This window comes from Mus musculus, chromosome 3 (genome assembly GCF_000001635.26).
Source record: "Mus musculus strain C57BL/6J chromosome 3, GRCm38.p6 C57BL/6J".
Classification (NCBI taxonomy): domain Eukaryota; kingdom Metazoa; phylum Chordata; class Mammalia; order Rodentia; family Muridae; genus Mus; species Mus musculus.
In genome coordinates, this window is record NC_000069.6 from 18,599,755 (window position 1) to 18,671,843 (window position 72,089).

Sequence of the window (72,089 nt, forward strand, 5' to 3'; positions counted from 1 at the left end):
TGGGTAAAAGCCTGTGAGCCTAAGAGCCAATCCTGTACATGGCCCCTATTTCTGCACACTAGGGACTCGACCTCTATCTTCATCCATTAAAGAGTGGCTTGCATTTTAATAAAATGAAAAGGGGGAAATGTGGAGAGCCGTGAGCAATCGCCATCATGAGCCTCCACTGTGCCTAACTGGTAAACAAGTAATGTGCGCAGGTGCAAGAGTAAATTCGTGCCAAGTCACTGCCCATCCTGGGGCGTAGTAGTGGGGTGATGAGTGAGCAGCTAATCAGGCACTGACACGTCACATGGAGGGGTATATAAGCAGCACCATTTTCCTTGTTCAGGGTCTTCCTTCAGATGAAGCAATAAAGCTTTGCCGTAGAAGAATCCAGTTGTCCAAGTGAATTCTTGTTGGCGAGATACTAGCTCGGGATATACAGTATTAACATATTTTTGGCATTAAGACAGGTCCTTGTGTTTATTAGCTACTATGGGGTAAATACCAGTTCCTTCAATACTTGTATTTATAGTGTCCATAGCATCCTTAACAAGGATTTCAAAATCTATGATAGTGGCCATTTGAGTCTCTTTTATCTAAAGAGCCATTAGCCACAAGGACTAACAACTGTTTTACTGAGAGAAGTACTTTAAAGGGGATGGAGAAATGCTTAAATGCTTTAATGCACTTTTTGCTTTTACAAAGGACCTGAACTTAATACATAACACACAGTAGCTTATAACAATCTCCAACTCCACTTCCAGTGAATCTAGTGCCTCGTCTGACCTCTTTGGGTACCAGGCACACATGTAGGGCACGTATATATACTCAGAAAAACTATTCATACACATAAAGTAAAATAACTACATTTTAACTTCATAGGAAATAGCAAATAGCTAGGAATTCTAGGCTGCAGCTTCATGTGTACACTTATTTCTTAAACTGCCTAATTTAAGTAACAAATTATAAAATCAGGGAACAATATTCCCTTTCATACTTAAGTCTACATAAAATATAGCTATAATATATTCTTAAACCTGTGTTTTAATTTTTATTTTAATGTGAACTTAATCTATTAAGGCTGAATGATTTCTTGTTTTTTAATGTTTTTCATATATTTTTGTATTGTTTTTAATTTTTTTCAATTTTTATTAGATAGATTAGATTTCATTTACAATTCAAATGCTATTCCTAAAGTCCCCTATACCTCCCCCCTTGCCCTGCTCTACCCACCCACTCCCACTTCTTGGCCCTAGCGTTCCCCTGTACTGGGGCATATAAAGTTTGCAAGACCAAGGGGCCTCTCTTGACAATGATGTCCAACTAGGCCATCTTCTGCTACATATGCAGTTAGAGACACGAGCTCCCGGGGGTACTGGTTAGTTCATATTGTTGTTCCACCTATAGGGTTGCAGACCGCTTCAGCTCCTTGGATACTTTCTCTAGCTCCTCCACTGGGGGCCCTGTGTTCCATCCAATAGATGACTGTGAGCATCCAATTCTGTATTTGCCAGGCACTGGCATAGACTCATAAGAGACAGCTATATCATGGTCCTTTCAGCAAACTCTTGCTGGCATATGCAATAGTGTCTGTGTTTAGTGGCTGATTATGGGATGGATCCCTGGGTGGGGCAGTCTCTGGATGGTCCATCCTTTCCTCTTAGCTACAAAGTTTGTCTCTGTAATTCCTTCCATGGGTATTTTGTTCCCTATTCTAAGGAGGAATGAAGTATCCACATTTTTTTCCTCGATTTTCTTGTGTTTTGCAAATTGTATCTTGGGTATTCTAAGTTTATGGGCTATTATCCAATTATCAGTGAATGCATATCAACTGAGTTCTTTTGTGATTGGGTAACCTCCCTCAGGATGATAACCTCCAGATACATCCATTTGCCTAGGAATTTCATAAATTCATTCTTTTTAATAGCTGAGTAGTACTCCATTGTGTAAATGTACCACATTTTCTGTATCCATTCCTCTGTTGGGGGACATCTGGGTTCTTTCCAGCTCTGGCTATTATAAACAAGGCTGCTATGAACATAGTGGAGCATGTGTCCTTGTTATTAGTTGGAACATCTTCTGGGTACATGCCAGGAGAGGTATTGCTGGATCTTCCAGTAGTACTATGTCCAATTTTCTGAGCAACCACCAGACTCATTTCCAGAGTGGTTGTACAAGCTTGCAATCCCACCAGCAATGGAGGAATGTTCCTCTTTCTCTACATCCTTGCCAGCATCTGCTCTCCCCTGAATTTTTTATCTTAGCCATTCTGACTGGTGTGAGGTGGAATTTCAGAGCTGTTTTGATTTGCATTTCCCTGATGATTAAGGATGTTGAACATTTTTTCAAGTGCTTCTCAGCCCTTCAGTATTCCTCAGTTGAGAATTCTTTGTTTAGCTCTGTACCCCATTTTTAATGGGGTTATTTGAATTTCTGGAGTTTAGTTTCTTGAGCTCTTTGTATATATTGGATCACTATCAGATTTAGGATTGATAAAAATCCTTTCCCAATCTCTTGGGGGCCTTTTTGCCTTATTGACAGTATCTTTTGTCTTACAGAAGCTTTGCAATTTTATGAGGTCCTATTTGTTGATTCTTGATCTTACAGCACAAGCCATTGCTGTTCTGTTCAGGAATTTTCCCCTGTGCCCATATCTTTGAGCCTCCCCCCCCCCACTTTCTCCTCTATAAATGTCAGTGTCTCTGGTTTTATGTGGAGTTTTTTCATCAACTTAGACTTGGGCTTTGTACAAGGAGATAAGAATGAATCAATTCGAATTCTTCTACATGATAACCGCCAGTTGTGCCAGTCCATTTATTGAAAATGCTGTCTTTTTTCCCCTTGATGGTTTTAGCTCCCTTGTCAAAGATCAAGTGACCATAGGTGTGTGGGTTCATTTCTGGGTCTTAAATTCTGTTCCATTGATCTACCTGTCTGTCACTGTTCCAGTACCATGCAGTTTTTTATCACAATTGCTCTGTAGTACAGCTTGAGGTCAGATATGGTGATTCCACCAGAAGTTCTTTTTCTGTTGAGAATAGATTTTGCTATCCTATTTGTTATTCCAGATGAATTTGTACATTGTCCTTTCTCACTCCGTGAAGAATTGAGTTGGATTTTTTTCAGTGGGGATTGCATTGAATCTGTAGATTGCTTTTGGCAAGTTAGCCATTTTTACTATATTAATCCTGCCAATCCATGAGCGTAGGAGATCTTTCCATCTTCTTAGATCTTCTTAATTTCTTTCTTCAGAGACTTGAAGTTCTTATCATACAGATCTTTCATTTCCTTAGTTAGAGTCACACCAAGGTATTTTATATTATTTGTGACTATTGTGATGGCTGTTGTCTCCCAAATTCTTTCTCACCCTGTTTATCATTTGTGTAGAGAAAGGTCACTGATTTGTTTGAGTTAATTTTATATCCAGTTACTGCACTGAAGCTGTTTATCAGGTTTAGGAGTTGTTTGATGGAATTTTTAGGGTCACTTATATATACAATCATATCATCTGCAAATAGTGATATTTTGAATTCTTCCTTTCCCATTTGTATCCCCTTGACCTCCTTTTGTTGTCTAATTGCTCTGGCTAGGACTTAAAATACTATATTGAATATGTAGGGAGAAAGTGGGCAGGCATCCTTGTCTAGTCCCTGATTTTAATGGGATTGCTTCCAGCTTCTCTCCATTTGCTTTGATATTGGTGACTGGTTTGCTGTACATTGCTTTTATTATGTTTAGATATGGGCATTGAATTCCTGATCTTTCCATGACTTTTATCATGAAAGGGTGTTGGTTTTGTCAAATGCTTTCTCAGAATCTAACAAGATGATCATGTGTTTCCCCCCCCCCCCTTTGGGTTTGTTTATATAGTAGATTAAGTTGATGGATTTCCATATATTACATTATCCTTGCATCCCTGGGATGAAGCCTACTTGCTCATGATTATTCTTTAAATCTCATGTCTACCGTTAAACACTCATTGCCATTTGAAAGAGCAAAAATGATCTTCAATTCAGAATATCTATTAAACTCCTGAATTCAACAAAAATACATCAATGTATACTAACACATACAGCAGTGAGTACTAATATCTTGCTTCTGTAATGTAGTGGTTAGGAACCTGTAATCTGTAGAGTAAGCAGTCTCTATCACGGATTCCATTGATCAGTACTTTCACTGGTGTGAGTTAGCTTGTGGTGACTGTGTGTTTGATAGAGATGTGCTTTCTATGCACTGCTATTCTAAGACATAACAACAATAACAAAAATGTGTGATGTCTTAGGTTACATTTAAGATAAAGAAATTACCAAAACCTAATGGGAAAGGACAGAATTCGCAACAAATGGTAGTATAGAAAGGAACTAGATCTTTAAATCAAAATTAGAAAAAAATTTCTTTCATCACTATGGGACATTTTAATTTGAACTAATTCCTTCCACTGAGGACCATGAAAAAAAATGGGAAATATTGAAGAAAAGTTCTTGAGGATAACAGGATTTTTTGGTTTGGTTTGGTTTGGTTTATTTATTTATTTATTTATTTTGCACTCCACATTTTATCCCCTCCCCCAATCCACCCTCCAACTGTTCCACAACCCATACCTCCTCCCCACCCCCTGTCTCCATGTAGATATCCCCACCCCCACCCCCACCTGACTTCTAAACTCCCTGGGACCTCCAATCTCTTTGAGGGTTTGGTGCATCATCTCTGAATGAACACAGACCTGGAAGTCCTCTACTGTATGTGTGTTGGGGGCCTCATATCAGCTGCTGTATGCTGTCTGTTTGGTGGTACAGTGTTTGAGAAATCTTGGGGGTCCAGATCAATTGAGACTGCTGGTCCTTCTACAGGATGGCCCTTCTCCTCAGCTGCTTTCAGCCTTCCCCAATTCAACAACAGCGGTCAGCAGCTTCTGTCCATTGGTTGGGTACAAATATCTGCATCTATCTCTTTCAGCTGCTTGTTGGGTCTTCTGGAGTGTAGTCATGCTAGGTCCCTTTTTGTGAGTGCTCCATATGCTCAGTAATAGTGTCAGGCCTTGGGACCTCCCCTTGAGCTGGATCCCACTTTGGGCCTGTCACTGGACCTTCTTTTCCTCGGGCTCCTCTCCATTTCCATCCCTGTAATTCTTTCAGACAGGAACAATTATGGGTCATATTTGTCACTGTGGGATGGCAACCTCATCCCTCACTTGATGACTTGTCTTTCTGCTGGAGGTGGGCTCTACAAGTTCCCTCTCTCTCAACTGTAGGCCATTTCATTTAAGGTCCCTCCCTTTGAGTCCTGAGAGTCTCTCACCTCCCAGGTATCTCGTGTCTTCTGGAGGGTCTCTCCACGAAACCTCCTATCTCCAAGGTTTCCTGTTTCCATTCATTCATTATTATTCTTTGTAACATCCACTTATTAGTGAGTACATACCATGCACATCCTTTTGGTTCTGATTTACCTCACTCAGGATGATATTTTCTAGTTCCATCCATTTGCCTGCAAAACTCAGGATGTCCTTGTTCTTAATAGCTGAGTAGTATTCCATTGTATAAATGAACCACATTTTCTGTATACATTCTTTTGGACATCTGGTTGTTTCCAACTTCTGGCTATCACAAATAAAGCCACTATGAACAAAATGGAACACGTGCCCCTGTGGCATTGTAGGGCATTTTTGGGTATATTCCCAAGAATGGAATAGCTGGGTCTTCAGGTAGATCTATTTCCAATTTCCTGAGGAACCTCCAGATTGCTTTCCAGAGTGGTTGTACCAGTTTACAATCCCACCAGCAGTGGAGGAGTATTCCTCTTTCTCCACATACTCTCGAATATGTGTTGTCACCTGTGGATTTGATCTTAACCATTCTGATTGTTGTAAGGTGGAATCTCAGGGTCATTTTGATTAGCATTTCTGTGATCACTAAGGACTTTGAACATATCTTTAGGTGCTTCTCAGCCATTTGAGATTCCTCAATTGCGAAGTCTTGGTTTAGTTCTCTATACCTCACTTTCTGATTGGGTTGTTTTTGATGATTAGCTTCTTGAGTTCTTTATATATTTTGGATATTAGCCCTCTATCAGATGTGGGGTTAGTGAAGAATTTTTCCCAGGAATCTGTAGGTTGCCTAGTTGTCTTATTGACTATGTCCTTTGCCTTATAGGAGCTTCCCAGTTTCATGACGTCCCATTTATCAATTCTTGATCTTAGAGCATGAGCCATTGGAGTTCTGTTTAGGAAATTTCCCCATGTGCCAATGAGTTAAAGGCTTTTTCCCACTTTCTCTTCTCCTAGATTCAATGTATCTGATTTTATGTTGAGGTCCTTGATCCACTTGGACTTAAGCTTTGTACAAGGTGACAAATATGGGTCTATTTCCATTTTTCATCATATAGAAAGCCAGTTAGGCCAGCACCATTTATTGAAGATGCTTTCCTTTTCCATGGTATATTTTTTTGCTTCTTTGTTAAAAATCAAGTGTCCATAAGTGTGTAGTTTTATTTCTGGGTCTTCAGTTCTATTCCATTGATCAACATGTCTGTCTCTGTAGCAATACCATCACTATTGTTCTGTACTTAAGCTTGAGGGCAGGGATGGTGATTTCCCCAGCTGTTCTTTTATTGTTAGGAATTGTTTTTGCTATTCTGGGTTTTTGCTTTCCCAGATGAATTTGAGAATTGCTTTTTCCATGTCTTTGAAGAATTTTGTTGGGATTTTGATGGGGATTGCCTTTGGTAGGATGGCCAATTTTACTATCACAGCTTTTAAAGTACTGGCAAGCGACTAGGCTAAGATCCAGGTTAAGACTGAAATGGAAAACTGCACAATATAATACCCAAAGACATGTTTCCCTGGGGCCATTGCTGACACATAGATACAAATAAAAGTAAGTTGAATGATACTTTAGAGAACTCTGTAGGCCAGATGGACAGAAGCCTGGGGACTTGCCATCTAGTTTGTTGAAACCCAAAAGTCTAGGTAAGATGAACCATGCATATCATGGCCTCCTCTGAGCTTCCTACTCTCTGTGATCTCCATAATTGGATTACTGTGATCCTTCCTACTTGTTTCCTCTGCACCTGGAACCAACAAATGGAAATGCTCTCTGGAGAATTCCAGTGTCACTTAGCTATCAAATTACTACTTTTCAAATAAGAAGACCAAACTTAACAACATGAAAGCACTCCAGGACAAAAGATAAAGTAAGCGTTACATTCTTTAATATGCATTGAATATTTGATTAACTTGCAAGAATAAAAGGTGAAGTAAAGAACTGAACATATAAGACAACTTTGCATACAAAAATAAATTTTAAAGGGAAAAATGAAATCAAGAAATCAATAAAAGGAATATTACATATCACTAGAGGTATACAGCAAAAGACATTATGGAGAACAGAGACAAAGATACAAAAATGCAGAATACAGAGAAAGGGGCAAATAGAATACAGAGAGGAGCTCAAAACCAATGTGATTAAATTCCAGAAGAGGAGAAAGACCTAGTTGCCAAGATTTTAAAAACTATGAATGGTCTCAACCTAGGACCATTCAAAGATCCATCAAATGCAGAGCCACATAAGCAATGAACAGGACAGTTGAAAACATTTTATTAGGTTCCAAAGCAACTGAGAAGTATGTCAAAGGTCACAGACATGTAGATTTTAATAAACAAAGATAAGATAGACAACTGGCTTCTCAATAAAAGTCAAAAATATACTAAATTATATAACTTCAAGTTCTTTCTCAACAAAATAGCTTCTGTCAATGAAAATCTGTTACATAGGTAGCTGATAAATTGCTAATATCAAACATAAAGGAAATCCTTCATCATTTATAAAAATACATCAAAATAAATTTAAAATGATACTTTACAAAAATCCAAATAATCATAATAATGTAGTAGTCATAAAATTCAAGAAAAATAGATGAGCTAAACATATAGTATATAAACAAACTGAACATCCCTAATCTAAAATCTCTAAAGGCTCTAAAATCTTGACTTTTCTGAGCACCAACTTGCTACAGTGGGAAAACCCGACCTCATGGTACAGATTCACAAAAGTATCACAGAAGACTACTATAGTGGTTTGAGTATGTTTGGCACTATTTGGAGGTAAGACCTTGGTGAAGGAAGTGTTACTACTGCATAGGCAGCCTTTGAAGGCTTCATGTGCTCAATCTCTGCCCAGTGAAAAGAAGGAGTCTTCTCCTGGCTGCCTTCAGATCAAAATGTAGAACTCTTGACTCCTCCAGCACAAAGACCACCATGCTTTCTGCCAAGATGATAATAAACTAAACCTCTGAAACTGTAAGCCAGCCTCAATTAATTGTCTTCAATTATAAGAGTTACCTTGGTCATATCGTCTTTTCATGGCAATGAAACATTAAGACAATTACCTTCAGGATATAGGCATATGGTGTATAGGGTACAATTTTGTTGTTGCTGTTTTTGTTTAGAGTAGACATTACCAAGATATATCAGTATCAAAGATTCTAAACTAAAAAAAAAAAGAAAAAAACTAAAAAAAAAAAAGAAAAAAGAAAAAAAAGTCCACCATCATATAAAAACATTAATAAAAATATTCAAAATAACCATATGAAAGCAGAACTAACAAGCAAATGAACAAACGATAATAAACGACAGGTTCAGCTAGGGAGAGATATTTTTAATTACAAAGAAGGAGAAAGACCATAGACCCAAGTCACCATGGCCAAATTGATTAAAGCAAAATTTTTTACTTGTGCACTTGGGTTGCACAAGGCAGGTTCAAGAGGTCAGTGTTTGACATGATGAAGACAAGGTTATAGCTCAGGGATAGAGGGTTTTGAAATGGGGCAAAAATAGACAGGGTTAGAGAAGCAGAACATAAGCATGATACATTGAACATAACAACATTTGAAACAAAGACATGACCGCAAGGTAGTTGTAACATGACCCATCTAGCAGGTCCAGTTATTCGAGGGTCTCGAGGGGACCTTCTACTAAGAACCAAATGGGGGGTAGAGAGAGATGAGAACCTTGTGCAATGAACGACACACAGAAGCAGTCTGAGTAACATCAAGGTCTCACTGTATTAGCAAGGCTCAAGGTTTAAATGCACAAGCAAAAGGGGAAGTACTTCTCAGCAGGAGGAATGGGGCAGCAGAAATGCACCTCAGCAGGAGGGATGGGGCAGCAGAAATTTTTCTTTTGGCGACTACATGGGGAAGCAGGAACTTGGCGGTATCAGGGTACATCTTGAGGTCAGGACATCTGGCACTGACTTAGGACTGGAACATTCTGTGGTTGTTCTCAGAACGGTGCATCAGTGGCCCGCTTTTGACCCCCTTTTCTTCTCAGGGGGAGAGGCCCAATTCAGAGATCAGGACAATGGTGTTGTCTTAATAGCTCCCAATATCTCCCCTGTTTTAATATTTTTATAAAGGCATATTGTATAATAAATTTGTAGCCACGTTTTTAACGACTGCCTAAACGTCTGTTTGTTCACTGGGTGATTCTCTAAAACCATGAAGGACACAAGGACAAGTCATCTATGAGGCTTGAATTAACGGTTCCAGTCTTTTGGGTATAACTTGGGCTAACCAAGGGATTTAGGAACAAAGCAAGCTCCGTGGGTAGAGGTAGAGGTCTGATCCCCAGTGTGCAATGTTAAGGGCCATGTACAGGATTGACTCTCAGGTCCACAGATTTTTACCCAGAGTAACCCTGACCTGCTCCCGTGCCGTTTTTTTCCTGGGGGAAGGACCCTAGGGCACTCAACCTTCATGCAATCCGACATGCCTCTCAGAGACTGTCTAACAGCTTCCAGACTAATCTCTGTGCAGTGCTTTAGCCTTACAACTCTCACAGCCGATGGCTTCAAGTTCCAATTTTACGATGTGTCTAGCCTGGGATGACTGTTTAGTTTCCAATGTGGTGAGAATGTATATTACCATGTCGGAAGCACAGACTATGGCAATCTATAAATGATTCGTGGTATGAGGCTGAATTTAGGGGGAAGGGAATGATCTTGCTTAAGCATTTTATGGAAATTGAGTCTCTCTCCCCCAAGACAAGGGTGATGAAGCTGCATCCACGTCTGACTCTTCTCCAGTAACCTGCTTGTTATCACCAACATCCAGCCGATGGTAATGAACTGAAACAGATGCGCTTGAAAGAGATGAATCAATTTGAGATTTAACAAATCAGGTCAATTTTTGAAATGCCCAAGGACCAAAGGAAATCAATAATAGGGGTCCCAATAGGGGCCCCAAAAGGGAGGGCAACAAGGTCGAAAGCCAGGGGGAGACTGAAAACCAATTTTGATACCATGACTCTTGTTGTTCTCTCTCTTTTTCTTTTTTCTAAACTGGCAGTAACCTTGGCAATGCTATCTTTAACTAATCCAGTTTTATCAACAAATACGCAGCATTCTTCCTTAAGTGCAGCGCATAAGCCTCCTTGTTGTAGAAAGAGCAAATCTAATCCCCTTCTATTTTGAAGGGCAACTTCTGAAAGGGAGACCAAGGAATCAGAAAGATCATCTAGGCCCCTTTTTATATCCTCTATATCTTGGCTAATAGACTCATTGAGCAGATGGTAATTGTGTGCATTCTGTTGAGACGACACAAGGGCTGCGATTCCGGTCACGGTCCCAGAAGCACCCAGGCCAAGAAGGACCGCAAGGGTCACCGCTGAGATAGGCTCTCTTTTGTGGCGGGATGGCAAAGAGGCACCTTGATCCCAAAACTTCAGTAAGTCATCTGACTCATGAATACTAAAATTTGGAAAAAGCTGAACCAAGACACAATAATCTCTATTATTTATAAAATCTTGCATAATAATGTACCATGTAAGGCCCGTGGAAAATGTCAAAAAGGTATCATTTGGGGCAAGAAGATAAGAATACCTATTTTTATTTACTCTAAACATATTATTGCACATCTCTAGCAAGGGCTGCAGTGGAAGCATGCCTGGGCTCAACACACAACTTCCTATCCCAGAGAGTTCTGTCAAGGTAAGCTGAACTGACTCGAAAGGAAGCTGCCTAACATCTGAAAGCAGGGTAAAATTTCCAAATAAGGCTATGCCCTCATAAAAGGGTGGGGAAGCAGAAAAGCACATCCAAAATCTTTAAATTCTGATGCATTATCTCTTTGTGTTTTATCCAACAAGGCTAAAGCAGAAGCATTCAATATAGACCACAGTAAATCAGTGGAAGAGGGGTCCCCCCCGCAGGGAGAATGGGCTGAAACAGGGTCATAGCATGCCCTGGGGCAGGAACAGTGGGGCAGGTACCTGGAAGTCAGGGATTGCTTGGGGATATAGGGTGGTGTAACTGGTGATTAGGCCCTATGGATGCTTTATGATTGTTAGGGATTGTTTTAAGAAGCTGAACCTTAAAGGTCAGGCCATTATCATAGTTATCTTGATACAATCTTAGGCCCCAGGCGAGAGGTCGAGAACTTTTCCAAGCCTCTAAGTTCTTCCCCATAGATTCACAGGAAGACCTTTAACCACAAAGGGTCGAACAGTTCCAGTATTGTTTTCTTTGTCTGACCATGTTAGCAGTTTGGAGCTTTGTAAAGTGTCCTGTGTTTGACCTATGCCTTTTAAATGAGTGGCAGTGGGCTGTAAGGGCCAGGCTGCAGGCCAATGTGTTGAGGAAATTACTGTCGAATCTGCCCCGGTATCCAGGAGCCCTTGAAACTGTTTGCCCTCTAGAAACAACGTCAGAATGGGCCATGAATTGCTTATTTTCTGTGCCCAGTAGACTTCTGAGGATCCCGGGGAGGATGGTCCTTGCTTCTCTTTCATATAAGGGAAACGGCCGAATAGTGGGAGTAGTAGGGCTTGGGCTATGTGCTCTCCAGCCCTAGGGTAAGTAGTCCCTGCGTGGCGGTGACTAAGATTTTTATCTCCCCATGGTAGTCGGTGTCAACCACTGTAGGAGTCACCGTTAGGCCTTGTAAAAGTCTGGAAACTTGGTCGATGACGAGAAAAAAATGTCTTTTGCGGAGGGGGCCCAAATTCACCTGTTTCAATGACCACTGTTCCCTCCTCAAGAGTTATAATCCTGGTGGTGGATGAACACAGGTCCAATCTTGCGTTCCCTGCCGTGGCCCTACACAATCTCCCGTGGGGGCTAGGGGGTTGTCTGCAGTTGTCATCAGGGGAGATGGCCCTGCAGGGGGGCCCTCTGGCCATTTCCCTGAACCGCAGGGAGTGGGTGGCCATTGATATCAGTCTTAGATCGGCAATCTCGTGCCCAATGGTGGCCTCTCTTGCACTTAGGGCAAAGACTGGGGGTGTGTGGGGGGGGAATTTTTGTTGGGTAACAGACATGGTTGAGACTAGGGTGCTCTGCCCTTGAGTAGGCCATCCTCTAGCAAAATGTCCAGGTTGATTGCATCTATAGCAAGTTTTTTCTCCTTTATTTAGTTGTAAGGCAGCCCCAATAACCAGGTTGATAGACTTAGAAACTTGTTGGGAAAACATATCTACCTCATTACAAAGCTTGATCATACCATTTATATCTAAACTCTTGGTTTTACCTCTTAGGGTAGCCCTACATGCCGAATTGGCGTTTTCAAGAGCAAGTTGTCAGACTAACAGACCCACACTTTCCTCAGGTCCTAAAATTCTCTCAGCTGCTTCCTGCAATCTGGCAGCGAACTGTGCATAGGACTCTTGGGGCCCATGAATAATCTTGGTTAGGGGAAAACTTAGCGCCCCTGCAGCAGGGACAGCGCACCAAGCTCCTAGGGCCACCTGTGCTCTCTGGGCGAGGACACCAGGGGAGAGCCCTAATTGTTTTATGTCTGCAGTGAAATTGACTTTACCGCAGATTTTATCAGCAGTCCAGGAGGCTTTCTTACTAGTAGGATTCTTCCTATTATTTGCAGCCAAGTTTTCTTCTCTGTCCACAAACTCTGAGTTCAAAGTTAAATATTGTCCTCTAGTGAGGACAGACTGAACAACTTTATTCCATTCATTGGGTATCAAGTAGCCTTTTCCTGCTAAAACTTCTAATATAGATACTGTGAAAGGGGCATCGATAATCGATGGCCAAGACTGACGATTCGCTGGCGGCTTAGTTTCGCTTTTGTGAGACAGCGATAGGGAGTTTTCTAAAAAATCTTCAGTACGGGCTAACAGGCGGGCACCTTCTCCGCCCTCTTCTGACTGTTTAAGGAGATCTCTGATGATTCCCCAATAGCTAAAAAAGTACTCAGGGACATCTCCTTGTTTTATCAAAGCATTGATATCTTTGCCTACTTTTTTCCAAGTTAAAGGGTGTATTTCAGGACCATTCAATACCAGCCATGGACATCTCTCGTCCACAAAACAAAAAATTTTATTAAATCCTTTTTCTTAACTCTTATCCCTCTCTCCTAAAGAGACCCCTTCATCTCTTGAATAAAACCTGTCTCTTTGGACTGAACATTCCCCATGGTGAATGGGACAACAATTTTATGCCCAGGCTTACCTCTCGACGTCCGCAACACTCGAGCAAAGTGGCAGGGAACTGTCTCACTGTCTGAGTGGTACCTCTTGAATCCGTTGTCCGGACGGTGGTCGTACCTCGTGCCCCACGTCTGGCGCCACTTGACCCATCCAGCAGGTCCAGTTATTCGAGGGTCTCGAGGGTACCTTCTACTAAGAACCAAATGGGGGGTAGAGAGAGATGAGAACCTTATGCAATGAATGACACACGGAAGCAGTCTGAGTAACATCAAGGTCTCACTGTATTAGCAAGGCTCAAGATTTAAATGCAGAAGCAAAAGGGGAAGTACTTCTGAGCAGGAAAAATGGAGCAGCAGAAATGCACCTCAGCAGGAGGGATGGGGCAGTGGAAAAAGAGGAAGTACTTCTCAGCAGGAGGGATGGGGCAGGGGAAATTTTTCTTTTGGCGACTACAAGGGGAAGCAGGAACTTGGCGGTATCAGGGTACATCTTGAGGTCAGGACATCCGGGGCTGACTTAGGGCTGGAACAATCTGTGGTTGTTCTCAGAGCAGTGCATCGGTGGCCCGCTTTTGACCCTCTTTTCTTCTCGGGGAGAGAGGCCCAATTCAGAGATCAGGACAATTGTGTTGTCTTAATAGCTCCCAACAGTAACAAGGCAGTCATAGCAAATATAGTCATAGCAACAAGTAGTTATAATAACATTTTGAAACAAAGGTAGGATTGCAAGATGATCATCACAGTTTTTTGAAACAAAACATGATTGCTGTTTCCTGAAACAGGCAGCACAAAACCATTTGTAGTTAAGGTTTCAGAATGGACATAATCCAACCCTTGAGAAAGAGAGGTTTAGTCATGAACAGGAATGAGCCAAGTCTGCCTTTAATATAAGGTAGCTAAGATGCATGAAAGCTGGTTTATCACTTTAAGCAGTGTATTGTGGCAGAGAGTTTTGTAAATCACCCTATATTGTAAAAATTTCCAAAATTAAACAGACCCTAACATTTAGTAAACTGGAATTTTTCTCTGTTTTTCTTGAAATAGTGCTTTTAGTAATAGTCACCAAGTGCCTTAGAAATGAGGTGGACAAGATCTTTTACAAACAACTCTGTGGAGAGAATGACACTTAAATTTTTGAGACTTACCATACTGGCTCAAGACCTGAGTCACAGATCTGGAAAGTTTGCAAGCAGTCATCTGTTCAGCCATTGGGTTCTCTGATTCTCAGCCAGTGAGCAGGATAGACCATGGGAAAAACTAACTGCTGAAAATTGGCCTAGGCATCAGGTGGTGCATGGTGCATGAATGACTTTTTAACAAGAAGAAAGTCACAAGGAAAACAAAAGACTGGAAAGAGAAAATAAAGCAGTAAAAGAAATGTTTTGAACTCGTAAGATCACTCTGAGAGGTGTTGATGGCATCAACAGATCTGTACCTCAGAGAATAACAAAACAAAAATGGACGGCAATGGAGGAAACCAAGGCTATTCAAGACCTACCAACTACTTTCTCTGGGAAAGTGTCACCCATCATTAAGATAACCTCAGTAGTGTGACCTACAATGCAAGAGGAGACAGATTGATGGATCAGAATGATGGATTGGAATTAAGGAAAAAAGCAGTTACATCCACCCAAATTACACAAGATCCTGAAAGTTGATGGGGAAAAAGTTAAAGAAATTACCTTGAACTTAGAGGACTGTGAAATCTCCCTCTGAATGTGACAGACTTAGCAGCTCCTATTTTCAGAGCAACTGTGAAGTATTTCCATTTGGGTGGCAGGAGGGTGGCTCTGCACAGCCACCGAACAAGGTCTCATGTCTTTACCAGGAGGGTCTGCTGAAGTCTGGAACTTATAAAAGTTGCTGCAGATTCTTTGAAATTACTCGCCCATAAAAAGGTGAGTAGTCTCTGGAGCCAGAGGTTAGGCAAACTGATTAAACTTCTCTGAACCTTAGTTTCCCCAGATGTGAAATGGGAGTTAGAATGCTCACACACATGCTGCAGGAATGGCAGCTAGGACAGTGCAGAGGAAGTATTTAGCACAACACTTCCTACAAACTGCCACCGAGTAGACAAAAATATCAGTACTTCAAATGCTTCAAAAGGAAAAAGGAAAAGTGCAAAGTAACAATAACCATTGTTAAAACAGTAGGTTAATTTGGTTTTATTTACAAGATTGCAATGTAACGTTTCAGTAAAATGTAAAACAGATGTTAGTGTGTTTTACTTTCAAGGGAGCATTAAACTTAAGATACTGAAGTCACCTTCCAAAAAGTAGGTGTATTAATTCAGAACAGTGAGAATAATGATCACAGTGATAGAGGAGTGAGTTAGGAAAAGTGATTAAAGATAAAGAGGATGTCTGGGGTTGAAAAATAATGATTGGGGGGGGGCTAATAACTGACTGCAAAAATCTGACAGGAGAAATACTAAGTAGGCAGGAAGAATTATTTAATCAGATTTAGCACAGAATAACTAATAGAGTAATTTTTTAAAAAAAGAAAGAACAAAAAGAAAATTTCACCCCAAATGAGAGAGAAAATTTTCTGACAGTAAAAATTACTGTACACGAAAATCTTCCAAGTAAAGTGATGAAAGCCCATCCCTGGGGATATTTAAAATAAGGCTGGATAGAAACCAAGAAAATATATATGACAGAGAGCCACAGTGCTTAGATTCAGCGCTCACTTCCATCTCTATTTTATAGCAGTCTTGAAAAAATATGGGTCATTCAGCCATGGTGAGTGATTAAAAAGAGGCTAGAGCAACCAAAAATCTTTGAAGTCTTGAGGTGCCCTGATTCCATGCTGGACAAAATAAATCCAAGCCAATGACTATACCTGTAGCATCACATGTTTCGTGTTACTAGGAAATCACATTCTAGAAGCAGTGTCCTAGCTCCTGCACATGTGATGGTGGAAGGGTAGGATTAGGCTGTCAGGAACCTGCTTCTAAACAAAAGTCAACCAGAGAACACCATAGCTCAAAGGGAACTATCCTAGCCTCACCACTTGCTTTGAAGGATATAATAATCTTTACTTATATTAGCTATGCATGTACCAATCGTTGTATTAAATGATTGACCAATGTAATCTCCTCAGATTCTCATGATAGCCTTGGGAAGTAGCTACTGTGTGACTCCTCCTTGGACCTCGTGAACAATATATATTCAACACAGCTAGGAAACCAACAACAAGCCAAAGAAGCCATTCTAACTTCGAGAGCCAATGAATGTATTAGTGCTACTTATAGGAGTGTGGGTGACATTTAGATATGGCATCACTGAAAAGCCTCCTTCAGCATGAATAACAGTCATAAAAATGAACAAAACACTAACTTCCCTGCCTGACTTGCAAACACCAAAGTGCCATTTTCCCACAGCAATAAAATATTTCATCTGTAACTTCAGAATCCTGTGATCTTGAATTTGTAGGTTTCATGTGCTTCCTGAATTTTACAAGCATCCTACCTTCTTCTAGGAAGGAATATTTCCATTCAGATAAAATAGCTACATACTAGCCCAAACCATTTTCAAACTCTTAAATTAGTTCTGTTCTCTCTTCGCTGTGTTTCCTGAGTCTTGGAGGGGATGATACAAATATCTGATTATTTTCTTCATTTCTAAATGCCAAAACAAAAGTCACTTAACCTCAATCACTAGACCAGTTATGAATTTCTACAGTAACCTTTTGCAAAAGAGATGTTTTCTATAAGTGAGACTGTCAGCACTAGTATTCTGCATACATAAACATAAATATTTAAAAGGTGATTTGACAGGCACATCATATCCATTTAATAAAATAATAGCAACAGCTTGTGCCTGTGATGTGCCACCATAGGTCTTCAACCTGACTTTAGTGAATCGGGGGGGGGGGGAATTATATGCTATACATTTATTAAGTTTAGCTTATACCAAACATCTTAAACTGTTCTTTTACATTGAGAGCCTTATTTTTAACATAGCCAAGGACAAGGAATGCTAAATTCTGCTTCTGTTCTATTTGCATGCTTCTTGAAACATAGACTTCTTCAGAACATTAGAGCCACTGGACCAAAAGATCTAGTTTAATAAAGTTTCTCCTTGTTTTAAATTTTGGAATGCTAGCCAGATGTAATGGCATATACCTTTAATTCCAGCACTTAGAAGGCAGAGACAGGCAAATCTCTGTGAGATCAAGGACAGCCTGGTACACACACACACACACACACACACACACACACACACACACATATACAGAGAGAGAGAGAGAGAGAGAGAGAGAGAGAGAGAGAGAGAGAGAAGAGGGCCTTATTGATTATATAATATCTGAATGCATATAGATAAATCTTTGCTAGAGGTAGGCAATTTTGGGCTGGTGGACCTTGAGAGAAAGCCTGGTAAGGTCGAGCCAAAGGCTAGAAGCCCCAGAGACCTTGATGGGATGGTAGGAGCTTCCCCTGCTCCTAGCACCAGGCCCCTGTCCCATGCCATCAGTCATACAGAGGCAATGCCCCTAAGCCATCCACATGTAGATGAGGCATCCCTAACATCTCAGACCAAGACAATAGGAAAAGAGATGTGACCACAGTCAAATAGGCCCAAAACAGAGTTCTCCATGCTAATGAGGTACTTAGAGGGCTTAGCCAATAAGCTTCCCTTCCCAGACATTACTCTCTGCAAAAGGTATTTAATCTCAGGTCCAACCTGAGAAGTGGAGTATGGTTTTATGCATCCACTTTCCACCATGACAATAAACTGTTTAGAACCATGGGCTGTCTCTTTTCACCAAGGTTGGCCATGGGGAGCCATGAGGAAGGCCATCTCCTATAGAGCTTTAGTTTAGTCTCCCATAGAGGGTCTCTCTGTCCTCTACCAAGCTTGTCTCCATCAAGCAAGCTTCTCTTCTCCACCAAGCACAGTCATCTCTACTGAGACAAGCCAAAGCTCCCCTTGTCCTCCAGCCCCAGGCTAGATGCTGCCCCTAGCCCACCGGCCTCTGACTCTGTTCTCTACTCTTTTGCAATTCCCAGTGCACCTGGATGTCCAAGAATCTGAGAATGCCACACCCCTGGCCTCCTGGCAGGCCTGGGGACTCCTGAGCCAGCTCAGGCTTTTCCACATCTTGAGACTGAGCTTTCCCACTCCTGAAGCAGTGCCTTGGCACTTCCCTACAGCCCAGCACCCATCCCGGCATTCCCCAAGTTCTGCCTCCTCAAGTGGCCATGCCTAGTGGCAAAGTAGACATGGGCATACAGGTAATTTAACATCACAATAATACCAAACCTGCTCCTACTGAGTGGCCTTAAATCCAACCAGAAATTATTTGGTTACACATAGAATTTTCATGTCACTACAGTCTGTGCTGTTTGACATATTGGTAGTGTAGTACTGCCATCCACTCCAAGTAAATTCCAGGTGCTCTTAGCATTCAGCAACAAGGGAATGCAAAGAGGTAGTAAGGCTAAATATACAATGAAAATACACCATCACTTGTATCAGTTACATCCACAGAAGAAAAGTCTTGGTGTTACAGTGGCATAGATGAAGCTGCCACTCTCTTTTGTTCCTTATCATCTATCATCTCTTTTTATGATCAGGACAATTTTATTAGGGTTTAAGAGAAAAACACAGCAAGCTGTAAATAGTAGCATCTACCAGGAGGAAGGAGAAAGGAGAGAGAGAGAGAGAGAGAGAGAGAGAGAGAGAGAGAGAGAGAGAGAGAGAGAGAAAAGCTATATTGTCTGTGAAAAGCTACATGGTAAAAAAATGAGGGGGGGTTACTTTTAGAGATAAGGAAAAACTCAGACAATGCCCAGGTTTTGGCAGGCATCCAAAAGAAAGAAGGAAAGGGAAAGTGGCATAGTGTTGCATGATGGAAGCTCTGAAAGTTGGATGGAAGCTCTGTTGTATGATGGAAGCTGATGAAAGCCCTCAATCTGGACTCAGACACTGCCATACAGCAGCAGCTGTTGGCCTGGATGGGTCTAGCTGGTATTGTTCACATTACCCAAGGACAAAATGGAATGAGGTGGGCTCTTGCCTGTTACATCTACTGGGAGAGTTGGCTGTCAAGCATTGGGTTGCGACCATGACTGCTACCTTCCAATCAGTCACACGGAGTTACTGAAGGGGCACCAAGGAAAACAAACAATGACCATCCTTGTAAACTTTCATGTAAGATAGAAGTGTGAACAGCAATCTCTAGAGGTCCAAAAGTCTGCTCAGTTTTCTTCCTCTGAGCCCTTTGTCGTCCATTTGTTTTGCCCCTTTGTGGAACATTTTCAGAAGTTTCCAAACCTGGAGTTCATCTTATTACTTTTTCTCCAACAACTCTACCATCACACAAACTTTGTCACGTTTGCTTTCAAGCAGTCTGACAAGTCTCCTTTTCTGCTTCTTTTTCCATACCCTTGTGAACTTAGCCATTGATGAGCCTTATTTTCATACCAGTCTAAATCATTTGGATCTGCCCCAGCCTTCCACCTTGTAAATATCACACCCTACCATGGGAAGCATAAGAACCATAAAGCCCAATATGAGCCCTGAGGTTCTTGTTGAATTAATTTTTAAACTTGCATTGTGAGCAGTCCTATCTGACCCAGCTAACTGGGTCTCAACAACCACTCCCTGCACGCCCAGCTCTCCCACTGACCTCTTCCCCTTGTGTGCTATCTTCTCGTCCCAGATGTTCAACTAGCAATAACCAAGTGTTCCTAAGAGCTGCATGAGCCTGTCTATCCGGGACTGCTTTTCTCATAGCACTTCACATTGTGCTATGTATGGAGAGACGTGCGGTTCCATCATTTAGTTTCTCTGCTTTGACTGCTCTTAGGCTCATCCCATCTGCTCCCATGTCCTCCAAAATCTCAAGCCAGACAGTAAGGGGATTTCTTGTTTAAGGTTCTTACCAGATACAAGCAGTTCAGATAAAGAATATTTCCTTATTAGTGTGTCTTGAACCATTACTAAGGCCCGTCTGCATTCGGAATTGTTGACTTTCTCTTTCTCTCTTTTTTTTTTTTTTTGTATTAAAGGATGGACCTGAGGAATAGCTTCTTAAAGGCCTCTATCACTTCTTATTCAATCTCTCTCTCTCCTCGTGTCTGATTCTTCCCATGGGTTCCAAGATTTTCTATCTCAGGGAGAGCTTTTTATTGTGGATTTAAATTTTACTCTTCCGTTTATGTCTTACCAGCTGTAAGAAAGAGTAAGCCAACAGCTTCATGCCATCCTCTTTTTCTACCTTTCCCATCAAATCAGTGAGCAATGCAAAGGAAATAACCACATGTCTTTGCCCAGTGCAATTCCTCCCTCAGGTGTGCACATTGTTTCTAAGGATGTAGTTGAGCCTCAATTGTATTTATTATTATCTTCTGAAATAATGTCAGTTGCTGTGGGGCAATGGGCTACGCGCAGACAGCCTGGTTTCCAGCCTTGAACCCTGGGACCCTGCAGTGATAATTCACTTACATGGGACAGAAGGAGTTCTCTCAGGTCTCCTGGACCCTGGCTCCTGTCTTAATTACCGCCCCCACAACCCCCCGCCCCCCCCAGGAGAGGCGTGGCTATCAATCACTTAGGAACAGCACCAAGCCCTTCCAAATGCAAATAAGGTTTCCCCCAAACTCTCAGCCCAAGCCAATGAGAGGGGCTTGCTGTCAAACTCTAAGTCACTGCCAGAACTGTATATAGGAGAGCCATGCAGGGAATGAAAGGAATGTGAGAACTATTCCTTTGTCTGACCCTTTTGTTCCAAGAGCTGCGACACTTGGGAAGAGATCTTCTCTCCCAAAGAGCCGCCCCTTTCCTCACTGGATTGTGGGCTTTTCGAAGACCCAGGCTCGGAGTTAGTGGAGTTACTGAGCCACCTGGAAGGCATGGCAGAGGCTTTGTTTCCCTGCCTGCATTCACTTCCCTCGCTGGGGCCTTCCCACCAGGCCTGGATAGATGTCTCCGTGGAAAACCTCTGGTACCCAGGCCCACAAGTTGCTAAAGCCTGAATACAATCCTCTTTCATATATCCTATTTTTTAGGGCCTGCAATATAGTCTCTAGTCTATCAGCTGTCTGAGGTGAGGTCATCCCATGCTCACATAGAAGACCACATTTAGCAAAGAAGTACACTCTATAAAACATATAGGAAGATGACTATTGTAGTAGTCTCCCCATGGAAACTCTGCCCTCATATAGCTCAGCATCGTTATATGTATTGTCACTCATCATAGGGCCCATACAACTGGTCGTCTATGGCTGACCTTTGGTTGGGTTTGTGCTTATTCAATTCCCAGTTATATGACTTCCCTTGGGGAAAACATGTGCAGACATCTGTTTATTCCCAGACAAACCACCAGCAGCAAACGAAAGAAGTGATTCTACCCAAGTCTAGCTTAGTGAGCCAATCAGTTTATTGGGGTAACTTATAGAAGCAGTTATGAGGGATTATTTGTAGAAGCATGGGTAAATGCAGGACCAGAAATCTCACTGTATTCCTAGTGAGGACTCATGACAGCTGCATCCACCTCCTGAGCTCCCTGCACAACAAGAAGGCAACTCTTCCAGAGGGTCTCTCCTCCCCCAGTAATTATTCACTTCTCACAAAATTCCTTGTAATTTCCCATGCTTCCTGGGTCTCATGCACCTCTTGTCTCCTTCCAAAGAGAACAGTTAAAAGAAAAACAATTAATGTTCTATATTCTGTGAAGGAATTCTTCAGCCTGATTAAGTCCTGCTCCTTAGCAGTAAGAGCAGAAATGAGGATTCCAGTCCAGGGGTGTATATTTATCATGGCCATGCTCTCTCTACCACCATGTCATCATCTCAACTGACAAAAGGGAAGGTGACTCGTAAACACCCAGTCCTTCTAGAGCCCAGCCTACAACTTGGATCTCTGGCATTAGCTAAAATTAGTTTTCTGTTCTATTTTCTTTCCTTTTAAATGAAGAATACCAGAAAAGGGGGCTCTTTTTGATGTTTATAAACAGAATAAAAGCATGTACAGATACAAACTTATCCGTTGGAGCCTTCATTTTATTCAACGATAGACTGTATTATTTTTCTTCAATAGTCTACCTTTCAAAATTTTTCTGATTGCATAATGTTTTGAGGATACAGCGAGACTTGTGTACATGGCATTTGCACAGGTATTTTTCAGTCTAATATTCTGAAATAAGTTAAACAAGTAGAAATAACACTATATTTGCAAGATACCTCCCTCTTGTCCATTTGTATTTATGTCTCCATTATTATATACAAGAAAAAGAGAATCTTTTAAGAACATAACACTTGTGGCATATAAGCTTATCAATTTATAAATGCCATTATCTGCTTACATTTTAATTTTATTTTAATGGGTATTCTTTTGGACTTGGTTTGTCACAGTTTAGATCTGTCTTCCTGAAAAAGACTCACATTTGGGGCGTGGTCATAAGCAGATGGTACTATTTTGGGAAGACCTAGGAATAAGACTTTATTAGAGGAAATACGTTACTGGGAACAGGCCTGTGGCACTGAACTCTCCATCTCTCTTGGTCTTCTGTCTGCCATGTGGAAAGTAGGAGCCTCACAACCAGCAGAGAATCCAAGAAGTCAAATGTTATTGATTGAAAGGTATGTAGTTAGAGCAACAGAAATGTGGCACATATACACATATCCCCCAACCTATTAAAGTTAGCAGAAAATATTCTTAAAATTAGTGCAGTAACTTTAAGCAATAAAGTGGTAAGAAAAATAGTAATAGGAACTAATGAAATCTGTGACCTACAAATGACCAAACTACTCTCAATTCATAAGAAACATCTCACCACATACTTATTCTTTTCTATCTGTATTTAAATTTCTATGCAATCTCTTCATTCACAATGAATCTGCTCTTAAACTCTTGGACCTGGCAAAATAATCATAAGTAAAGCGCATGACTGACAAGCATGAGAACTTGGCTTTAGTTCTTCAGCACATTATAAAACAGGGTGAAAGTGTACATGGCTCTAATCTCAATGATGTGGAAGCAGAGACAGGGGCATATCCTGTGGGGCTTGCTTATCACCCTGTCTCGTTAAAGTAGCAAGCTCCAGGTTCACTAAGATGTTGGGTCTCAAAAAAGAAAACAAACAAACAAGGTAAAGGGTACTGAGGAAAACATTTAGTGTTGATCTCTGAATTGTGATATGTATGTGCCTGTATCCATGAACACATATGTGACAATGTACACACATGCACACACACACACACACACACACACACACAGAGAGAGAGAGAGAGAGAGAGAGAGAGAGAGACACACAGACACACACAGAGAACAAAATATTAATGAATAAAAAATGTCATTAATGCATCTACTCAAAAAGCCAGTGCCCTGTGATGGAGAGTTGCCCTCCATGGGTGCTGCCTTGTGAATCCCAGGACAATCTCTACATCCTCACATCCCATCCCTGCCAATCTCACCTACAGAAGATACAGAGATGGATGGATGGATATAGCAAGTACATACAGCACTTTAAGGACATCTCTGCTCATGAACATGAGTTTTAAACTGTCTCAAGGAAATTTCTCTAAGCAAGATTTTAGTTTGGGACTTAGAGTTAAAGGACACTAATGGTGTATGGCTGTGTATCTGGCACAGATCAAGAGAAATTCCATGCTAGAGATGACTGGAGCATAAATATCTGAGTTTGGGCCAAGCTCTAATTACTAAACCTCATTTTAGAAGTATGTTTCCATACTGTCATGGTCCAGTAGGCCATCTCTTAAAGAAAGACTCAGAACTGCCACCGTTAGGAAGCAAAAGATTTCTTTCTCCCTGAGTAACTGGAGCTGCTGCTGAGCGATGACTCATCCTACCACCCCTCCTGGTGGCAGCACTGATGAATGTGTCTTTAAACAGTCGCTATTCCAGGAAGCCAAAGACCACAGAAAAAATACACAGCATTTCCTGTGTAAAAACAGCAGGCAGCCACCAGCCTAACACCAGCCCTGTTGTCATGCAAGAACACCCCCCACTGCCCAAGGAGGTAGGTCAAGGGAGAAAGGTCAGGCAGAGAGCTCTGTGCCCCGAAGAGGGCTTTAAAACCTACATTTTCTCCCTGGGAATCTTCTCAATTCTGCAAAGCCTGCACATAGTGGGTACTCAGCACTCAGTAGGTATTACCTACTAAAGAACAAGAAAACACAAAGGGTCTTTTGTTCTTAACAAACCACACTTCCCTTTGATATGCAGTAAGTTAGCTCCACTCTTATACTCTGTGAAAACACAGTCCTTCCCCCCAAAGAGCAAGACTTTCCTGTCACTCAAAATAGGAGCTTTTCCCCGTGTTTTCTTGAATTTCACATACACAAATCAAGGATGAGTCCCCTTTAGATGCATTTCTATATCACTGCACCAGAATCCTGGCATTCAAATTGTACCTATAATAAGAGTAGAGAATTCCCATGGAAATCCAGGGCCGGGTGACTCAGTATTTCTCAGCTGTCAAACAGTTTACATTGTGGGGGATGAAGCAGGAGCAGGGTTTGGATCTTAAATGAAGCAAGCCCGCAACATTAACTAGAAGGTTACAACTTTTTAAAAAGAGAATGGACGAAAAGTTAGAAGGGGTAAGTTCCCTCAGCCAGCTTGTAATAGAAAACTCCAGGACCAGACACAGATCCTGGAAACTTTAGAGAAAGAAGATTGGAAAAGTCTAGTTTTGCTTTCAATCTCCGGTCCTGGCGATTGGGAGGAAGAACAACAGTGGAACTGTGCCAAGGGATCAGGAGGGAGGAAGAGGGGCGCCTGCTCTCATCAGGACCCGCCCTCCCTGACCTGAAATCAGTGTCCTTACTTCTCAAAAGATGGTAGTGGATTTGAGTCCCACTGCAGGTTAGCTGTTCCTCATTTCCCTCCATTTATAAGCGGTTGGGGCTTCTAATTTTTTTTCCTCTGGGGTTAGGAGAAACGGAAATTTGTTTAAACTTCCTGACCCCTGCAGATTCCCTGTGATTTGCTCAAAACAAAACAGTATCTCTGCATTTCTTCAACCTTGTGCTCAAACCCAAAGGAACCTCCACATAGTAAACAGATACAGAAAGAAAACACACTAGCTCTATCAAGAAAGAAACCTGCTCTGAACTCGCAGAGACAACTCCCTGCTGGAGTTTCCCCCTTTCCTTTCTTCCTTTCTTCCTTTCTTTGTAGCCACGTCTCCATTCTACAACACTTACTGGTTACTTAATACCGTTTACATAACCACTGCCCCGTACACATTTGCATTTTATATTTGCGTTCAAAAATATCCGCCTAAAGTTGGGCAAACTCCGGCTGCAGAAACCAGGTCCACTCTCCCTGCGTTTGGGTGTCCCGGGTACCTGCCAGCTGTGCGTCCTCGGAATTGAGGACATCGTGTTTTCAATTTTCTTCAATAAAGCAATGAATCTGGCAATTTGCTGGCCTGCTTCAGCTAAACAGAAAGGACAATTTGAGAAGGATCATAGTTCAGGCCCAGTCAGACGGAAACGATTGAAAACAGAGAGCTGGCCGCTGTGGTTCCCCAGTGCAGCGCGCTGTCGCAGTTTGACTGACAAACTGACTTTTTCGAGGTGCTCATGCCCATTTCAGTCAGAGTTTATTGAAGGTGATTTTGATCTTCTCCATGAGGCCACAGCAGTGGCCGTGCCATCTGTCACCTTGATTGCATCGTGGATTCTCTGGAGAGAGCGCCATGGCTCCTGATCACTTACAGATTGTGCGGCTTTCTCCTCCATACGGACCACATGCGCAGAGCCAGATGGTGAACATAGACGCTGATTATAAGTCTTTATCTCCGTGCAGGAAGGAGAGGAACTATTAGGTTTCCCTCAGGAGCTCTGCTCCTCTCTACCCTCATGCTGCTCCTCCGCAAATACAGTCTTCTTCAGCTGTCATCGGCCTACCTTGGAAAATTAAAAAAATAAACAATAATTCCATCACCGGGGCCGGGAACCCAAGCTGGTGCAGCAGAGCGGTCCCCTGGCCTTGCTCCCCTTCTCACAGGCCCCGCCCCACCCCCACCGCCTGTCTGCCTGTCAGCATTAGGTACAAAGAAGTTTGTTTGGGAATTAATATGTTAGTTTTTGAGAACTCGGGAGGGACCCACTATTTTAAATGAAGCCTCAGGACTTGCAGCTTTCTTGTGTGATTGCGATGTGGCTTCCATTGCATTGTGCTGTGTGTGCGCTTCCATTTAGGGAGGATTTTTATTTGTTTGTTATTTTTAATTCATCTTACACGTTTTTAAATTGTAAGCTGTTTTTCTGAAATAATCTCAGGAGAAGGGTTACTCACATTTGGGTCACAGCACAATCTCTGGGAGAGATTCAGAGGCAGGTGACAGTGAGCCCGAGTTGGAAACCTCTAGGTGTAGTACTGGAAAGAGGCACCGAGGCAAGAGGTGGAGATCTGGGATAGGCAGGGGCCCCCTGAAGCCCAGCATAGATTCCACCTCAAAGCATCACTGCCAGCAGACAGTCAGGAACCCGTCTCAAAGAACATGACGGAAGTGTAGGGTGTGCAAGCACCAACACCACTCAGAGTTTACATGAACAGCTAAGAAAGGGGTTCTCCGTCTTCTTGCTTTTTGAACATTATTTTTACAAGTTAAAGAATATACAGTTAAAAAACTATTTCTTTCCTTTACATACAACCCCTCCATGAAGATATAAGGATATAGGACATGTCTTGGTCCGCAGCTCACTCATAAGCAAAAAGCTCCTGCCCTTGCTCTCATAGGTCTCTATTTCTTTTCTCTCTCCCTTGCACACACACCCTGTCAGTGTGAGGGATATCCCCTCCCCTCCCCAAGTGAGCAGCTGTCCACAGAAACCAGGCAACAGATTCCAGTGACCCATGACCTTGAAGTCTTGCCGATTTGGGTCATTCATTAAGAATAACTGCCATCAACCCAACAGCCTACAATTACCAGTACCCAATAGCTTTGCTCAGACACTAAATATGAGTGATTCTGGGGACAGTCACCCAATCACTGCTGGCTTAGGTTGAATTGGCATGGAATTCTCTGTCTTTGAGACAAGTGGGCCACAATATCACACAAAGTGTCCCTAAGGGAAGATTTTTCCAGTGTATCAGGCTCTGTGGTGGGCAGGACACAAGAAAGAATTGAGAAAAGCATTTTTGAGAAATAACAGTAAACACACATATGCATATGCATTAGTGAGCAAACACACACATACACACACACAAGCACAGACACACACACCCACGTGTGCACAACAAACAAATGCCTTTCCTTCTTACCTACATTTCCTCAGAAAATAACCAATTCCAAATCACCTCCTACACTCAGGTCAAACGCTATTTCACATGTTTTGCTTAGCTATTAGAAATCTTGCCAGTGAGTATTGAAATAAAAGTCAATAGTATTCTCAGCAGAATCAGTTAAGAAAAGAAAATCGAAAATAAAAGCTCATTTAATTCATGAGTTCTATGATAAGGCAGTCACCTGCCTCCGTTTCTGTGACATGAAACAATTATTCTCAACAGAGTGAAAGTTAATACAGAAGTTGGTAAAGGAAGAAACCCAATGTGATCAGTCCTGCCATAAATGCCTTGTCCAACAAGACCCCGGTGCCTATCCTCAAACTCAACCCTTTCTTCTCCTTCCCCTCCTCCTCACTGGGGCACCAGACCATGTGCGATGATAACTCCGGATGAATAGAAAATGCTTGTCCCGTTCTTAGTTGATTGAAGCTTTCCATTCTTCTGTTCCAACCAAGGCCTGACAAGTCAGGTGGAAAATTCTAGAAACAGCTCCTAAGTTTTCAGCTGTGCAGTGTACTGAGCAGTGTGCTAGAGTCTTACAGCATTCCTAATATGCATTTCCTATAGTATGTCAATATAAATGTTATAGCATATTAAAAATTCTTAGGATGCTTGTTGGTTTGTGGTTGTATGAGACAATCTCATGTAACCTTGTTTGGGGACTAGGGTCCTGAAAACTATGTAGCTAACGCAGGCTCTGCCCTCCCGATCCCCTTGATGGGATCAATGCTGAGATTCCAGTCACATGCCACCATGTTTACACCTAGTTATGGTTATTACATGCAGTGCTATCTATGAAAGAACACACTAGCCCATTACCAAGTAGAATAAGGGGTACTTGTACACAATACTGTTACAACATGGTCATTAGATGACCAAAACAATGACTACACAACAAATAGGCTGGTAGCTTATACAGCATAGATATGCTAGACAGGGATAATTCATGTCCAGGAGTAGACAAAATGGGATGTATTCAATGTATTATATGTTAAATATTCTTGCAGTATAAATTAAGCTTTAGCATATGCATGTACTAGCTAGGTACAATGGTACATATAATTCTTCTATTCAGGTAGAGGAAGCAAAACAACCTTGAATTTCAGGCTGGGCCGAGCTAGATAAAAGTTTAAGTTGAGCCAGAACTTCAAAGCCAACAGCTAGAGACGTATTTCAGAAGTACAACACTTATCTGGTATATGTAAGGCTTAATGCCTAATATGGGAAAAAAACCTAATTATATATATGTGGAGAAAAACAGAATGTTGGAACTGATATTACCCACGAGCAGGCATCTTTTGTGTAAAGGTGACACTACTAAATCAGAGGAACCCTTTGTGTAAAGGAGATATTACTATATCATAAGGATATATTCACATGGTCTTAAAGATGATCTTTAAAGACATAAACTAGAAAGACACACTATGCCTTTCTGTGTCTCCTGATCCCAGAATACTCACCTATAGTAGATTTTATCTGACCATACAGATTTTTTTTAAGTATCAGCATTCTCCCTATGCATACCATTTTCTCCCTAGCTCAGTTACAAATCAGTTGGAAATTAGCTCTCCCTAGTTAAAGAGATGATCCTGGCCTTTGCAACACTAACCTGTCTGCTTTGCAAACTTAGAGAGGTGTGTGTTGAACACCAAGTTATCAAAATGCAGCTCACACCCTCAAAAGGAGGGAAGAACACTTTGTTTTTGATGAAAGACAAAAAGGTGACTTTATAGAGGGAAATAGATGACTAAGATCTTAGGAGAGGGAAGACAGACTGGATTTGATTACTAAGTATTAATGAAATCTATAAATATGGATCATGGCTTCCTAGACCCCACATGGCAATAAGATAATTCTGAAGTCTGGGACTCTGAGGACCTTCATCTCTGATGGTGTCCATTTCAGAAAAGCTGGGAGCCACTGTGCAGGGCAGCACCATGTGCTGCAATCTGTGTGTCAAGGTGCAGAGAAAGGTCAGAGGCATGGAAGTTGGCTGGAATTGAACTGCAGCCTTTCCCTTGGACTTGGACTTGAACAGGCCAGCTGCTTTGTCTGGGCCTCACATTGTCTGTCTGCCAATAAGCAAAACAACACTGGTCTCCTAAGAGAAAATTAACTTGTGTTAATTTCCTATGTTCTTGAAGCATGTTCAAAGATAATGCGGCAAATGCACATAGAACATGACCATCGCATGTATAAATCACAATGCGGAAGCCATGTAAAGGCACCATGGTGTTAAATACATGCAATATGATAGGCATGATGACACCACACAGAGACCCTGGGTCAACAGATGAGGCCTGCGCTTGTTACTTCTTTGTGTCTAAGTTTTCCTGCCTGCAAAATGGGGCCATCTTAAGGACCCTGCAACAAAGGCTGTCAGGATTAAATAATACAGGAAACATGTCTCAAAAACTACAAGCACTATAAAAGCTAGCCCAAGCATATGCAGAGGAGTCCATCATTTCATCCTTTACATTTGCTGGTTTTCATTCTCAGTCTTCACTAGAAAGAAACTGTTGCTTATTTGTTTGCACTGATAAAACCCAGACATAGATAAATCTTCTCTTTTATCCTCATTCTCTTGCTCTCTTGTTCCTACACGCACACACACACACACACACACACACACACACACACACACAAATTCTCACCCCACATGCCATTGCTCACACAAAATGATGATAGCTGGTTCTCTACATGCCAAAAATTACTAAAAATCACTTTAAAACAAAAAGGGAGTGGCATCATAGTAGATTTGCTTATTGATCCTCACTCTACCACTGACTTTGGGTAAACCACAATTCTTTTTACCAGTTTTCTCATTGGTAAAATACATGTTCAAATACCTTTGAATTTCATGGGTTTGCAAAGGGACTTGAAAACTGTAGAGCTCCATCCAGATTAAGTATTAACTGCATTAGTAATTACATATATGTAAATCAGTGTCTAGAGATATGGAGATGGCTCAAAGTGCAAAATTTCTGACCATGAAAATGTGAGGACCTGGGTTTAAATCTTCAGAGCATGTAAGCCAAATGTGGTAGCACATACATAAAAGCCGAGCCTTTCCATGGTCAAATGGGAAGCAGGACAGGAGAATCCCAGAAACTCATGGGCAAGCTAGCCTGGCACACACAAGGAGACCCCGACTCAAGATGGACACTGTAGACCAACCAATATCTACAGCTGCCCAGCACTCACATACATGAACATGTGCACCACACATATACATGCACACACAGACACACACAGAGAGATAGAGAAAGACAGATAGACAGACAGAGTCTGAGAGATCTAGTTTTTAAAAAAATCAATGCCAGACAAACATTAATGAGCATTATAAACAGACTAATAAAGATTGTATAATAAATGTGTAATGTCAGAAATAAGTCTGATTCCAGCTGGGAAGCAAGCCATAAAATTTTGTGCAATGCTGAACCATGCAGCCAATATGGAGATGGATGTAAATTCTGCTCCTGGAGACCTCAGGAATTCTTGGCTACAATGTTTCTGATTAATGGTGTGGACAAATAGGACTAGCACTTTAATTTTGTTCCTTCCTATCTTTGAGAATATTTCCAATATTACAATGTTTATCTCGCAAATAACATAAGACCCAAATAAAAGTAAATCCAACAAAATCTGCTTAACTTGGAATGCTTTAAAATAAGAGTTCATACAATGGGCCAGTTGGTCCCAATCCCCATTTAATACCTCTGCAGTACAAAGGGTCTTTGCTGCCTCCTGTTTCTGGAGAGAGAAAGGAGCTTATTAAATAAATGTACACTAGGAGTTAAGCTCCTAATAGGAATGAAAAAGTAATAATTGAAATATTAATCATCTATTTTCTGGATATTTCTTTTTCTACTATAATTTCAATTAGTAATGTTGAAATTTTAAAGTTCACATCATAGGAATGTGAAATGGAAATAGTTATGGCTCTTCAATGCTCTTTTAAAAATTATTTTTAAACAGCTTCCCAAGAACTGGCATCTCCAAAAGTAAATTTAAATAGTAGACAGTAAGTCTAAATAGTCTAAGCTTCCAGGTATAGAATACCTTTCAGTTCTTAAGGAAAACAGACTGTAGAAACTAAGTTATTTTGATTATAAAATTATAATTATTGTTTTAAATGGGGATAAATTTTGTAAAAAAAAAAAACATCTATTTCTGCCTGTGATCATGCATACATGCATTTGTGTGTCTGTGTGTTCACGGATGCCTCTGTATCCATCTGTATGTGCCCAAGCCAAAATCAACTAGCAAGGCAGGACCACACATCCCATCCTGTGAATGGCATTAGATATCTTGTTCAAAATCTATGATTAATCTGATTAAGCTGGTGAGCAAATAATCCCTTAATCCTCTCAAGGATACAGTTTTATGTCTGCTGAGTGTCAAATGTGAGACTGGTAAGCAGTAAATACTGAAATTTAAGTGAAAGGAAGGACAAAGGGAGCTATCCAAAGGCAAATTTGTGCCATTTCTTTCCAAGAGCCAGTGTTTGGGAGATAGACTTCTATGATAAGACAGGAAAGTGAAACATTAGGGAAAATCCATAGAGCATCCCTTGCAGGGGCTCTGTGGTAGGAAGCATCTCCTCACCCAGGACAAGCTACTCCATGTGCTTCCCTTTTCCAGCCACATTAATTATGAAGGATTGGATCTGGACTTTAGCTCCTCATTTAGTTTGAAACTAGCAATGTTTCAAACAGATATTACTTGTTTTGTAATTGGAAACAGTGTCAAATATTTAAAAATAGAGAAAATTTACACACACACACAAGCAAGAAATGAACATCCTTCCATTAAAATCCCAAGCAAGGTGACTCTTTAGAAAGCATGATTTCCTTATTATATCACACAAACATGAGTGATAGCAAGGGACCAGGCAGACTGGGAGGAAGAAATTTTAAGGAGTCCTTTAAGTCTTGCTTACTGGATCACTGGAACACCTAGCTGAAATACAGGCCTCTCATATAATTTAGTAATTTTTAATATATATAGCTCAGAATATTCTATAAATGTATATTCCAAAATATAGTCTGTAGCTGCTGTTTTAGAAAATCATCCCCTGGATATGATCAAAATATATTGTATAGGGCTGGGGGAGATGGCTCAGCAGTTAAGAGCACAGACTGTTCTTCCAGAGGACCTGAGTTCAATTTCCAGCAACCACATGGTGATTCACAACCATCTTTAATAGGATCCAATGCCCTCTTCTGGTGTGTCTGAAGACAGCTACAGTGTACTTATATAAATAAAAATAAATCCTTTTTAAAAAATTGCATAAAAGTACAAAATTTTCAAAGACTAAAAATGATTAATTTTTAAAGCATTCCTTTCTCCTAAAACATTTTATTAATACCAGTAAGAAAGCAAAAAACTACCAGAAACAATTTGTCACACAACTCTTTTTTATTTCTGTACATGCCATGAGTCAGAAGTACCTGAGCAGACCTTTCCAAGCATTAGAATTAAAGTCATTATTATTCTTTCATTATTTTTCATTATTATTATTATATTATTATATATTTCATTATTATTATTTTATGTACTTTCTGGTACATAAGAAAATGAGGCAAAGTCTTTAGACTCAATTCTCCAAGTCCCCCTCTGGCCTTACCTGGAGCTGTGTGCTTCAGTCAAGGCCATGGTTCAGGAAGCCATAAGACAGTGCTGCTCTTCACGCTGTTCCTATGCTGCAACCAAGGCAGGGCCTAGGAAGCCAGAAGATGACCCTGCTCTTTGCTGTGTTCCTAGGGGGCGCTGTTCTCTCCACCCCCCAACCCCCCAGAGAAGACTAAAGAAACCACATTTCAGCTGCAAGACCATGGTGACCAGGAAGAAATGGTCCTGCCTGATAGATAACTGCACTGCTAAAGCTTCCTTGGACATAGGAGAGTATCTGGAAGAGGAGCTGCTGGCCCAGAAACAACTAGCCACACCCTAGGCCTACTTGGTCCCAACCCTAGCCTATATGAGCAGAGCTCTCAGCAATACTAACTTGACAGCCTTCCTCTGATGTTCATACATTTGGCACAAGCTAGTATTGTAGGTCCTTCATTTTTAATCAGGTTGGCAAATGTCTCCCATCTCTGGCTGGTGTATTGGGCTCTTTCTTCCCATCTACCCAGTGCTAATAGCTCATCTAATTACTACCTGCTACATGATCTGTTATCCCTGTGGATGTTTAGATTCATACTACTTTAACCCTATCCACCCCTGACAGTGAACTTTCCCTCTGACTCCTTCACTGGGAATTAGCTGGCACAGGCTTTTGAAAGCAGGACCCGTGTATGAGCTCTCAGGACCACAAACCTTGCCATGCCTTGAGACTGAGAATACCAGAGCCTAAAAGCAAGTGTAGGTGGATTTCTGCAGCTTTAAGAACCTAAGCTGGAACACTGAATAGTTTGCAGCCACCTCCATGAATGAGCTATCAGTCAGAGTACAGAGTGGTAGAGAAAAATCTCATGACTGGTAGGAAACTAGGAAAGATTAGGGGTGATCTTAAAACCCAAAGAGCAGTATTTATCAACTGTGTAATAAAACTTATGAAGTTATTTAAATGAACTAATTACGAATAATTATTTAGACACTATTATATATAATAATAAAATAATAATGTACATTTTGTCATATGTAGTTCTGATACAGTCTCTCATTTATTGTCTTTAGACTCAGCTCTTTCACCTTTTCATAAACAGTGCTTCTCATGTTGCAGAAACTGACATCTACAGCCTTGTATGTGGCATACAAGACTTGTATATAACATCCAAGCCAATATCCCTACTCATTTGCTCATTCATTCAGGCAACAAATGCTTACAGTAAGCTTGTTGAGACAATGGACACAATGATTCCATTATTTAAAATGATGCATGTGTCCTCTTGGTATAGTCCATAAAACAACCTATATGATTGTGAATAAAATAATGTTGCCTCTCAGTCTCTCCAGGAGTCTCAAAATCTGCAGATGTTTAACCCTCCTCTACATTAGCATTTGTTAATAATATTTGTGTAGTACCTATACATACTATAATTTTTCTCTAGATTACTTCTGATACGTAACCCTAGGAATTGCAAGAGAAACAGTCATTATATTATTTCATTCAGAAAATAGTCACAAAAAAAAGCTCTAAACATGATCAATGTTGGCATAGTTTTTCCCCCACATATTTTCAATTTGTGATTTATTTGAATCTGTGGATGTGGTGGGCTGACTATACATGCTGAAGCTTGACCACAGAGCAATGTGAAGTAATTCAATCGTTGTCTCTTCTCAACGCACTGCTTAAAAGTCAAAGAAAATTACTAGTGTTCATTTGGGCAAGGACAATGTATTGTGGTTGCCTCTATACTCCCGTCCTTTTACTATGGCAGCAACCATCAGACTTACACTTGAAGTTCACCTCTTACACTCAAGAGATTGTTATCTATCTACTGTCTCTAAGACAGGCCCATAAATGCTAGCAAGCAGTAATGTAACCCAGAGTCCTTGGTGGTTTAAAAGGAAGTTCTTTACTAGGACAAAACTGGATGATTAACTGTTGGGAAATCACAAGACTCTGAAATCTATTCCCAGTGGTCTTGGAATCTAGAACATTAGAGCCAGCTGTTGTAAAGGTTCCAGTTCTCAGTCAGTTTTCAGTTTCTCCCACACTCTAAGCAAAGCAATATTGGGCCACCAGGCTCAGCAACACTCAGACTCTAAGATACTATGCCAAGAAAGGGTGCATGTTATTAGAACTTGCTCTACAAGCAGTGATTTTTACCTTGACCAAATCTTTGTATTCATAAATCTTGGAACTGGGATGATTCAGAACCATCACAAGGTTTTTGGTTCTAAAACACATCCTAGAACCATCACATTTAATCAGATTAAAGCACCAGACCCGACCTGAATCCCAGTTTTCACGTGCTCTGAGACAACTAGCTAGGCTCATACCCAACCTTGTCCTGCTGATCCCTATTTTGCTGAATCTTTTTCACAATGATTATGTTTGCTTTCAAGAAAACAAAATTTCTTAAGACTGCCATACACATCACTACTGAAATACTCATCACCAGGGACTCCTATCATACTTCAGCCACCACTGGAGTATCTACACTAACTTAGATCTTTGTTTCAGTTTACACTGTTCCAATGTAAATTGTGATTTAGTATTGGCTATGCTATGAGGCCCAAAATGGAAACAGTAATGAGAAATTAATAAATGGGAATCAAATGAGAAAGATGGATAGAAGTCCATCCAGAAGAAAAAAACAGACAAATGTGAGTGATAATTAGTGATGTTAGATTAGATAGATGATAAGATAGGTGATAGATAGATACACAGATAAACAAAGAATTCTCAAAAGAGGAACACTGAATGGCTGAGAAGGACCTAAAGAAATGTTCAACATCCTTAGTCATCAGAAAAATGCAAATCAAAACAACCTGAGATTCAACCTCACACTAGTCAGAATGGCTAAGATCAAAAACTCAGGTGACAGCCAATGCTGGCAAGGATGTGGAGAAAGGAATTGCTGCTGGGATTGCAAGCTTGTACAACCAACCATTCTGGAAATCAGTTTGGTGGTTCCTCAAAAAATTGGACATAATACTACCTGAGGACCCACTAATACCACTCCTGGGCATATACCTAGAAGATGCTCCAACATGTAATAAGGACACATAATCCACTATGTTCATAGCAGCCTTATTTATAATAGTCAGAAGCTGGAAAGAACCCAGATGTCCCTCAACAGAGGAATGGATACAGAAAATGTGGTACATTTACACAATGGAGTACTACTCAGCTATTAAAGACAATAACTTCATGAAATTCTTAGGCAAATGGATGGAACTAGAAAATATCATCCTGAGTGAGGTAACCCAACCACAAAAGAACTCACATGATATGTACTCACTGATAAGTGAATATTAGCCCAGAAGCTTGGAATACCCAAGATATAATTCACAGACCACATGAAACTCAAGAAGAAGGAAGACCAAAATGTGGATACTTTGATCCTTCTTAGAAGGGGGAAGAAAATACCCATGGAAAGAGTTACAGAGACAAAGTGTGGAGCAGAGACTGGAGGAAAAGCCATCCAGAGACTGCCCCACCTGGGGATCCATCCCATATACAATCACCATAGGCAGTCACTATTGTGGATGCCAACAAGTGCTTACTGACAGAAGCCTGTTATAGCTGTCTCCTGAGAGGCTTCACCAGTGCCTGAAAAATACAGAGGTGGATGCTCTCAGCCAACCATTGGACTGAGCACAGGGTTCCCAATGAAGGAGCTAGAGAAAGGACCCAAGAAGCTGAAGGGATTAGCAGCCCCATAGTGGGAACAATATGAACCAACCAGTACTCTCAGAGCTCCCAGGGAGTAAATCACCAACCAAAGAGTACACATGGTGGGACTCATGGCTCCTGCTGCATATGTAGCAGAGGATGACATAGTTGGTCATCAATGGGAGGAGAGGCCCTTCATCCCGTGAATGTCCTATGCCCCAGTGTAGGGGAATGCCAGAGCCAGGAAGCAGATATGGGTGGGTTGGTGAGCAGGGGGAGGGAGGGAGAGGATAGGAGGTTTTCTGCGGGGAGACCAGGAAAGGGGACAACATTTGAAATGTAAATAAAGTAAGTATCTAATAAAAATAAATAAATAAATAAAGATAGATAGATAGATAGATAGATAGATAGATGATAGATAGGATATATAATTAAACCATTTATTCAAGAGAGATTATAGTGATCAATGAAGTCATGCCATACATTAAGAAGTATGATTAATAATTTTCTTATTTGAAATCAAAAAAATAATATAAAACTATACAAGAAAGCTGAGATTTCTTTTAAAATGAGAAATTAATACGACAAACTCCAAGCTAAAGAAAAAAATAAAAAACAAGTTAATTAGACAACATTTGCCTGTGGAACTCAGACTTTATCACGCCTTCCCTTGACATGTCTCCTTACCGCTTCATGTCTTTAGTTAACCAAACAACAGTGAAAGCCAAAAAAATGAGACTAATACACTGAGTTACCATGTTCGACAGGGGAAGCATAAACATCTTCTAAGGTGAGGCTACTATAAGCAAAGGTGAATAAAGACATCTGAAAGAACCATTCAGTTGCACAAAAGTACTGCAGAGGCTGTATCCTCACAAACTTGAGCATCTGCCATGACAACATGATAAATGCAGCAAGTGAACAAAGACAAGCTTCTTTGGACAATCCCACACTCTACAGCCTGGGCAAATCTCAAGGTAGCCTTCACATGTACCAGCAGGGTGCTGGCTTCCCACTCACTCCTACTCATAGCCACTCACCCATACCCATGAGCAGCTGCAAGCTCTCAGATCACAACAAAAATAACAATATTTCATTGTCTTTGGAAAATATTCAGCCTTCAGAAGATTTCTCAGACAAATTACATGTTGAGCAAGATGCCAAGCACTAGCCACAGGTGGCTTCTGAGTATAAAAAATGTGACTAACTCAAAAGTAAATATGCAGGCCTAGTATGATAAGCAGAATGCTGGAATATCATGTGTTCAAATGACATGATGAAAATGTTGAGTAAATATATATATATATATATATATATATATATATTCAATTAGATTATTTTTGTGGCTTGCATTCTATTTCTACTAGTCTGTCCTGGTCTATAATTTACATACTGATTCATATCTGATTTCAGTTAGTTATTAATATGAAATGGTGTCTGATTATTTTCCTACAAAAGTGGAAGACTAGATGCAGTATTATATAGAACACTCAAAATTATATTTGGTTCTCTAGCTTTTCTGAAGTTTGTGGCCCTTTCTATGTTTTCCATTACACTTTTGGGCTAAATAGAATCCTACCAAATCAAATCCATAATGCATGTAAGTTGGGTGCAGCCTACAAATAACCCGAGTGATTGCAAATGGGGTCGTTTGTGTCTGTAGTACCAGGACATCTGTAGCATCCAGAGGTCTCATGGGGGATCTACTCCCAATCCTCCCAAGAAAAACTCACTGACAATCTAATGTGGAACAGAGATGAAAACTATGCAAACATTAGCATGCCATTATCTTTAAAGATCAGTCAAACTTTAGGAAGTGGAACTCTGAGACTTCAGTGTGATGCAAATCACTGTGCTGGGGGCAAGTTTTCTCACCTAGGTATCACCACACTAACGTTACACTGTTCTGCTTTCTTTTTCTAAACTTCATTTGAGCCTGATCCCCAGAGTTAAACCCTATCTGTCAAGAGACTTGTTATATGTAATGCTCATTTGTGTTTCATAATTATTTTGAATCAACACAATTAGTTCCACATTCTTCTGTTTTCTTCCTAAGACAACTGTAAACATTTTCATGCAATTCCAGCTTTTGGTAATAATTACCTTTTCATTTACCAAACTAAAAAAAAAAAAAAAAAAAAAAAAGTAAAATGGTCCAGAGGAAAAACCAAGAGGTTTTTCTCTTTCAATTATCTGTGATAATTCTAAAATTTAGAGTGTCTTTGGTCATACTTTTAGTGAGATTAACCTAAGAATAAGTCTGAGGGACATTTAATTTTTTAAGAACTATACTTGAATTTAAAATTTCACTTTATTGTCCAGTATTATCTGTATTGATTACACAATAAACTTAAGGAAAACACGGAGTATTTGATAGGGCAGTCTCAAACTTGCAAGTGTATTAGAATCATCCAAGTTTAATGACTGCTTCTATAAATTAAATGTACATCCCCAAAGCACACTGGTAATAGCTTATCCAATAGAACTCAGAATCTCTAGGTTTGAAGAGAGGTGGGGAGTAATGCTCTTAACCCTTAAAGATTATGGGTGACAATATGTCTCATACATTTCATTTAAGTTGGACTACAATGATTTCAATTTGATGGCCCTCCCTCACCTGAAGTTAGAAGAGTACATTGTGGTCAACCAAGGAGTAGAAGTTTAGGTGTCTTTCTAGACAGTCCACTTTTGCATTTCAATATTTCTAAGAAGGCTTTCTTCACAAATTGCTCCTAAAATAGTATTTCCTAACAGATTCTTCAGAGGCTGGCAAATTCCCTACTGGGTGGTAAAATTTGTAGACAGGAACTAAGCATGGAAAATGAATTCATTTTCTTCAGGCCACTTACCCTAAAGCACATACCACCATCTGGAGGGTGTGGACACCAAGATAAGAACTCAGAACACAGTCTCTGGGTTGTCCTCTGTCCCATAGCTGGGCCCTCCACAGAGACCATGTTCAGGTGTGTGCTGCTTCTTTCTGTCTGGATGTGTGGTTCTCCCCAGGATGACACTTGGGCAATTTTGAACAGTATGATAACAAGATGACAGGGAAGCCTCTCTGGTGTCCCAAGGTTTGAAGACGGAGGTGGTGGTTCCGGAGTCTCTATACATCAGGAGAGAGAAAAGAGTTTCCTCTTACAGGTGAGCATCAACATCTGTGACACTGAAAGCTCATCTTGTAACATTAAATCTCAGGTCAATGGTCCCTCTGGACATGTCACCCTTGGTTCTAATAGGATCCTAACAAAGAGATTTGAAAATCAAAGTATGTAAGGATAGAAGGATCAATAACAGGGCATCATTAAGAATAGTGCCCATAGTCAATAAACAGATCTGTTAAATTAGAATTACTAAAATCAATGAGTCCCACCCTTGCCACAATGGCAGTAGCAGCCTACCTCGAGGACAGAGATCATCAATGGTGGCAGTCCTATCAGAACCCTGTTTTCACAAGAGCTTGAGCATCCAGTTTAAGTCACGGTATTCTCCCCAAATTGAGATCTGATAAGAAAACAGGTATTTTTCCTATCCACACACAGCCATTGTGAGAACATTCAGCTGCTTTTTAAATCAAGTGGTAGCACTGTAAGAAAAAGGCACGAGGTAGTTAAAAATTTGAAGAATATGTCAATTGGTAAAATTAGATAAAAAGTTACGCTGTGTTCTGCCCTACATTTGGACTATCACAAGTGAGGCAAACTTTTCTAGGCACACTGCTGAGGACTGCCAATTTAACAAGCTGTTCTGTGCTGCAAGGGACATATTTATGGACATACTTTCAACGAGACGTACCTAGTGCTACCAAGCTGTGCTGTACTGAAGAGCAGAAAGAATCAGAACGATGGATTTAAAAAAAAAAAAAAAGAAAGGATTTCACACATGGGTCCTATTAAAATCAGAGCAAGTATTCTGCATTTTACAGGCAAAAATATTTAAAATAATGACAGGGTTGTTGCATGATCTAAGAAGAAAACACCCGGGAAATGTAAAAGACAAGATTGACACAGCATGTTTAGCCCAGGCTGTTGTATGACAAGGCTCTTGAAGGGAAAGAGGAAAAGCCCTGAACACTCTGAATATTCTCATTTTTAATCAGCTGGGTCAATCCAGCTCTAACCCTGTTTAAAACCTGGCGTTATTTTCTCAATGATTTTCGAACAATTAAATATGTGGCCATTTATGCCCCCTCAGCTTTCTGAAGGTCAGCAGATCACTCACTGGCTGTCATTAGTACTACTGTGTTTTATATGAGAATTCTTTGATGGTGTATGCCCTATGATGTACCTTCTATCCTGGGGAGCATGTGTGGGGAAACTACTGAGTCAGAATCCTTTTTTGTTTAAAACTAACCACCTATTTCTATTTCTGGAATTGTAGATACCACGCCAACTTAGAGCCCATCTTCTTTGTTCTGAGGGAAAAAAAATCGTTGAAAGAGAAAGAATAGAATATAAAATCATTGTTTTTGTTGATATATCAGAAATCTGAAGTATAGCTTCTTTTTATGAGGGAATCACTTTTCTTTCATGCATTAAATGTATATCCCCCACTTCTCTGGTCTCTCATAGAGACTTCAGGAAGAAAGAAAGGATTGTGACTTTTCTGTTTGATTACTACTGTCACCACGGCATTTTATCGAGTCACAGATATCTGGATGAGCTCCTTTCTGATAATCTGATATTGTTGGCTTAGCAGGCCATGGGATCTTGGCAACAGGCATAAGCCAATGAGCATGACTTCGAGCCAGAAAAAAAAAATGTTTGCAAAAGTAGTGATTGGCTGCTATGGTGGGCTGAGCCTGTACTAACCTATAACTTACATCCAAGAGAGGATGTCTTCAATAAAGAGGCCAAACCTCCTAGAAAGACTGCCACTGCAAGGAAAGAGTCCAGAGCTGAATACCCAACATGGGTATGTGAGATGTTCCAGAGGGAAAGAGGCCATAGACTGGGAAACTGACACTACTCTAGACCCACTGTTTATAAGAGTAAGGATGTAAGTTCATAAATTAAGAAAGATGTTTGCTTAGAGCTCTGAGTCTGCAAGCTTGGGCTGCCTTGGGCATGGAGAAGAGTAAGTAACTTGGGCCCTTTTCTTCTCAAATAGGTTGAGAAACTATGACCAGTGTTGCAATCTTGACTAGGGGTTCGACTCCTTCCTCATAGTCCTTGCCTTTTACAGAAGTGAGAGCAGCTGAGCTGCTGCATTTGACCAAGCATTGTAGCTTCTTCCTCTGTGAAAGGTTATATAACTTAAGACTGAACAAGTTCCTAAGAGTGGGAAGAAATTAGAAGAAAAGATGCTCATTTTTATTTGAATATTACAAACTATTCTATTCCCTAACTCAGAAAGCAGGACAGAGTCTTCATAAAACAAAGTGAATGTCCAAACTGGGGAAGATGTCTCTGTCTTTGATTTTTGGATAAAAGCAGGAGACCCATTAGCTAAAATCTACTCCTGAGATTTAGACAGTGTGACAACCACAAAAAACAAACAAACAAAAAAAACAAAAACAAAAACAAAACAAAACATACAAAAAACAAACAAACAAACAAACAAACAAACAAAAAACCCAAAACATGCTTTATGTGGAGATGCAGCTAATTCATGGGCAGAGAAGTCAAGGTGTGTTAGAAAGTTGATCTTTAGATGTAATCTGTTTAGTTACAAAAGCCACTCTAGCCCACAAAGCAAACTAAGGTTTTATTTCAGATTAAGAATATTTTGATTCTGATTTATACACTCTTGAAATTATAATTGCAAATTTCCTAATGGTTTTACCTTGGTTTTTAACAATGTTAGATGCAGATGGGTAAAGTATTCATATTAGGTTGTTGTTGTTGTTGTTGCTGTTGTTGCTGGTGTTGTTGTTTAATGTTGTAGCTAGCATCCAAAAGAGTTTCAAAGACTCACTACAGTTCAGAGGAGCAGTACTCTACCCCAAGAGTCAACTTCTATGATTGACACTCTGCAGTCTTTGTACCATACTAATCTCAGCAGAGAAAACATTAAAGCCCATCACAACAAAGCAGTCCAGCACCCAGGCTATAAATGCCTTGAGATGGAGCTAATCCATAGCAGACTTATTCTTTTCAACTTGGAATAAGATAGAAGACACAGAACTCACACCAGGAAATACATGAACCCACTCGTGAAGCATCAATGATGGCACTCCATCCAATGGATGCCCCTGATAGCCCACCAAGGTTGGAATCCAACTCTTCTGTGAAAATATAATCAAGCAATTTACCTTCTCTTTGCCTCATTTCTCTCTGTTGGTGCTGGGGGTGATGCAGGAGATGATATAAGGATGAAGTGAATTAACATGCTTGGAGTTTCTGGAGCAGTGCCTAGTAAGTGCTCTGTAAGTGCTAGACAAATGCAGGAGATCTCAAGGAAGGAAGTCTCAAACAGGAATCAGGAAATCAGTCTAGCTACTGAAGTGTGTCTAGGAAGGATTTCTTTCCCATCTTAGGGCTGCTATTTTCTGCCCTGTGAATACAGACAACAATATCTATCCAAGCAATTATAGAGACTTCAGTGGAGAGGAAATGTACTTTGAAAAATGTCCATTAAATTATAATAGATCTTGGTAATAGATTCCCTTCTTTGCAAGAGAACATGTAGTGCGGTTTGGGGACTGAAAAGTCAAGAGCTGGTTATCATCTGCCCCATCTCTAGCAGTCAATTCTTGGGCACTCACAGTCCTTCAGTCTGTTTGGCTCCATGAGTTGCACACCCTCTCACTTGATCTCCATAGAAATACTGTAAACAAACCTGTTTTGGGGAAGAGGGGTCTACAATTCAAAACAGGCTATACCATTTGTCCCCTGCTCTTAACCAGCACAGAGTAAAACTGAGTCCACCGAGTCTTAACCACTGGTTCAAGTTGTCTCCTGTCCCCTCCCCGCTTCTCTAAACAATAGACTGCTTGGCTCTTATTCTCTGGAGCAATACAGTTTTTTCTTGAGTTGCCTTTTTTGGTCCTTGTCACAAATTATCTGCTGGTAGTCAGGCTTCACAAAAATAGAGGCGAGGCCTGTGCATCTGTGTGCATTCCCAGGATGCTGGCCAAGTGTCTGGGAGTGTGGAGGAGTAAAGTGACCAAGAGGGAAGAATAAACACTCCACTTGCTGGAATGTTTTTGCTTCCCCACTGAGCAAGGATGAAAGCCGCTACCTCAGATGAGTGTGAAGGCCCAATCACAAGAACAAAGTTGAAAGCTTCTGAAAATCACAGAGCTCTTTCCAGATCATGACAATTCATGTTTGTCAAATTGTGCTCAGGTGGAGAAAGGCTAGACTTCTTCCCCAATTCCTCTGGAAAATGGACTTTTAAGGAAAGGGATTTTTGTTATATACCATAAATAGAGAAAAATATACAAGACAGACAGAGATGGACAGAGAGGTTACAAGCTGTCTGCCATGAACTTGGAACACTAACTGGGCAGCAGATTGGCTACTGTTGAATCTCTTATGGCTCCATCACACCTTCATTCTTCTCTAATTTTTTGCCTGTCCAGCCCACTGTGGAGGCTACATAGTTTGAAAGCTATGCAGGAAGGTTATAAACCACACATGCAATGAGGGGCAAGTTATTGGGCTTGAGAATGATACTCCAAGTACTGTCATTTTGTGCACAAGAGACCTAGAACTGAAGGAGCTTGGCAAAGCTAGAAAGCAAGCCTTCTGTAGCATTCTCTTACCCTCCTTTATCTTTCCTTCATTTCCTAAGGCAGGTCATAGAAACTAGAACTGCTCCCCAACACAGCAAGCCATAAAACCTAGAAACATCTCTCTGACCTACCTCCCCTGAAAGTAGGTCACAGTACTTGGTCCAGAAAGATCCCATTTTATGATGTATAGGAAGAGAGAGCAAATTTTACATAGACAGGCTAAGTAAAACTAGGGCCAATACATTTCCTCCAGTCAATTAGTGTTCTGTCCTCCCCCTCTAGCCCAGTCCCATAGATACAAAGGCTGTCCATTCTGCATCAGACCCAAACACAGAAGTAGTTTTCCCTAGGTCTTAGAGCCTTCCTTTCAGAACTTTCCTGACATGGTCAGTGTACTAAGCAGATATGTTGTTTTGTTTGTTTTGTTTTCTCACTCTGTCTTTGGGTATGGGTTTTCAATATGGGTCTGGAAATGGGTAAAATAAATTCTGTTTCAGTTCTACAAAAATGTTTCTCTTGTTCTCCTAGCAGTGGGCAATGGTCACAATGCCAAGAAAAAATAAATAAATAAAATAAATGAACCGCCCTCTCTCAGACCTTCCTTAGAACCAAGAGCACTCAGCACATTGGGGAGACAGTCAGAGCCTTAGGAAGCCCTTGGTCAGTTGTGCTTCAGGGAATGGTTTCAGGTAAATTCTGTGAGAGGCTAAATATATTCATCAATTTTTAATAAAGTTTCTCTTAAGCTCATCCCAGGAGCCTTGATTGGAGGGAACAGCTTGTTTCCTTGACAGCAGAAAGTCCACAGTTTTATAAAGAAAAAATTCTTTATTGTCTGTCAAGAATTTCACAGAAATAATAGATGCATAAAAACACAAGGATACACACACACACACACACACACACACACTTCTGGGATTTACCTCTAAGGAAATTAACTTAAGAGAGAAAAAAGTTTTCTAAAATGTGAGCAGTGGGCAACACAGACCCTCAGAAGGAATGAATGAGCAAATTGTAATTCAAAACTATGTAGGTGTCCAGGAAGTCTTCTCTGACTTAGAACCAGCAAGCAGCTTGGGACCAACAAAGGCACCAATTTAAAACAAAAACCAAACATTACAAAAAAGGAAAACTTTAAGCACACCCAACTGAAGCCCAGGCCTGGCTTCCGAAGGTCTTTACAGATGTTGGAAGCTCACCAAGCCCTGACCAAAGGAGGTTTCCTCTTAGCCTGGGGCTTCCAAAGTGAGGCAAGGTTTGCAGACAAGAAAACTCATTTCCCCAGCATGCCTGATCAACTGAAAGTCAATGAATCTTTTGTTACAAAACGACTTCCAGGATGGTGAATCAGATGGAAGTCCTTGGACTAAGGAGGGAAAGGAAAAGGCTGGGGGGGGGGGGGCGAATCCAAACCTCAGCTTCGGTCCTCAGAGGCCCATTTCGCGTGGGGAAGCACAGAGGACTTGCGAATGACTTGGGCATCCTTCCTCCCCATCTTTAATTTGTGTTCTATACAACCTCAGGATTAAAATCACCGGCCCCTGGGACATTGTTTATTAATCCTTTTTTTTTTTCCCTGTGTCCTTATGTACAAGGGTAAAGCCCAGCTTTTCAGGCACAAGTTGCCAGCACTGAAGCGAGGATGAGCAGTGGGGCGCTCAGCCGGAGCCTCTGTCCTCTGCTTGTTCCCGATTCCATGGCCCGAGGCAATGGTTTGCATTTTTAGGACAACAGCCGGCTCTGAGCAAGCAGGAGACCTCTCATCAGGCTTCATTACTACACACAAAATGACAAGAGTGAGCCTGTAGTTCCCAACTTGGCTTGTGGAGTGCATCCAAGACAGTGTCTTTTCCTCCATCCCCCACCCCTTCCTTCTTGGGAGTGATGCACCCACTGGCTACCCAGACAGCTTTGTGAGAGTCCAGGCCTGATTGTCACACACTGCTGCTGTGGGAAAACAGGCTTTGTCACCACCTTGTTTGGCTTACAGAAGACCCGGGAAAGGGCTTTATTTACCATCTTACAAGGTTCAGGTCCTTCTCTTGCTATATGTCCTGGAATTTTCTCCTTTCCACCATCTCCAGACAAATGCAGTCTGGCTCCCTTGGTTTAGAGCGCAGAGACAGCTGGGAATAGAGTTCAGGCCTTACAAGGTCAAGCCTTTCTAATCACTTTCCAAATTGCAGACTATAGCCTAAATTTTGACTGCCCTCTTAAAAAGAAATCCTATAGAAGGACAGCTGCAAATACTCCCATCAACACTTAGGTGTTAAGAACTCCTGTTCAAAGATCAGTGGAGTGAAAGGCCTATAAGAAACAGCTTCTACAACAGAGTGGGTTCATGGGCAACAACCTGTGTCATGGACATCTTCAGACTGGGAAACCAAAAAGGTCACTTGGCTTGCAGACTAGGGATATTTATAGGAATGGGGGTAGGATGAAGGGATAGAGTGAAGCTTCCTTTTTGTCACAGGTTGACCTTTGATAGGAGTGACCAGAAGAGTGAGCAGTGAGTCAAATGATTTTAGGTGAAAATGTGACAGGCTGATGACCGGCTGAGGGTTGGGAAAGCTAGGGAAGGAGGAAGCTGGGAGGAAGCTCGGGAATTCCACTGGGAAGGTATCTAAAAATGTACTCTAACTTGGAGAAGGGTAACGATTGTGGTTTGAATAAACCTACAATTTAACTCTAATGGAGAATATTTTAAAAATTATGTGGCCATAGCTAACACATGGCACTTGGTGTACCTTTTCCAAACAAAGGTGAAAATATGTCAACAGAATGATAGAATCCTTATTTGTCCAATGGTCACACAGTAAAGCTGATTCAATATCGCATAATTACAGTATGAAAGGCTACTTAAGAGGCATATTTGAGGATGCATTTTAATGAAAAATACTTGATAATAAATAGCCAAATAGGTTAAACTTGACCTTAAAAATACCAATTCTCCTCCTCCTCCCCTCCTCCTCCTCCTCCTCCTCCTCCTCCTCCTCCTCCTCCTCCTCCTCCTCTTCTTCTTCTTCTTCTTCTTCTTCTTCTTCTTCTCCTTCTCCTCCTCCTCCTCCTACTTCTCCTCCTCCTCCTTCTTCTTTTTCTTCCTCTTCTTTGTAGCTTCCTAAGACTTAAAATGAGTAGAAGACTACTATCCCAAGATCTCTAAGAGACCTATCAAGACAGCTGAGAGGCTGAGCATAAAGGGAAAACATAAGCTATTCCTGAGTAGAGTAAAGGAGTGAAACTGTGGACTTTCATCTGCTTCATTGGTAAAGATAGGGGTTCAGCTGTTACCAGGAGACCCTACATGAGACTTACATGGGATGGCTTATTTTCATCTTGCTCAAAAAGTTCTGGGGTGAGCAAGCAAAGCTGGCCCAACAGGCCAGCTCTACAAAGTCACTCAGGGATTTATTGCCAGTCTGCCTCATTGTTGTAGCTCCTGTAGGAAGGCAGTTCAAACTGGAACATACTGAGGTTGGCAAACTTTTGTTGTTGAAGTTTTAATCTTCAAGGATTCAAAGTGATAACTACATATTCTTCTCAAGTTATGTAATCTAAAATTATTGTAACCCTTACACAAACATGAAAATCACACAGATTGTACAAAATTGAGCTATTCTGTGTTTTGAATCCATATGTTTAAGCCACCCAGAATCTGTGATTCTGTAAGCCTGTAGCATTATCCAAGAGTTTGCATTTCTGTTAAGCCGTGTGATGTTGCTGTGGACAGTGTGAACATGGAGCTTGAGGCCATACCCCTATCATGTTGCTTTTCATATCATGGTCACAGTTGTGTCTCCTGTACATTCTTCTTCAAGCACAGAAGAAAAGGAAAAGAAAACAGGTCATAAGGAAACCTCTTTAAGACTGAGATGTTGGAAATGCCCTGTTGGCATGATGTTACAAAGCTGTGGCTGCTTGCAAACTCTCATTATACATGTAGATAAGAGAATCCAGACAAGGTAAAAATGTCTAACTTGACTACTGTCAAGTAAGAACTGCCATACATGTGAACATTTCCCAAGAACAACAAAAGAGTGGACAAATGGGAAATATCTACAGCTGTAACAACCAAAATAGTCAATAACCCACCCAAAGGACATGAGATGAAATTTCTAAAAGTATTCAAATGATCACATTAAATGCATTTAATTTCATTAATAAGGATATTCAAGTTAAATATTGTTTTCCAGTGAAATTAAATTTAAAAGCTAACAACAAACAGTTTAGTTTGTTCAAAGGTATAAGAAAGAATACAATACTGCTGTGCCAGATATGCAATTTAGTTATACTGATGAGAAGTTATAGAAATGTGTTGTACTATATAGATTAAAGGCTGGCCTCCATAAGCCAGCATCTCGATTTTATGCCTTTTTGCCATGACATCTCTTGGAGTGTTATGGTACTGACTGTGGCTGTGTGGAGTCAATATAGCAGATATAACGAAAGGCATAGGGTACATGTGATTGCACAGCTATGTTACATGGATCCTAACCTCCATCAAAGCAAACTGCCACGTGTGCACTGCCAGTGTCTCCAGGGCCATGTAGCCAGTTTACTGAAAAGCGATGACTTGAAGACAAAGACACCCTGAGTAAAGAAGAAAGTGAAGCCTGAAGTCCCAGAGTAGAGCATTGTGGATGAGCTTAGAAGGAAATGGTTCCATAGATAAGCCTCAGATGTGATCATGGTCCCGAGTCACATTTGCAGACTTGCTGAGGAACTAGTTAACTTCTGTCCAAACTTTTTCTTGAATGATAGTAACTGAGATTTTAAAATAGTGTTTCAAACTGTGAAACTTAATATAATAAAACAATAGACACTAATACAAGCTTATTACCATTCACCCTAAAATGCTGCTTGTAAGAACATATCCAAAGAAACTTTGAAAACTCACATCATAGCATTTTAAGTGATTTTTTTATTGACTAATTAATTAATTAAATGTGTAGGGTGTTTTGTCTACATATATGTTTATGTACCACGTATATGCCTGGTGCCCAGAGATCAAAAGAGGGTATCAGATTGTGAGTCACCTTGTGGGTGCTAAGAATAGAACCTTGATCCTCTTGAAAAGCAGCCAGTGCCCCATATCAAAGACTTAAGAAAAATTATGAATAATTAAAAACAATTAATAAACACTATGTAGGAAATTTGTTAAACTACCTTTTGGGAAAAACTGCTAAAAGAAATACTATTCAGCTACCAAAAATGATTATGGAAGCAAATAGTATTTTTTATTTAAAAATATAATAAATGCAAAGTTAAATTTAAGTTTTTCTGCATATATGTTTATAGCTCTTGAAACTATATGCAAAAATGTTTATAATAGTTATCTCTGAATGGTAGAATTATAGCATTTTTATAGAAAGGCATGTTTACATATAAATTGATATATATTCTTATTGTCTATGCTAAATACCTCATATCAGGGCAGGAGAGATGGCTCAGCAGTTAAGAGCACTGACTACTCTTCAAGAGGTCCTGAGTTCAATTCCCAACAACCACATGGTGGCTCACAGCCATCTGTAATGGGCTCTGATGCTCTCTCCTGGTGCATCTGAAGACAGCTATAGTGTACTCACATTCATAAAATAAATAAAATCTTTTAAAAAATAACGTGGTGGCGCACGCCTTTAATCCCAGCACTCAGGAGGCAGAGGCAGGCAGATTTCTGAGTTCAAGGACAGCCTGGTCTACAAAGTGAGTTCCAGGACAGCCAGGGCTACACAGAGAAACCCTGTCTTGAAAAACCGGAAAAAAATATATAAACACCTCATATCTTTGAAAACTATCAGCTATATCCTAAAGTTGAAATTTAAAAGTCAAATAGAGGATCTTGCTCTTTGACAAGGAAGGTAGATGTCTGCTGTTTATAGTTATTAAATACACACTTCACACATCCATCCTCTGGGACTAGTATACAGCCAACAGCAGTGGTTACCTGTTCCTCAGCCTTTGAGGTTTTTCAAAAGCTAACTAAGCATTTCTTCCTTCCATTGGTGGATAAGGTTAGATTCCTCACTGTGCTGCAGAGTGACATGCATTCCCAGCAGTCTCCCACATAGGCTTTTAGGTATAGGAGCCAGTTGATGGTACAGGCACTAGTTGATGCTCTCAAATCCCACACCTAGTTGCTGTGTGACAGTTCTTCGAATCTTGCAGTTTACATGCTTGTTAGGTAGACATTATTTTTGTAGTATCTGCTACAAAGTAGAAGAGACACTTACCAAACACTTTTGCCCTTGAATGACTGAAAATGACAGTTGGGAAGGTCTGAGGATAAGCTAAAACCTATAAATTCCTCACACAAATTACTCATTCTGTTGAAGAACAATTAAAGGGCACTGTCTTCCAAAATCTGTCATACATTGTCAGCTAAGATTAGTATTGGCTTAGTGATATTGATCAAATCACTTAGGATCCAGAGCCCTGTGGTTTCCTCTGTAAAATGAGTCTTTCTTAACTTTCTTCATTACAGCCTACAGTGTGATAGAAGTTTCCATCAAGTTAAGTATAGGTGGTTCAGGACCATGTTCTCTCATCCCAGTGATTTCCTGATCAAAATTTCATAAGGGGTAGTGGAGGAGGTGTCATCTGAAGGACACACTGTAATACCAAAGCCCTGAAGGAGTAAAGCTTTCAAGAGATTCACATAGAAACTTTTGTGTTTACCAATCTCAGTCAAACATTTTCTGTTAATTTAATCTATACACTTCTAGCTTGATGTGCTCAAATAGTGATCCTGTAGAGTTCTTCCATCCTGTGACATAAAGTATGTTCTATGTTTCTGCACCTCCAGCAAGAGAGCCACCACCCGCACCCTAATTGATAGATAGATAGATAGATAGATAGATAGATAGATAGATAGAGAGAGAGAGAGATAGATAGCAAAGGGTCTCTGCATAGAAAGTCAGTTTTACTACTATAAGTCAACTTAAATAGTTTCTTTCCAAGGAAGTGCAGCCAAGGTATCTCCCATTTCTTGTAGAGGGGCCAGCCCTGCGGTGTGGCTTCCCTGGGTTTAACAAGCAGCCCAAACAAAGCTTGCACTTGCACCACTTCGCAATAACATGAGAAGCAAAGCTGGTAGATGAGAAACAGGTGACATTTGCACTTCTTAGTTGGGTGCCATTACTGTTTTTGTTGTCAACCATTAGTCTATCTTCACAGACATAAAATGGCACAGATAAAGGCATTACAACATATGTGTCATTTGAGGATGAAGGGAAAGGTCAGAGAGAACTGCTTCAAGCAAATTAGCCTGCTCCCAAAGGACAGAGAGCAAGGTATTGCAAGGAACAGACTAAAGCTGAGGAATGAACACAAATGTCCATGACTGACTTATACTCTGAGGCTGACAAAAGCCTTTAGAATACACGTGTACACACACACACACACACACACACACACACACACACACACACACTCACGCACATGCACATGCACAAACACAGACACATGTTGCAATATAAGAAGGTCCCATTCTCAGCTTATTTAAGTATATCCAGGAAACATTTGATTTCCTAAAAGTGTAGCATAAAATTCACTATACTATGAGGACATATATCTATGGTTTTCTAAAACAAAGCCCAATCATTTCAGATGCCTCTACTGTATATATCTTGTCTAACTCTCTCTTTGTCTTTTCCTAACAGCAATTACAGTCTTTCCTCTAGCTGATAGGTAACTGCCCCATGCTTCTAGTGCTGCATCCATTCTGAGTCCATAGCAAACCACCCCGAGGCATGGACCTCTTATTACCATGCTACTCTCCAAATTATAGTTTCCATGCTTGGCTTTCTATACTGCAGATATGTATGCCATCTTTTCCTAGAAAAATGGCTTTGCACTGACAATGCAGAGTCACTGCTATTCCCCTGAAAACTCGATGGCTCTTCATGTTTATTCATGATGGGAAAAGTCATCAAGGTGGTTAGACATTTTGGAACAAAACTAAGGCACAATGTTTTTATGAGTCTCATACAAAAAGAAAATGTGCCTTTGTTATCCTAAATCCCCAATGTTTCAGACACATATATATTAATAACTAGGTGACATATTAAGGTAACATGATGTCAATGTGAAAGTGTCTACTCTCAGGGCAACATCCTTGGTTTGTTTCCTTAATAGTCCTGTGAAACTGGCTCCTTATCATTTGGCTGTTTCATTAGTTGAAGTTCAGTTTTGTTGTAATGACTTTGCAGGTTTTCTGATCATTCTGAATCCTGTTTTTATCTTCTTTTTTATTTCCTCTTGTTTATCTTTTCTTACATTCCTCCTATTAACATTCTCTTTTTAATCTACATTTTCAGCTACCTATCTATAAAAACAAATCTTAGAAACTTAGAACATGCCATTTTGTCACAATTTTGTGAATCCAACAATTTAGAAAAACCTTGGGTGGGTAGTTCATCTTGATGTACGTGACCAGAGGTAAACTGGCTAGGCAGAAGCCCAGGCATGAATGTGAATACGACCTAGGAAAAAACATGGCTAAACCAAAGAATATCTAAGTTATCGTGTTTTTTCTGAAGGTGGCTGAAACATGACATGGGAAAACTTGGAGTAGTCAAACTATCTTTGTTATGTTTTTTTTTTTTGTATGTGGGAGTCCTATGCTTGCTCAACTAGCTGCTGTATCCAGGGGGCTGCCTGTACCCAAACTTCTAGATAATTTTTAAATAATGTAACTAGCCACTAAACGGTCTTTGGGTCCTTCAAAGCAATAGATGGTAAAATTGTTCTTATTCATTCTCCTCCTCTAGTACAGAAAGTTAAATCAGCCACCTTCTTCCTTTGTTATAGGTCTCCCAATTGTTAGAACACCAGGCAAAGGATCCTCTCATCTTCATTCCCGATCTGGAGGTGCCACATAAATGCATCCTGTTTCATTGTATGAAGAAGAAATAGTATGAATTCTGAGAATTTTGCATTGCCCTGCTTTTACACTTTCACCTAAGAAAACAATATTCTGATATCCAGCCGCCATTTTGTATCACAAGATGGGGATAGCAAAACAATGGGCTAGAAGAAACATTGTTCTTAGAATACAGTAACTTTTGAAACCACTCCAACCAATTTCCAGCTCTGCAAATTATCTTTGTAATCAGCCAGGATTACCTGATCTCTCTCAGATACTACTACTTGAATTTCCTATGACTTTTGCTAATATCTAATTTGGATATGCTTCTCTGGTAAGGTTGGAAAATATGTTCAGGTTAAAGCAACGAACTTAGTTTCAACCACTCTTCCAACATACACAGTACTTTAGCTTGCCAAGGCTAATTAAATTTCACTAGGGCAGATCTTTATAAAAAGAGTAAGTAACATATGTGTATATCACATCTGAATTTAAATACAGTATTTAACTGCCCTAGATTTTGCAATGTATTCATAGCCATAAGAAGGGATAAGAAACAACTTTATAATCCATTGAATCCATGTAAATCATGCTTAAATGTTTTTAAAATCTGATGTGATGTGGGGTGTGTGTGTGTGTGTGTGTGTGTGTGTGTGTGTGTGTGTGTGCATGATACTGGTGATGATTGGGAGTCCTGTATTGTAAAATATTCCATTTCTCTAGAGAAGGAGCCAAGACTCAGTATGTGCCCCAGAAGCCCCTCTTGAGGTGGAGGTGTGTGCTTTGTGAAGGATACTTGCCTATGAAAGTCAATGCATGTTTTTCTAAATGGCTGCCAAACACTGAGGTTTGGGCTCAGTTCTCTCTCTCTCTCTCTCTCTCTCTCTCTCTCTCTCTCTCTCTCTCTCTCTCTCTCTCTCTCTCTCTCCCTGTCCCTCCCTCCTACCTCCCTCTCAAATTTTTTTTTCTTTTCTCTCTTCTAGCACCCACTCATCCAGGCCTGTCAGAATTAACTACTGAAAAAGTATGTACATACTATCTCTCAATGTAGAAAGTTCTTCAAATTTCTAGTCACCTCTAGCTTGACTTTAGTATTCCAACATGCCTCTAATTTGCTATATGGTGGTTTTCACTTTTCTTCCATATATTGGTTGGTGTACATGGAAGATTGTTTCATGAACCCTCACAGATCCAAAAATTCATAGATGTTGAAAATCTGTCTATTTTAAATCATACTTACATGATATTTAACACCAAATACTATCTATTCTATCTAAACAGTATAGTCTATCTAAACAGTTGTTACATGGCCTTTTTGAAAGGATCATGACACAGATAAATTCTAGAGATGTTCAGAATGTAATTTTGGAAACATAAATATATTTTATCTACTTTGGATATGTTTATCATATTATACAGTTATAGTAAGACATTTCTGTAAATGTGTATTAGTTTTCTATTGCTGTTACAACAAATTACCCACAGACATACTGATATTTGACAATAAAAATATTATAATCTTACTGTTCCAGAAGAGAAAATCCCAAAATGGGGCTCTCTAGACTGAAATAAAGACACCAGAAGAGCCACACTCTTTATAAAGGATACTTTAATGCAGAACCCATTTCCTTGATCTTTCCCACTTCCAGAAGCCACACACATTCACGGGCTTTCAACCACATCTTATCTTCAAAGTTAGCGATTGCATTATTTTGGGGGGCTATGCCCATATCTGCAATTCCAGGTCTCAGGAGACTAAGATAGAATGTTTGTTGTGATGGTTTTAGCTCAGCCTGGGCTACAGAGTAAGACCCTGTGGCAAGAGGAAGAAGAAGAAGAAGAAGAAGAAGAAGAAGAAGAAGAAGAAGGAGGAGGAGGAGGAGGAGGAGGAGGAGGAGGAGGAGGAGGAGGAGGAGGAGGAGGAGGAGGAGGAGAAGAAGAAGAAGAAGAAGAAGAAGAAGAAGAAGAAGAAGAAGAAGAAGAAGAAGAAGAAGAGGGAGGAGGAGGTGGAGGAGGAGGAGGAAGAGGAGGAGGGAGGAGGAGGAGGAGGAGGAGGAGGAAAGGAAGAATCCAAAAGTCATTTATTTCATTGACTAATTTCTATCTTTCTTGCAAGGATTCATGCAATAACTGGATTTAAAGAATGATAAAGGATAGTCTTCCCTTCTTATTGAGATCTCTTTTGCCAAATGATACAATATACTTATCAGTTGATGGAACATTACTGTGCCTGCTTTACATGGCTTCACTGATTAAATGTAGTTTTTCTTTCATTCAGGAACCATTTACAGCCTATGATTCTTAGTTTGTGACATTAGAGTAAGGTGCTAATCTGTTCCCTATTGCATGTCATTTTTCTTCAACCAATTCAAACTTGACTTTTGACATCTAGTTCCACTCATTTTATTCTTCCAAAGTATAGATGTTAGATTTTCTGGGACTACTGCTTTTCCTATAACATGCCTATGTTAATGGTTTATATGATGTGTCTTTAATTTATGCAATGTCAAGGAGAATACCTCCTTTATACATTTTCATAAATGAACACACGTTTCTGAAACCTAATCCACAAGTAAACACAAAGCTAAGCAGGTGATTTTTCTAGAATCGGCCTTGTAGCAACTAATCCTCTGCCTTTCACAAAAGTAAAAGATTCTTTTCCTTGTTATGTGTGCTGCTAATGGGGATTTGGAGAACTTCTGCTCTGTAAAGTATACTCTGTTACCATTATTTTCTTTGTGTGTGTGTGTGGGGTGGGTATAGTTTGGTTTGGTGTAATGTGTGATGTGTGGTGTGGTGTGGTGTGTGTGTGTGTGTGTGTGTAAGAGAGAAGGGGGAGGGAGGGAGGCAGGCACAGAGGGAGAGGGAAGGAAGGAGGGAGGCAAGAAGGGAGAGGGAGAGGAAGAGAGGGGGGAGGTAGAGAGTTGTATCTTTGTCTCTCTGTGTGGTGTATTCACAATCTGACAGGACATACTTCATCCATCATGGCTGGAAGTTGTTATAACAGAATAGGCAGCTGTTCTTATTGCAACTTTAGTCAGAAAACAGAAAGCAATGAATGTTGGTTTTCAGTCTTTCTCTCTCTCTTTTTTCTTTTCATTCAGTCTGGATGCAGCACCTATAAGATGCTGTTCCATAAATTTAGGGCAGGTCCTCAATAATCCTCTCTGGAAATGCCCTCAAAGATGCACCCAAAGGTATTGTTCAATACAATTAAGTTAGAATGAAAAATGATACATTATAGTCACAAACAACATTATTCTAATACCCAATTGTTAATTTCCTTTTAGTTTAATAATCTTACAAACATACCCTTGTGACTGAAGTTGAAAGATGAGTAAAAAGTAGAGGAAAGCCGCTGATGCTACACTCTGGACTAGCAGAAAGGAAAAGTCTGAAAAATACATTCTCTTCTAGCCTGGATAAAATCTAAATTAAATCAAGTAACTCAACAATGTATTTCAATCAGTGAGTCTCACATTATAGGTAAGGATGTAGGGTCTTTTATTAATACACTTTAAAGCCCCTTACAACATCTCTGAAATCTAGATTTATTTGTTTTAATGAAGAGATATTTTAAATATTTAATATTTTAGTATTCAATTGACTTTAGAAAGTACTTAGAGTTCTTTCAAAATAGCTTATCCTTAGTAAACTGGACCACTTGATCTAATAAACTTTAAATGTTTTAGCATTGTCTTAGGGAATGTATTGTTTACCTAAGGGTAAGTAGTCTATGCTAAAATATACTGACTAGAATCTTGAAATTGCAAGCACAAACACATAGTAAATAGTGGTTCACACAACACAAGATCAGGTCTAAATCTAGAGAACATAAATTTTGTTCTTGAATTCTGTTTTTGACTGTAGAGTCAGAACTGTCTCTGTCTCCTGGTTTGTGGAAATGATACAAAGGCACATGAACTTGCAGTGGCAGTGCAGCAGAGGCCTGGAGGTCTCCACCTACACAAGGCAAAGCCAAGGCAGAACATGGCTGCCATAGCAACACACAGGCACTGGATAATTTAAACAACAAAAACTTATTCTTATAAGCCCAAGGTGCCTGCAGATCTGTGCTTCTCAGGATATGGGAAGGATCCTCTTTTGGCTTCTCTCTTGCTTCTGGTGACTCTTGAATTAAAGCCAGCACATCCCCCTGAATGCCAATCTCACAAAAGTCTTCCTATTTGTGTCTGCACAAATTCTCCCTCCCCCCATTTTAAGGGTGCCAGTCATACCAGTCATGTTTAGTAGGTTCAACCTCTTTCAGTATGACCACATATTGTTTAACAGTTTTCTCCTAGATTAAAACATTCTGCCCTGCAGGGACCTCCTTAAGCAGGAAGGTAAACAACTCAAAATGGCTTCAGGAAGTCCTTGAAGCTTACCAGATTTATTAGGTCCTTCCCAGATAGAGTGAGCAACAAAAGCTGAGAGTCCCTCTACTAAGAGCGAGAATAAACAAAACAAAACAAAACGAAACAAAACAAAACAAAACAAAACAAAACAACAACAACAACAAAAACCCCCAAACCCTGCAAAGATTCTAAGACCAGAGCAGCTATTTAGAAGAAGCAGAAGCCAACTGAGCTGCCTGGTTTAAACCAAATGAGTCACTTGGAAAAGACACTCTCCAACCCGTTCATCTGCCTATGCAGTGTGCTCCAGGTTCACAGAGTTTGTGAGCTGTTACCTATGCTCGGGTGGGCTTTGATGATGCAACTGCCTTTAAGTCATTTCAGCTCTTGGAAGTAGCCCCAATAAAACTCATGGTTCACTGTGTGATATCTGTACATTGGTCTGTAGTGGGCTTCCTTTCTGGTGTGAGTAGACACATGTGTTGCATTTCCCCGGGAAAAGTTTTATCTGAAAACAACATATTTTAGCTACTTACATCTCTAATAATGAAGTTTTCCAAATAAGTTACTATACAGAGGCACTGGGAGTTAGAATTTAAACATGGGGTATCTTAGAATAAACTATTAATTCACAACACTCTTTCTGGAGATCAATATTACTGTAACCTTATTCCTTATGTTAATTCCAGATGACTTTTGATTCTGTTGACAATTGTAGAATCATAGGAAAACACAACTTTAATAATAGTAGTCCTAAAACCATGAGTGTCAGAAGACTAATAAGCAAAGGAACAGATAAATAAAACTTGATGAAAGCTGGTTCTAACTTTGACTAGTAGTAATATCAGATAAAAGAAAAAAGAAAATATCTGTAACTATGAACATGGAAATATGATAGGAAGACAAAAAGATCCAGTTTTAAAGCTGAGGAGAACATATCACCCAGAAGGGCATACAAGATTTGTCAGTGGTGAAAAAATCTGTCCAAAGACTGGAACATGGGGCTCACAGGTGACTTTGAATCTCATCTCCAGCATCTGAGCAAGCATATCAAATCTTCTTTCAATGCTGAGGATAAACTAAATGGTTTCCCTATGGTTTGATAGATGGAGATGAAGCTTGGCACTGGGAATAAAGATACAAGGCACTGACTGTCAATTTTCTTCTGAGTATATAAGTAAGGTATAGGTGTACACTTACCTATGTTGAAGGAATTTGCCATATACAGTAATTTCTAAACAAAATTTAAATGTTGCCGTTAAAGTCCTAAGGACTTTATAGTCTCTATTACATGTCCATTTGTCTTCTTCCTGCTGAAGAATCACAAGGATAGTGCCTTTCCTCTAAGTCTCAGTTACTTAGGATTATTCAGTACTAGCACAGGTAGTTTCATTATCTGAAGTTTGAAATCTCTGTCTTTATCCTAAAATCCCTCAAATATGTATTATACAGTTCTATGTGTTGTAACCACACCTTTCTGAACCGCAGGTCAGGAGTGTTATTTGGGTAGATGGTTTATAAATCAAGTTGGCTCTTTAACAAACAACAGCAGCATCCACAGTTATTCTTTTTTCCCCCCATTTTTATTAGGTATTTAGCTCATTTACATTTCCAATGCTATACCAAAAGTCCCCCATACCCACCCCCCCACTCCCCTACCCACCCACTCCCCCTTTTTGGCCCTGGCGTTACCCTGTACTGGGGCATATAAAGTTTGCAAGTCCAATGGGCCTCTCTTTCAAGTGATGGCCTATTAGGCCATCTTTTGATACATATGCAGCTAGAGACAAGAGCTCCAGGGTACTGCTTAGTTCATATTGTTGTTCCACCTATAGGGTTGCAGTTCCCTTTAGTTCCTTGGGTGGTTTCTCTAGCTCCTCCATTGGGGGCCCTGTGATCCATTCAATAGCTGACTGTGAGCATCCACTTCTGTGTTTGCTAGGCCCCGGCATAGTCTCACAAGAGACAGCTATATCTGGGTCCTTTCAGCAAAATCTTGCTAGTGTATGCAATGGTGTCAGCATTATCCACAGTTATTCTAAGGGTGGATGCAATTGATTTCACTCTCTTCAGTACAATGTGCTGTTGTTGAGCCTCCTATGCCATGATGACAAGCATAATTGTTAAATAATTTAGATATTGTATTACTTTCTTGTTTTGCCATTATTATAACTATTATCAACTCTTAACTCATTTACTTACATTTATAAGTAATATTGCCCTTTTAAGTTTTCTGACAACTACTCCATATAATGGCTGCATGACAACATTGTCTTTTATTTGGATCTACTTATAATTACCAATGGTATTGTACAACTCTGCTGAATTTTTCAACATCTGATATATACATTGGAATTTTTGGCACCAAGTGACAGAAACTAAACGTTAACTAAAATAAATTTAAACTGTTGGTAATTCATAAATAGAGCAAGTTCTAGGCCACATGTTTAATTCATTTCAACAAAGCAACAAGTGAAAAGGTTAAATTGTCATGTGTAGGGAGGCACCTTTCATAGAGTAAGCCACCTAGGCTCCAAATTGATTCTTCCACAAACGTATAGTTCCTGGAATCTGTGCTCGATTTTGTCCTTTGAACTACCTGTGTCCTTCAGTGTCACTTCTTCAGTGACGGTGAAGCTGTGTTAGTGGCCTTTGGCCTCTATAATTCTATTATAACTGAGGCCCCAAAGGATCACTAAGTACTGTTTGTAAGAGAAGCTACTTTAAGAATAAAGGGCTGCCAGATTTAGTAAATAGTCAGCATTCTAATCTAATCTGAGTCCCTTTTTTTTTTTCAAAAACAATTTTTTATTAGATATTTTCTTCATTTACATTTCAAATGCTATTCCAAAAGTCCTCTATACCCTCTCCCAACCCTGCTCCCCAACCCACCCACTCCTGTTTCCTGGCCCTGGCATTCCCCTGTACTGGGGCATATAATCTTCGCAAGACCAAGAAACTCTCCTCCCAATGATGGCCAACTAGGCCATCTTCTGCTATATATGCAGATAGAGACACGAGCTCTAGAAGTACTGGTTAGTTCATATTGTTGTTCCTCCTATAGAATTGCAGACCCCTTCAGCTCCTTGGGTACCTTCTCTAGCTCCTCCATTGGGGGCCCTGTGTTCCATCTTATACATGACTGTGAGCATCCACTTCTGTATTTGCCAGGCACTGGCATAGCCTCACAAGAGACAGCTATATCAGGGTCCTGTCAGCAAAATCTTGCTGGCATATGCAATAGTGCCTGGGTTTGGTGGCTGTATATGGGATGGATCCCCGGGTGGGGCAGTCTCTTGATAATCCTTCCTTCTGTCTCAGCTCCAAACTTTGACTGAGTGCCTTTTGTATGCTGACAATAGGTGTTAATATTTTCACTCTCATGACTTCATTTGAAAGTATATAAGTTATATTAGGGTGAGGCTCAAGTATGGATTGCATTTGTAACAAATGTCATTGTAGATGAGGTAGGGATTCTAAAAAAACCAATTCTTCCATTTGCTTTATTCTCTAAAACAGAAAGATTAAACCACGGCCCCTGGGACCTAATAGTTAAATGCAGGGTGAATTTTTGTTCTTCCCATATATAAACATCATCAATGAAATTCTTACAAGGCCCTCTGCTATTTATATAGATGTTATATTTATAACATCTATTGTATATCAATTCTATAATTTTGACTATGTAGATTATAAAAGATCAGTTAGAAAACTGTGACTGTTATGCATACACATGGCCATTCCAGTCACTTCAGTTGTACTGTCTTTTATTTACTGTCTTATGTTATAAGAAAAAGAATATTATTATTTTAAGACATGTAAATAATATGTGTAAGTACATATGTAATAAATTAACTACGTGATGAAAAAGACATTTATTTGCTCATAAATTTGGAAAATATAAAATTATACACAGCATAGCTCACCTAGGAATTCAGGTCATATTATGAAGTCTCAGTCTTTTTTTTTTTTTTTCCATTTTTTATTAGGTATTTAGCTCATTTACATTTCCAATGCTATACCAAAGTGGGAACAAAACACCCTGGGAAGGAGTTACAGAGACAAAGTTTGGAGCTGAGATGAAAGGATGGTCCATGTAGAGACTGCCATATTCAGGGATCAACCCCATAATCAGCATCCAAACGCTGACACCATTGCATACACTAGCAAGATTTTATTGAAAGGACCCAGATGTAGCTGTCTCTTGTGAGAATATGCCGGGGCCTAGCAAACACAGAAGTGGATGCTCACAGTCACCTAATGGATGGATCACAGGGCTCCCAATGGAGGAGCTAGAGAAAGTACCCAAGGAGCTAAAGGGATCTGCAACCCTATAGGCGGAACAACATAATGAACTAACCAGTATCCCGGAGCTCTTGACTCTAGCTGCATATGTATCAAAAGATGGCCTAGTCGGCCATCACTGGAAAGAGAGGCCCATTGGACACGCAAACTTTATATGCCCCAGTACAGGGTAACGCCAGGGCCAAAAAGGGGGAGTGGGTGGGTAGGGGAGTGGGGGTGGGTGGGTATGGGGAACTTTTGGTATAGCATTGGAAGTCTCAGTCTTATCAATTCATAAAAGAGTCTTTGTTTTGCTCATTGACCTCAAACAAACAACATACATAGAGTCACCATCAAACAAAAATTCTGAGTTCTTATGAGAACAATAGTTTCATTTCTTAGGAAAAGGGGCTTTGAATATCTGTATCTTAATACAAAACAATAAAATGAATAATCCCAAACAATGAAACAGCAGAGCAACTTAGAGTTTTCATAATCCAAGATACAAAACCAAAATATTCACTTGTTGGTTCCCTAAAATACATCAGTGTATATCCTCAAAATTGAATATGTGTTCCTGAAAATCAAGCAACTAATTATGTGGGCATTGTTGGCTTAATGATAATTGGGATCCCGATCCAAAGAGAGGGAAGTCAGCCACACAATATCCCTCAACAGTGTAGCAGTGCGGAGCAATATTTTCCCGATGATGGAATATCATTTTGGTAAGGCTTACCCAGTCTCCAAACAGCATTGGATTTTTACTTTTAAATTTGAATATATATATATTACCTAGTATAGTCTTTTTGAAGACCCAAAACCAGAATGACATGCTCCTGACATCTTGGTATTAAGGAGAAGAGAGTTTTTCAGTATTGGTCTACCAACCAGGAAGGAAAAGGAAGTAGATTGTGTTTCTGTGTTCTAAGAATCTCCTGACACTTTCCACTCAAAAGCCATATGTGGATAGCATACAGTATCTAATGTTAACTCAATAAAAGCGATAGAATTCTAAAAATTAAGTTGAAATAATATTCATGCATTTTCCATCATTAGGTCTCAGGGTTTAAAATAAAAACCCCATAGTATGTTGCATCCATAGATTTTACCTTGAAAAAAGGCACTGTGATAGCACTGTTCATGGGATATGAATCATTGCACTGAGAGAGTGATGTTATAAAAGAAACAATAGCTGGGCAATGGTGGCACACACCTTTAATCTCAGAACTTGGAAGGCAGAGGCAGGCAGATCTCTGAGTTCTAGTACAACCAGGGCTACACAGAGAAAACCTGTCTGGAAAAAAACAAAAAAGAAAAAGAAAAGAAACAATGGAATCAAAAATTATCTATGTCTGTGAAAATGGGTGACAAATGTATCCTGCTATGATCTTTTAGGGAAAGTGTGATCTATCTGAACTGCAGTGTGATTTACCTAAACTACAGTGGCCTGCTGGCATGTTTCAAACATAGCATTAACATTCGTGCCTATATATGAATATGACATTTGTGCTACAATAAATGCTGAAGAAAATTTATCAGTCTCCTCATTTTAGGAATTTTGAAATCAGAAAATAGTTTCTAGTAGGTGTGACTGAGTACTCTAATAATCTCAGGATTCAGGAGGCTGAGGCAGGATTGCAAGAAGTTCAAGGCTAGCCTAAGCTATATGAGTATTTCATAGAAAGACACATTAAATGGGGGCAGGGAGAAAGTAAGGAAGGAAAGATGGAGGAGGGAAGGAGGAAGGAGGGAGAAGAAGAGAGGACAGCAGGAAGGAGAGAGAGAGAGTAGGCCTTAATTTGACTTAAACAGTTACTGATTACCACAAACATGAATTCTACTTACTACAACTCTATGGACATTTTGCTATGTTGGTCATTATTCTAGTTCATAGGTATCACAGCTGGGTAGACCTATTAATTGTTTCTGTCTTTTGAAAGCTTGCATAGTATTTTTGAAGCTAAACTAAGGAAGGAAACTTTCAAGTTTCATCCAGATCAAACAAATTGAGTCCTGTGTTCTATGTTTATGATAGATATCTTCAGCAATAGGAGAGACAAACAAGGGCAGTATTAATAGTCTATATTATTTTGGGAGTTACTTGCACTGCTCTTACCAACTATTCAAAAGAAGGTTTTTTTGTATGTAATACTGGGGTTTGTTTATAATTCTTGTAGGAAACACTATTCGTTCAAATAGTGACAAATCTTCCTTTAATCTATCCACACACACACACACTCACACACACACACACACACACACACACACACACACACACACACACACACAGACAGTCAGAGAAAGAGAGAGAGAGATAAGAGACAGAGAGAGAAGAGAGAGAGATCCACTTATACTTACTGTGTATAATTTTACATAAATATAAACTTATTTCTTAAGGCTTTATCATACAACCTTGATCTTATTTGTCCCTTGTCATGCTTTCTCCTTTTGTACTGACCTTCCTCCCTTCCCAGGTCCCTGGGTAATCATTACAATGAAGCAAGTTTGAGAGACACTATATTAAGAGTATTTATTACCTTAGAGCCATAATTTTAGAATTTTTCTCTCTTTCAGTGAACAGAAGAACCTACATTGTCTCCATAAGCCCTGTAGTTCTAAAAGGAAATATTAGTATTATAAATCTTCCTTGTGGCCATTTGGAGTTTCCTGATTTAAGGCTTATAATTTTTACAACTTATAAGTGAACCCAAGATCTCTAGGAACCACTTTGTTGAGGCATAAAATTTTGGCTAATGGAGGTAGAAACTTTCTATAGCATGTGAGTCTAGCGGAACACTCCTAGTTCACAGATAAACATATGTTACTATTTTTACAGTGTAGACTTTTATTTCAGGAAATTGTGGCTTTGTAGAAGATTTGTAGAAAAGTTTTGTCATTTTATCTTGTCAAGATCGCTCATATCTCCTCATAACAGAACTCAAGCTTGCTTTAGAAGAATAGCTTTTAGTCATCTGAAATGCTGCGCACAAGACTTATTTTACTCCAAAATGTTACAGGGGAGCTAGCTGGCTTAAGATTTCTGTGTATCATGACTCTGGACAAGGAGAACCAACACAGTAACTAAACATAGTGTAGATATTTGTTGAGCTGCTGGGGATGAAGAGCTTCCTTCTTCCAAGGAGGGCACACAACAAAACTTTTCACCAGAGAGGTGTGAAGATGCAAGTTCTAGAACCAATGAGGCCACATGGAGACACTGATGGCTCATGGGAGGTGCCATGATGGTCTGTAGAGATTAAGAAGAAAGACTACCCAGAAGACAGGAATGGAGACAAAACCAGTTCTAAAGTCAGTGAATTGCTACCAACCTTGACTGATCTGTCCAAATCTGTGACTCTGTGAACACTGTTGTTTGTGGCAAAGTAAGTTAGGTCTTTTGAAATCTAAATTTTCTTGATATGTGAGATCCTTGATTATCTCAGAGAGGTCCTTACTGGAGGAGTAAAAAGACATTACTGGAACAAAGCTGTCTGTGATTCCGGCTTATGTGAATCTGAAACATGAGTTTTGTGCAAAATGTAAAAGATAATCCCATTTGTAAAGAACACCATGGTACCCAGCAACCATAATTCCCAAATTAGACATCCATAAACATAATCTAGCATTTTTTTCTGATTCATCAACTCATTGTATAAAACCTGAGAACAATAGGAAACACTGAAATCACATTTCATTGTCTTTCACTAATTGCCTTTATTGGAAGGAAAATAAAACTACATGAAATTAAGTTTATCACAGAAAATTTAGGGCATATGGTGGCTATATCTAGGGAACATCCACCTTTTTTTATTGGAATAAATTATTGTTAAAATGAACACACTGTTAGAAAGGCTGTTACCAGTCTGCAGGTCATAAAGATAAAAAGAGCTAACCAACCTCTCAGTGTGGAATTGGCAAGTAAAAAGATGTTCTCTGCACACAATAGGTACGCAGTGAATGTATTTGACTGACAAGAACCCTGCTAGGATTAGCAGTGAGCTATTTAAGCCCTGCTGTTTCTTGTGGACTTTGCCAGCCTTGGCTGCCGGTAATGAGGAGGCTGTAACCATTAACAAGAGCCCCAAGCTACATCTCTTTTTCTTCCACTTCAAACTTCCACAAGCCATGCATTCAAGTGCTGGGCCTTAGCAGCCAATAGGTGGGTAGGATCTGAAGCAAATATTTTTATACTGAAGTATATGCTGAGGAAAAATTTTCACTGTGCCTCTGTTAACAAGCCTGTTACTATGGAGTTTGTAAATATATTCATTAAGCTGTAAAATGATAGCCTTGTATTGAAATTGACCTGCTTTTAACCTATGTGTTTTAGGCATCTGGCACCTAAAAATGCTGCCACATAAAACAAATCATTGTAGATGAAACCAGTTAACTGAAAATAGCAAGTGAGGATCAACTCTTTCAATTTCTGGAAAAGATTAAGTAGGGGGAAGGAGTACAAAGATAATATGAAAGTTGAAATTACAGAAGGTTTTTTTTTTTTTTTTTGCAAAAACAGAAGTGAAAAATATGCTTGTTTTTCATACATGTATGTAATAGGCCAACAACATTCTTAGTCACATATATTTCTTTTTTCTTTTTTTTTTTTTTTTCGCTTTTTCGAGACAGGGTTTCTCTGTATAGCCCTGGCTGTCCTGGAACTCACTTTGTAGACCAGGCTGGCCTCGAACTCAGAAATCCACCTGCCTCTGCCTCCCAAGTGCTGGGATTAAAGGCATGCACCACCACCGTCCGGCTGTCACATATATTTCAAACTGGGAGAAACATGAATCAACGAAAGGTATTACAAGTGTGGCCTTTACATACACATCAGTTCAGTCTGGGAAGGAAACAACTATATTTGCAGGAATGGAGCAAAATATGCTGGGTCCATAAAGTGTCTGCAGTAGCATCAACAATGTGTGCAATCCTTACATCATGCTTCAACAAGGGTGGATGCTCAAATGACCAAGTGTAACATGTCATACTCCAACTTGCCATGGAAGAACCCTTAACCACCATAACAGTTCTTGGTCATTTCAGCGTCTTCCTTCCACTCGCAATGGCTCCTTCTCATAGGAGCAACTGCCATTTGCCATGCAGTTAGTAAACACTAAGAAGCATGTTAAATGACGTCCATGCCCCTTATCTTAATAAGACATGTACTCCATTTAGTCCATTGACGAGTAAAAACACTGAGGCTCAAGATCAGAAGCTAATAAATAAACAATCCTTGAAACTTAACCCAGCCTGTATGATTCCTAATCTTAGGTTCTAAATGACTACACAACTGTTATTATTTTTAGGTTTTATAAGACAATTTAACATTTTTTCAATAGGGACAAGGTAGCCAGGTTTGGTGGTACATACCTGTAAACTCCTCACACAGAAGACAGGAGAATCAGGAATTGAGAGCAAACCTTGGCTTTGTGTTGAGTTTGAGGCCAACCTACATGAGCCCTGTGTCTGAAAAAAAAAAAAAAACAATAACCAGTGTTAAGTGTCAAGGTAGTATACCCCAGCTAAGCGGCTTGGTGCCAGTGTATAATGAGACTTTTCTGATGAACTACTTACATTTAAAGGAGAAGGAAAGAGCTAGGGCAATAGCCCAGTGAGGAAAGTGCTCACTGTGCAAGCAGACAGACCTGAGTTCAGATCCTGCAGCTGTGCCATACAACTCTAATACAGCTGGGCTAGAGAGGCAGAAATAAGAGGGGCACTGAAACCTGCTGACCAGAGGGTCTAGCCAGTGAGATTCATTTTCAGTGAGAGATCCTGTCTCAAAATTAATTTGGAGAGGCATTGAGGGAGGAAGACATATATATGATAATCTGGCCTCAACACATACACATTCACATGTGCATACACACATACACGTGTGTGCACACACACATTCATGAATGCAAAAGAAGGCAAAAATTTAACAGTCACTATGTAACTGTGGCTTTTAGAATTATCAATTATGATTAGACAGAATCTGGCAGCCCAGACGCTGAGAGAACACACTGAACTTGTACATTGCCCATTTTAGTCAGTATTTGCTTGGATCTGATTCCGTCAGAAGTTCATCACTGATCGCTCCATCCAGGAAGTTTCTCTTTCCTTTCTCTGCCACTTTTACTTGGTGTTCTCAGTCTGCTTTTCCTGGTATTGGAAGGCAGGGACCATGGTGGGGCCTCTGCCTGTGAACTCACTGGTACTACTTCAGACACATTGCTAGTCATCTCTAAACACATGTAATTTTCTCTTCTCCATTCTCATCTCCTCTTACTGCTTTTCTTCTATCTCTATCCATACTTCTCCCATGCCAGTCATTCTTCTCATGGTCCCAAGGAAATTTTTTTTTATTCTTATGATGAGATACATGCCCATGTATGTACATCTAGGACCTGATTTTGTCAACTTGCAGATAAACTGTATCAATCAGGCTTGTCACTAATTTGAAGATGTAATCCCACCACGACTTCAGCATTCTTAAGAGCAGGCACAGGGCCAATGCAATCCAAGGTACAGCGTGTAACTCATTTTTATACAGACAACAGTTGTCTAAGCAGTATAGTAATGCAGGGACACATCGCCCAAAATCTCAAACACATTTACACAAGCTGAAGACACCTTTACTCGGTCCCTTCTCATGTTCTCTACAGAATATGCCTGTGAGCTTGATGGTTATAGAGACTCTTTCTCCTGTTTTTGAATGCACCAGTTTTTTAAAGGAAATTCAAAACAACTTCCCCCTTTCAAGTCAGCCTTCAAGATAGATTGTTTTTGTTTTTCATACATTTTCAAATGTGCTCAGCTTTCTCTTTTTCCCCTCCCCTGCTCTCTCTGGTATCTGACAGGATGCAACCTGTTGTAAAACAGCGTGGCTGGAGCAGTTCTAGGGACTCTTGGACCCTTGAGTGTGTAGCATATGCACACTTTATGATTACCTATCTCCCACAGCCAAGGCTCACAAGGGAACCATGCCATTTCTTTCCACTTTCTCTGCTAAGCACAAGGCTTTGCACTTGAGAAATATTGATCCTTGGAGCTCCAGGGGCAAGGGCACACCCTGGAGAAAGACAGATTCACAGTGTAACTCGAATCCCTTGTTAACTTTGTCATCTCCCTGCAGAAGTTGTTTCTGTCCATATTTTTACTTCAGCTGGGCTGAGTGGGAGAAAGAACTCAAAGGGAGGTTGAAGCAGATGGTTGTCACAAACTGCATACGGCAATTGAGAATTAGTGTGCAAGCATATGCAACCTGGTACAGTATGAAGCATTCCAGCATATGAGTGCCGAAATAAATCAGGCCTGGAGAAGATTGGGATGGAGTGATGAGCCCTTCTTTCTCTGTTACACATATATATTTAGGCTTGCTGAATTCATTAGGATATGCTCCCTGTTTTCAGGAGGCAAACTAACACCTACATTGAGCAGATTCCTGTAGATTCTGGTATCTTGTTTCTCTCATCCAGCACGCATCCTGAAAAGAAATATTTCTGAAGAGAGATGCCTCTTTTTTTCATAGAAGGCCTGGCAATGATGACATCAACTTGTCTGGACAAATTTAATGCTCATAATAATTAGTGAGCTATCATGATTTACATTTACTTTCTAATTCATTAACAACAGCTCTGCCAGGCATGTCTAGTCCACTTACTTGGTCCAGGCATTTTCCTCCTCTGCTTCAATTTAGTGTTCTTGACCCTGTTGTGGACCAACCTATCTAGCAATGATGGTTATAAAGAGAGACATGTACCAATAACAACCAGCAGTACCTCCAACCAGCCTGGAGGTCTTCAGTGAAAAGATATGTGCACACATTCCCTTTTGGCATCAGAGACCGCTCATGACCAGCCTTATTTGTATCTCAGGGATGCCAGGAAGAAAGGTGAAATGAGTGAACTCCCATTTAGAAAACGTAGAAACAGGAAGCGAGCTTGGCTGCCATCACTGTCTTCTCAGAAGAGCAAAGGGGATTCAGCCAGGATGCTTGCTCAAGGCTGGGGCCACCTGTGGCTCAGCCCTGGTTGGCTAAATTTCCATGCTCTTACCAAAGACCAAGACTGCTTCTGCCTGCTCTTGTATCTTGTATCAGGGATACTGCTCTCTCTCTCCAACAACTCACTGCCCGAGGAATTGTGAAGAAGACAAAGTTGCTATCTTTGCCTCCATGCCTTGTTCACCTTTACATCTATCTCCTACAAGACATCAAGGGGGTAGAGGGCAGTTATAGTTACTGGCTAACGAACAAATATTGAGTTACATATCAGTAGACCAAAACACAAATCAACTCAGAACTACAGGACTCCACCAACATGCACATAAATCATTTATAACGATAATCCAAGACTAAGTCCAAATCTCATTAAAGTATATGAATCCTTAATCTATTTTGGCAAAAAAGCACCAATAGACATTTTTTCTTTTTATCATAAATTACAGTTCTGTGGCACTGTGCAAATATTACCAAGCTGTAAGACAGCTGTGCTCCATTAAAATGTGTAATGGTTGCTGATTTCTTACAGCACATGGTCATCAGGCTGAATCTACAGCCAGTAATTAGGAAGATGAAATGTTTAATTGTGCCTTAATTTTGATAAAATTTATCTGTCACACATCCCGCAGCCGAGCATTATGCTCACAAATCAATGTCATCAAGCCGAGCAGGAACTCGAGCACCAGACTCTTGTCCCTGACAGATTCATTTGAATATGTAACTGCTGGTGATGAGCAACCAGGCTAAGGACAAAAATGAAAACCTTCCCTCTGCTGCAGTTCTGGTGAGATGTATCCTGGTACCTCCCTCAAGGAAAAGGAAGGAGGTTTGAAGATCAGTCTGGTGTTTAGTGTGACTGCCACAAGGCCTGATCACATTAAAAAAAGAAAAAAAAAAAAAAGACAATCCCTAGGAGCCTGCTTAGAAGAGAAAAGTAGAGAGGAGAAGAAAAGACAAGAAATACACATCAGCAAACTCAGTAATACCCTTCAAAGCCCATGTCTTAGCCATCTTCTTTGGTTACAAATCAAGGAGATTGGCAAGTGTCACCATTTTAAGCTGAAGAGCTGAAGAACTTCAAACCCATGAACTATTAGAATGGCATAACTGAAACTCACCTTATTGTTTACATCTGAGCCTAAAGACCAGAAAGACGGCTCCGGAACACGAACATCTTCAGGAAGGTCCAGAACTCACTTGGCAGTCACAGGAGAACCTACATCTTGCAGGAGAGGGTATAATCCTCAGAAGCAATATTTACCAGTCATCATGTAAAATTCCTTTTCAACTGGCAAGCAATACTTTTTAAGCACAGGGAAGTGCAAGTACAAATACCTGCCAATGCTGAAAATTAATTTATGTCATGTTTGCCCTACAAAATGAAGCAGCGATCATTCTTTCTCACCCATAATAACTATTGCTCGCCATCCAAGAGAGCTTAACGAGCATATGTTGTATCACACTTTACATTCTTATTTTACATGGATGTAGAATTAAAGATAATTGAGGGGGGCCATGGCTGATAAAATGATAGGGAGGAGGTAGACGGAAAATGAGGAGAGCAGTTTGCTCCCTGCAATCAAAGGAACCCACACGCTGAGCATGAGATTAACCCTGGGCGCCCGAGGAAAAAGGGATTGTTCACATGACGATCAGGTTTTTGACCCAGCAGGTTCTGAATATAGTTTTTAAAATGTTCTTAATAGGGAAGCATTTTGGTAATGTACATTAGTGCATTTTCTAAGGTAATTAATCCCTTACCAGTGACTAATGAACCAGCTAGAGTCTCAAGGAACACCAGATTACTTTAAAGCAAAAGAAGTCTAAAGACCAGGAATAGAAGAGTCTTCAAGGAGAGCCAAATGGCATTAAGCTATAGCCTGCTAACAAGACTCATTAAAACACTTCTCTAAACTTAGTCATGGAAATAAGTCCAAGCTAAAGATATCC

The 72,089-nt window shown here is 40.2% G+C and overlaps 2 long non-coding RNA genes across 5 annotated transcripts; both read right to left on the bottom strand.

Annotated features, from left to right (window-relative positions):
- Positions 1–9,019: 9,019 nt before the first annotated feature.
- Positions 9,020–17,562, bottom strand: Gm30723. Of its 4 annotated transcripts, none has more exons than XR_880690.3 (4): positions 15,099–17,562; positions 14,562–14,971; positions 13,440–13,609; positions 9,020–10,120 (listed from the first exon to the last, which is right to left on the bottom strand). It is a non-coding gene; the product is annotated as a predicted gene, 30723 (long non-coding RNA). The 4 variants fall into 4 exon arrangements; XR_880691.3 differs by having other exon boundaries at positions 14,562–14,763; positions 14,915–17,562; XR_880689.3 differs by having other exon boundaries at positions 13,440–13,606; positions 14,562–17,562.
- A 4,221-nt stretch (positions 17,563–21,783) lies between these two features.
- Positions 21,784–43,341, bottom strand: Gm30789 (predicted gene, 30789). Its single transcript, NR_166210.1, has 4 exons — positions 43,229–43,341; positions 40,377–40,561; positions 39,825–40,081; positions 21,784–26,299 (listed from the first exon to the last, which is right to left on the bottom strand). It is a non-coding gene; the product is annotated as a predicted gene, 30789 (long non-coding RNA).
- Between the last annotated feature and the right edge of the window lie 28,748 nt (positions 43,342–72,089).